The sequence below is a fragment of the Silurus aristotelis genome, assembly GCF_946808225.1.
Source record: "Silurus aristotelis genome assembly, chromosome: 1".
Lineage (NCBI taxonomy): Eukaryota > Metazoa > Chordata > Actinopteri > Siluriformes > Siluridae > Silurus > Silurus aristotelis.
This window is the reverse complement of record NC_139574.1, coordinates 1,545,797-1,617,885: the sequence shown is the minus strand read 5'-3', so window position 1 is coordinate 1,617,885 and position 72,089 is coordinate 1,545,797. Positions and strand designations below refer to the sequence as shown.

At 42.3% G+C, this 72,089-nt stretch overlaps 2 protein-coding genes across 7 annotated transcripts in view; both read left to right on the top strand.

Annotated features, from left to right (window-relative positions):
* The first annotated feature begins 31,672 nt into the window (after window positions 1–31,672).
* Window positions 31,673–49,928, top strand: LOC310730173 (C-reactive protein-like). 4 transcript variants are annotated; one of them, XM_083549000.1, is made up of 4 exons: window positions 31,673–31,728; window positions 31,812–31,837; window positions 48,756–48,818; window positions 49,087–49,928. In XM_083549000.1, the coding sequence occupies exons 1-4, from the start codon at window positions 31,691–31,693 to the stop codon at window positions 49,698–49,700; spliced, it is 741 nt and encodes a 246-aa protein (XP_083405126.1). In that variant the 5' UTR covers window positions 31,673–31,690; the 3' UTR covers window positions 49,701–49,928. The 4 variants fall into 4 exon arrangements, with proteins under 4 accessions (XP_083405126.1, XP_083405128.1, XP_083405129.1 ...); XM_083549003.1 differs by having other exon boundaries at window positions 31,712–31,729; window positions 31,809–31,837; XM_083549002.1 differs by lacking the exon at window positions 31,812–31,837 and having other exon boundaries at window positions 31,706–31,729; window positions 48,727–48,818.
* A 21,921-nt stretch (window positions 49,929–71,849) lies between these two features.
* The window catches only part of LOC310730305 (C-reactive protein-like), a 1,390-nt gene continuing 1,150 nt past the window's right edge, over window positions 71,850–72,089 (top strand). Inside the window, exons 1-2 of one of the 3 annotated variants that reach the window (XM_083549179.1) lie at window positions 71,850–71,972; window positions 72,050–72,089. The exon at window positions 72,050–72,089 is cut by the window's right edge and continues 49 nt beyond it. In XM_083549179.1, coding sequence (XP_083405305.1) covers window positions 72,081–72,089 — 9 coding nt within the window. In that variant the 5' untranslated portion in view covers window positions 71,850–71,972; window positions 72,050–72,080. Of the gene's footprint in view, window positions 71,973–72,046 lie in introns of all 3 variants that reach the window. The other 2 variants (XM_083549180.1, XM_083549181.1) reach the window with 2 other exon arrangements.

The window sequence follows — 72,089 nt, the reverse complement described above, 5'->3', positions numbered from 1 at the left end:
TCAAATCGATCATATGCAATACATTGTTGTCTGGGACACTTCCACTTTCCACCGCTCTGCTCTGGTTCAGAACTGGTTTCAGCAACATCCACATTTCACCGTCTTATATCTTCCACCATACTCTCCATTCTTCAACCCTATAGAAGAGTTTTTCTCGGCATGGCGGTGGAAGGTACATGATCTCCGTCTCCAGGCTGAGGTACCCCTCATCCAAGCCATGGAGGAGGCCTGTGACCAGATGGATGTAGCAGCAATGCAAGGATGGATTCGTCATTCAAGACGTTTCTTTCCAAGGTGTCTTGCTAATGACAACATTGCCTGCGATGTTGATGAGATTCTCTGGCCAGATCCAGCTAGGCGAAGAGACAATGTCTAGTTCTTTTTTATTTATTTTTTTTACAGTGAACTTACAGTACAATACGTGAAGGGACGTTTTGTTACAGTATTATGAATCTCCATGTCAACATTTTGGGTGTGTTGACAAATAAATGAGTTTTTTCAGTCTGCAACATTGGTCTTGTGTAGTGTTTGGTATATTTTCATTATATTTGTACTTTATTGATGGTAGCCTACTCTAATCATAGGGAAGTAGAAGTGCTAAAAGTGTTTTAGGTTTGTCACAGCAGAGTGTAACTCGTGCAAACAGAGTATAGTAATGTGAAACGTGTGTGTTTCATATGATAACAAAGTGTGGTTTTTACACAGAAGTGTATAGTTTTTACAAGAGTGTTTAATTATGCAAGGGATCTGTAGTGTTTTGCTAATTGGGTGTGTGGTTGTGCTAATTGGGTGTGTGGTTGTGCTAATTGGGTGTGTGGTTGTGCTAATTGGGTGTGTGGTTGTGCTAATTAGGTGTGTGCTTGTGCTAATTGTGTGTAGTGTTTTGAAAACACGGGCCCTGTTTTGAAAATCGTGTTTAAGCAATAAAAAAAAACTGTAATGCCCTGGCGATATGAAGCGCTGATAACACAAACTACAGATCCCATAATGCAGCGCTTCACCTGCCTCACCGAACACTAGACTACCTGGGAACATTCCAGCGTCAATCAAGTCAAGCTTTGTAAAGTACTTATTGTACAGTTATTGTGAAACAGCGCCTCACAGTGGTGAAGAGAAAAGTTGACTCTGAGTAGATGTTTACTGACACTGGCGGTGTTGTGCGTAATTCCGACCCCGAGTCTGAAATCAACCCCCCTTCGCGTGCACCTCGTATTTATTTTGCGTTGATACCTAGACTCACTAAAATTACTCGGATACACAAATAAAATAAAAAAATTAATAGTTAATTTAATTTTATTAACATGGACACCCCCCCCCCCCCCCCCGAAGGCTCCCCCCCCCACACACACACACCTTGCTGTAAGACACCTAATACTGTATGTGTAAAATACTACATTTAATCTAACTACATGGACAGCTGTATTATTTAGGGGGGTATTATTTAGGCAAGCTGAATGTAAACCCCCTGCCTGAATTCTACCCGCCCTCTATTTCTTTTTCCTTTATACTCAGAGTTACCAAACTTGCTGTGATACACCTACATAAGTAATAATATTTAATGCACAAAGTTTTGTTCGATTTATACAGACAGCTCTATTTTTCAAAATGTCAAAAAAACCTCAAGCTCATGCATGTAAAACTTACAAAACCATACAAAATAAAAATCCACTAATAGAAGAGGTGTGTAAAAAGTGTTACTCCTTTATTTATTTCTTTTGACAGGCATGACACAAAAAGTGCAGTTGTGATGTCGCCTGGATACATGATTGGTGGTCCCACCGATTGCAGCAGTCACAGGCGATCTGAAATGTAGAGAAGACATCATTTTCTTCAAGGCACTAGACAAACACTGTAACTAATTATTAAATTGTGATAGATAGTGAATAATCTTACCCATAGAAACAGTAAATCCCCAGTTATTATCACCACTTTCCTCCCCACAGACATGGCACAGCTGCTCAGGTCATCTAAAATAACCAATTCAAGTTTATTAGTGGAGTGAATGTGGCTGTAATTAAGGAATTAGCAGAAGATACAGAAAGTAGAAGAGTTAAAGAAGAATCTGACATTTCAGCAGATGTTTTTCACCAGAGAACAATCCCAAAGTGAAGCTGGTGTGAAAACAGAGGAGAAATCAGAGGAACATCAGCAGGTTATTTACTGAGGGAGAGTTTCTGAAGAGCTGCGTGATGAAGGTGTGAGATGTCTGGTGTTTGACTGGAGATATTTTTATGGAGAGCAAAATATTTTAAGTTATTTAAAGTTTAGGTTGATTTATTCTGGAATAATATTCATGTTTCATATTTATGATAAAAAACATAGTTTTAGTGTGTTCAATAAATGTTTCTCCTGTTCGGCCCGTGACCTAAAGTGTGCTGTGAGTTTGACCCTGATAGAGATAAATATCATTAATTATTAATAATCACATATCATTAAAGGTAAATTGAGCACATGTGTTATTTCAGAATTGTGTATTAAACTGGTGGCCCTTCACATTAGTCGGAACTCAAGAAGAAGCTCTCAGTGTCAAAAAGGTTGGTGACCCATGTTTTAAACACTACAGAACACTGGAGAGTGAGAACTAACATGAGCACTGGAGTGTGTGATTATGATTGATGTTCTTTCTACAGTCTTCTACAGTCATTATGGTTATAAAACTAGGAGCTACTGAGCAACTCATAAAATAGCTCAACATCTGAGATCATCACAGATCCAACACCAGCTTCTCCATGCCAGAGCCTTTAAACACTCCAGAAGGTCCAGTGTCCAAACTCCACATGAAGTGGGATCCAATTGGCACTTGTACGTCTCCAGATGGTTCAGGATGTTTGTGGGCATCTACTTCTTTAAAGAATTTAAAGAATTAGCGTAGCTGCTGTTCATGATATTAATTAAGTTGATAATGTGATGTTATCAGATGTTCTGGAGCACAAGGTTATGATGTGATGTGTGTTATGTGTAGAACTCGCTAAAAACATACGTCTTTAATCTGCACTTAAACTGGGAGAGTGTGTCATACATATACACACACACGTACACATACACATACACTCATACATATACACACACACGTACACATACACATACACTCATACATATACACACACACGTACACATACACATACACTCATACATATACACACACACGTACACATACACATACACTCATACATATACACACACACGTACACATACACATACACTCATACATATACACACACACGTACACATACACATACACTCATACATATACACACACACGTACACATACACATACACTCATACATATACACACACACGTACACATACACATACACTCATACATATACACACACACGTACACATACACATACACTCATACATATACACACACACGTACACATACACATACACTCATACATATACACACACACGTACACATACACATACACTCATACATATACACACACACGTACACATACACATACACTCATACATATACACACACACGTACACATACACATATACTCATACATATACACACACACGTACACATACACATACACTCATACATATACACACACACGTACACATACACATACACTCATACATATACACACACACGTACACATACACATACACTCATACATATACACACACACGTACACATACACATACACTCATACATATACACACACACATACACATACACTCATACATATACACACACACGTACACATAAACACACACACATATACTCATACATATACACACACACGTACACATACACATACACTCATACATATACACACACACATACACATAAACACACACACATATACTCATACATATACACACACACGTACACATACACATACACTCATACATATACACACACACGTACACATACACATACACTCATACATATACACACACACACGTACACATACACATACACTCATACATATACACACACACGTACACATACACATACACTCATACATATACACACACACATACACATACACTCATACATATACACACACACGTACACATACACATACACTCATACATATACACACACACGTACACATACACATACACTCATACATATACACACACACGTACACATAAACACACACACATACTCATACATATACACACACACGTACACATACACATACACTCATACATATACACACACACGTACACATAAACACACACACATATACTCATACATATACACACACACGTACACATACACATACACTCATACATATACACACACACGTACACATACACATACACTCATACATATACACACACACGTACACATACACATACACTCATACATATACACACACACGTACACATACACATACACTCATACATATACACACACACGTACACATACACATATACTCATACATATACACACACACGTACACATACACATACACTCATACATATACACACACATGTACACATACACATACACTCATACATATACACACACACACGTACACATACACATACACTCATACATATACACACACACGTACACATACACATACACTCATACATATACACACACACATACACATACACTCATACATATACACACACACGTACACATACACATACACTCATACATATACACACACACGTACACATACACATACACTCATACATATACACACACACGTACACATAAACACACACACATATACTCATACATATACACACACACGTACACATACACATACACTCATACATATACACACACACGTACACATAAACACACACACATATACTCATACATATACACACACACGTACACATACACATACACTCATACATATACACACACACGTACACATACACATACACATACACTCATACATATACACACACACGTACACATACACATACACTCATACATATACACACACACGTACACATACACATATACTCATACATATACACACACACGTACACATACACATACACTCATACATATACACACACACGTACACATACACATACACTCATACATATACACACACACACGTACACATACACATACACTCATACATATACACACACACGTACACATACACATACACTCATACATATACACACACACATACACATACACTCATACATATACACACACACGTACACATACACATACACTCATACATATACACACACACGTACACATACACATACACTCATACATATACACACACACGTACACATAAACACACACACATATACTCATACATATACACACACACGTACACATACACATACACTCATACATATACACACACACGTACACATAAACACACACACATATACTCATACATATACACACACACGTACACATACACATACACTCATACATATACACACACACGTACACATACACATACACTCATACATATACACACACACGTACACATACACATACACTCATACATATACACACACACGTACACATACACATACACTCATACATATACACACACACGTACACATACACATATACTCATACATATACACACACACGTACACATACACATACACTCATACATATACACACACATGTACACATACACATACACTCATACATATACACACACACACGTACACATACACATACACTCATACATATACACACACACGTACACATACACATACACTCATACATATACACACACACATACACATACACTCATACATATACACACACACGTACACATACACATACACTCATACATATACACACACACGTACACATACACATACACTCATACATATACACACACACGTACACATAAACACACACACATATACTCATACATATACACACACACGTACACATACACATACACTCATACATATACACACACACGTACACATAAACACACACACATATACTCATACATATACACACACACGTACACATACACATACACTCATACATATACACACACACGTACACATACACATACACTCATACATATACACACACACGTACACATACACATACACTCATACATATACACACACACGTACACATACACATACACTCATACATATACACACACACGTACACATACACATATACTCATACATATACACACACACGTACACATACACATACACTCATACATATACACACACACGTACACATACACATACACTCATACATATACACACACACACGTACACATACACATACACTCATACATATACACACACACGTACACATACACATACACTCATACATATACACACACACATACACATACACTCATACATATACACACACACGTACACATACACATACACTCATACATATACACACACACGTACACATACACATACACTCATACATATACACACACACGTACACATAAACACACACACATATACTCATACATATACACACACACGTACACATACACATACACTCATACATATACACACACACGTACACATAAACACACACACATATACTCATACATATACACACACACGTACACATACACATACACTCATACATATACACACACACGGACACATACACATACACTCATACATATACACACACACGTACACATACACATACACTCATACATATACACACACACGTACACATACACATACACTCATACATATACACACACACGTACACATACACATACACTCATACATATACACACACACATACACATACACTCATACATATACACACACACGTACACATAAACACACACACATATACTCATACATATACACACACACGTACACATACACATACACTCATACATATACACACACACATACACATAAACACACACACATATACTCATACATATACACACACACGTACACATACACATACACTCATACATATACACACACACGTACACATACACATACACTCATACATATACACACACACACGTACACATACACATACACTCATACATATACACACACACGTACACATACACATACACTCATACATATACACACACACATACACATACACTCATACATATACACACACACGTACACATACACATACACTCATACATATACACACACACGTACACATACACATACACTCATACATATACACACACACGTACACATAACACACACACATATACTCATACATATACACACACACGTACACATACACATACACTCATACATATACACACACACGTACACATAAACACACACACATATACTCATACATATACACACACACGTACACATACACATACACTCATACATATACACACACACGTACACATACACATACACTCATACATATACACACACACGTACACATACACATACACTCATACATATACACACACACGTACACATACACATACACTCATACATATACACACACACGTACACATACACATACACTCATACATATACACACACACGTACACATACACATACACTCATACATATACACACACACGTACACATACACATACACTCATACATATACACACACACGTACACATACACATACACTCATACATATACACACACACGTACACATACACATACACTCATACATATACACACACACGTACACATACACATACACTCATACATATACACACACACGTACACATACACATACACTCATACATATACACACACACGTACACATACACATACACTCATACATATACACACACACGTACACATACACATACACTCATACATATACACACACACGTACACACACACATACACTCATACATATACACACACACGTACACATACACATACACTCATACATATACACACACACGTACACACACACATACACTCATACATATACACACACACGTACACATACACATACACTCATACATATACACACACACGTACACATAAACACACACACATATACTCATACATTTACACACACACGTACACATACACATACACTCATACATATACACACACACATACACATACACTCATACATATACACACACACGTACACATACACATACACTCATACATATACACACACACGTACACATAAACACACACACATATACTCATACATATACACATACACATACACTCATACATATACACACACACGTACACATACACTCATACATATACACACACACGTACACACACACATACACTCATACATATACACACACACGTACACATACACATACACTCATACATATACACACACACGTACACATAAACACACACACATATACTCATACATATACACACACACGTACACATACACATACACTCATACATATACACACACACGTACACATACACATACACTCATACATATACACACACGTACACATACACATACACTCATACATATACACACACACGTACACATAAACACATACACATACACTCATACATATACACACACACGTACACATAAACACATACACATACACTCATACATATACACACACACGTACACATACACTCATACATATACACACACACGTACACACACATACACTCATACATATACACACACACGTACACATACACATACACTCATACATATACACACACACGTACACATAAACACACACACATATACTCATACATATACACACACACGTACACATACACATACACTCATACATATACACACACACGTACACATACACATACACTCATACATATACACACACACGTACACATAAACACACACACATATACTCATACATATACACACACACGTACACATACACATACACTCATACATATACACACACACGTACACATACACATACACTCATACATATACACACACACGTACACATACACATACACTCATACATATACACACACACATACACTCATACATATACACACACACGTACACATACACATACACTCATACATATACACACACACGAACACATAAACACACACACATATACTCATACATATACACACACACGTACACATACACATACACTCATACATATACACACACACGTACACATAAACACACACACATATACTCATACATATACACACACACGTACACATACACATACACTCATACATATACACACACACGTACACATACACATACACTCATACATATACACACACGTACCCATACACATACACTCATACATATACACACACACGTACACATACACATACACTCATACATATACACACACACGTACACATAAACACACACACATATACTCATACATATACACACACACGTACACATACACATACACTCATACATATACACACACACATACACATACACTCATACATATACACACACACGTACACATACACATACACTCATACATATACACACACACGTACACACACATACACTCATACATATACACACACACGTACACATACACATACACTCATACATATACACACACACGTACACATAAACACACACACATATACTCATACATATACACACACACGTACACATACACATACACTCATACATATACACACACACGTACACATACACATACACTCATACATATACACACACACGTACACATAAACACACACACATATACTCATACATATACACACACACGTACACATACACATACACTCATACATATACACACACACGTACACATACACATACACTCATACATATACACACACACATACACATACACTCATACATATACACACACACGTACACATACACATACACTCATACATATACACACACACGTACACATAAACACACACACATATACTCATACATATACACACACACGTACACATACACATACACTCATACATATACACACACACGTACACATACACATACACTCATACATATACACACACACGTACACATAAACACACACACATATACTCATACATATACACACACACGTACACATACACATACACTCATACATATACACACACACGTACACATACACATACACTCATACATATACACACACACGTACACATAAACACACACACATATACTCATACATATACACACACACGTACACATACACATACACTCATACATATACACACACACGTACACATACACATACACTCATACATATACACACACACATACACATACACTCATACATATACACACACACGTACACATACACATACACTCATACATATACACACACACGTACACATAAACACACACACATATACTCATACATATACACACACACGTACACATACACATACACTCATACATATACACACACACGTACACATACACATACACTCATACATATACACACACACGTACACATACACATACACTCATACATATACACACACACGTACACATACACATATACTCATACATATACACACACACGTACACATACACATATACTCATACATATACACACATCGTACACATACACATACACTCATACATATACACACACACGTACACATACACATACACTCATACATATACACACACACATACACATACACTCATACATATACACACACACGTACACATACACATACACTCATACATATACACACACACGTACACATACACATACACTCATACATATACACACACACGTACACATAAACACACACACATATACTCATACATATACACACACACGTACACATACACATACACTCATACATATACACACACACGTACACATAAACACACACACATATACTCATACATATACACACACACGTACACATACACATACACTCATACATATACACACACACGTACACATACACATACACTCATACATATACACACACACATACACATACACTCATACATATACACACACACGTACACATACACATACACTCATACATATACACACACACGTACACATAAACACACACACATATACTCATACATATACACACACACGTACACATACACATACACTCATACATATACACACACACGTACACATACACATACACTCATACATATACACACACACGTACACATACACATACACTCATACATATACACACACACGTACACATACACATATACTCATACATATACACACACACGTACACATACACATATACTCATACATATACACACATCGTACACATACACATACACTCATACATATACACACACACGTACACATACACATACACTCATACATATACACACACACATACACATACACTCATACATATACACACACACGTACACATACACATACACTCATACATATACACACACACGTACACATACACATACACTCATACATATACACACACACGTACACATAAACACACACACATATACTCATACATATACACACACACGTACACATACACATACACTCATACATATACACACACACGTACACATAAACACACACACATATACTCATACATATACACACACACGTACACATACACATACACTCATACATATACACACACACGTACACATAAACACACACACATATACTCATACATATACACACACACGTACACATACACATACACTCATACATATACACACACACGTACACATACACATACACTCATACATATACACACACGTACACATACACATACACTCATACATATACACACACACGTACACATAAACACATACACATACACTCATACATATACACACACACGTACACATAAACACATACACATACACTCATACATATACACACACACGTACACATACACTCATACATATACACACACACGTACACACACACATACACTCATACATATACACACACACGTACACATACACATACACTCATACATATACACACACACGTACACATAAACACACACACATATACTCATACATATACACACACACGTACACATACACATACACTCATACATATACACACACACGTACACATACACATACACTCATACATATACACACACACGTACACATAAACACACACACATATACTCATACATATACACACACACGTACACATACACATACACTCATACATATACACACACACGTACACATACACATACACTCATACATATACACACACACGTACACATAAACACACACACATATACTCATACATATACACACACACGTACACATACACATACACTCATACATATACACACACACGTACACATACACATACACTCATACATATACACACACACATACACATACACTCATACATATACACACACACGTACACATACACATACACTCATACATATACACACACACGTACACATAAACACACACACATATACTCATACATATACACACACACGTACACATACACATACACTCATACATATACACACACACGTACACATACACATACACTCATACATATACACACACACGTACACATACACATACACTCATACATATACACACACACGTACACATACACATATACTCATACATATACACACACACGTACACATACACATATACTCATACATATACACACATCGTACACATACACATACACTCATACATATACACACACACGTACACATACACATACACTCATACATATACACACACACATACACATACACTCATACATATACACACACACGTACACATACACATACACTCATACATATACACACACACGTACACATACACATACACTCATACATATACACACACACGTACACATAAACACACACACATATACTCATACATATACACACACACGTACACATACACATACACTCATACATATACACACACACGTACACATAAACACACACACATACACTCATACATATACACACACACGTACACATACACATACACTCATACATATACACACACACGTACACATACACATACACTCATACATATACACACACGTACACATACACATACACTCATACATATACACACACACATACACATACACTCATACATATACACACACGTACACATACACATACACTCATACATATACACACACACGTACACATAAACACACACACATATACTCATACATATACACACACACGTACACATACACATACACTCATACATATACACACACACGTACACATAAACACACACACATATACTCATACATATACACACACACGTCCACATACACATACACTCATACATATACACACACACGGACACATACACATACACTCATACATATACACACACACGTACACATACACATACACTCATACATATACACACACACGTACACATACACATACACTCATACATATACACACACACGTACACATACACATACACTCATACATATACACACACACATACACATACACTCATACATATACACACACACATACACATACACTCATACATATACACACACACGTACACATACACATACACTCATACATATACACACACACGTACACATACACATACACTCATACATATACACACACACGTACACATACACATACACTCATACATATACACACACACGTACACATACACATACACTCATACATATACACACACATGTACACATAAACACACACACATATACTCATACATATACACACATTATATATATATAAGTATATATATATATACGTATATATATATATATACGTATATATATATATATATACGTATATATATATATATATATATATATATATATATATATATATATATATACGTATATATATATATATACGTATATATATATATATATATATATATATATATATATATATATATATATATATATATATATATATATACGTATATATATATATATATACGTATATATATATACACACAGAGGTGGGAAGTAATGAGGTACAAATATTTTGTGTAATGTATTGTCATTTTGACAATGTTTCTTTAGGTGGCGCTCCGGCCTCCTTAATTGATGCTATGACTCCTCCTTCTTTGTATGTGCACTGACACCGTTTTAAACAAAGAAAACAAGGAGTCACGGAAGGTGTTGATCACTTTGTGAAGGATTGGAGACTCCTGCTGATGGATTGCGAGTTTGGAGATCCAGATGATATGTTGATCGATGCAATAATCGCGGGTGTCAGAGAAAAGCGCGTCCAAGAGAAACTGTTAGACAAAGGGGAAGATTTAACGCTACAAATAACAATTAAAATCACCCAGCAGTTTGAACCGTCACAGAAGCAAATTAAAATTGTCAGAGAAGAAGAATCTCAAGTTCAAGCAGTGAAGGTGAAAACAAAATACCAAACAGCAAACAAGAAAACCTTCCAGAAAAATCAGACACAATTTGTGTAGAAAGAAATGCATGTAAATCAACCAAAAAACTGTCCAAGTCGCGGTAAAGACCCGCAGCATAAGTGGAATCAAGGAAAATCCAGCAAAAGGCTCTGTATGCTCATACTGTCACAAACCGAACCACTGGGTGGCAGTATGCCAAAAAAAACCAGTAAAAACAGTCAGTGTGCAGCTGCAATCAGAATCAGAAGATGATGAGATGCTGAGCATAAATATCACACAAACACATGAGCACAGTGATGATAAATGGAGAGCAGACATTGAAATTCTGTCTCAGAAGATACCATTCAGAGTTGATACTGGTGCAAAATGTAACACATTGACTTTAAGTAGTTTTCAGGCACTCCTACATGATGGTGAGCTCAAATGCTCTAATCGAGTGCTGAAGTGCTACTCTAACCACAAGCTGAAGCCTATAGCTGCGGTTGACCTTCTGAATAAATATAAGGATGCTGAGATATTAACAGAACTTGAGATTGTGGACATCTCTCAAACAATGTGCTCAGAGGTGCAACAGCAGAAGCCTTAGGCTTAGTTATGCGGCTTGAAGCATTGCAGCCTACTAACAAGGAAAATAAGACTGTCCTGTCCGCCGTCAACCAGCTGCACTGAAAAAGAAGATAATAGAGAAACTACGTGAGATGGTTAAAGATGGATACATCACAAAAATCTGCCAACCGACCGATTGGGTGTGTTCAATGGTCGCAGCTGTCCGTAATGGCAAGATAAGAATCTGCATTGACCCAAGCGACTTGAATAAGGTCATAAAGAGGGAACATTACCCAGTGCAAACCATCGAAGAGGTGGTCTCCGCAATGCCTGGTGCTAAATCTGGTTTCCTGCAAATAAAACTAGATGAAGCATCATCATTTTTGACAACCTTTAACATGCCCATTGGTAGATTTAGGTGGCTTAAGCTACCATTTGGCCTAAAATGTGCACCAGAAATCTTTCAGTGCATTATGGATGAGATGCTTGAGGGCATCAGTGAAGTAATAAGTGTCATGTCGCAGCACCTTCAGTAAAGGAACACGATGAGACCCTCTGCAAAGTCATTCAGAGAGCAACAAACTGATCTGAGCCTCGATTTCAGGAAATGCCATATCAAGCAATCTTCTGTGCCCTTCGTAGGACACCTGATAACACCAGAAGGTCGGAAGGCAGACCCAGCGGAAGTCTCTCAGGGCGCCGCTCGTGTGTGCTTCGTTGTTTGTTGTTTGTATGTTAATAAGCCTGTTTAAGGAGATTATTTTTCTTTTCAAGTATTCCAGTATTTTAAGTATTCAAAATCCAAAGTGAAGTATTTTAAAGTGAAGATGTTAATTCGGTGGAAGATTTCGCTTTTGCTGCTTTTGTTGCTGTTGGCTAATTGGGGAAATGTGATTACAGCCCTGGCGCAGGGCGGAGTTTTGGAGGAGAACGCGCCAGTGATGAATCAGGAGTTTCCGCTGGGCTTGCGTTCGAGCCCTGTTCCTGTTGATCCCGCTTGGAATATTCCTGAAGAGTAACTCCGGCCTTTTGCTAATTCCCGAGGCTCAAAAAGGAAAAGAAGATGGAAACGCAGGAATCGAGGTGGAGAACGACGCAGACTAAAGAGGACTGAAAGATTTACTCCCTTGCCTAGAATACTCTTAGGCAATGCACGCTTGCTTCAACATAAACTGGATGAACTACAAGCCAATGTGAGTTTCATGCACGAATATAGAAACACGCACATAATGGCATTTACTGAAACCTGGTTGGATGACTCGGTCGCTGATAGCACTTTACAGATTGAAGGTTTTGGAACACCGATCAGGCTGGACCGAGATAAAGACACAACTGGGAAAGAACGTGGAGGAGGTGTGTGTGTCTATATTAAAGAAAGCTGGTGTAATACGGCAATAGTACGACATAAGATTTGTAATACTGATATTGAACTTATTGCGGTTTCAGTGCGCCCTTTTTATCTTCCCCGTGAGTTCCCTCAGTTGTTTTTTGTAGTAGTATATATTCATCCACGTGCCAAGACTGATATGGCATTTGAAACTGTTAAAAATGTTCTGGACAAACTGGATAACTTCTCCCCAGATGCACCGAAATTTGTTTTAGGTGATTTTAATCACTGTATCATGGACAAATATATAAAGGGTTTTTATCAATACGTCACATGTGCTACCCGTGCTGATAAAGTTTTAGATAGATGTTATGGCCTGATTCCGGGAGCTTACAAATCTCTGCCACTACCACCTCTTGGCTCATCTGATCATAATGTAATCATGTTATCTTCGGTGTATGTTCCTATTGTTAAACAAATGAAGAAAGAAGTACGGGAATGGTCACCTTCTAATATTGAAGTTTTAAAGGGTTGTTTCTAATGTACAGATTGGACTTTGTTTTTGAACACATGTTCTGATCTCAATGAACAGGTGCTTACCGTTTCTAATTATATTACTTTTTGTGTTGATTCTGTCATACCTACAAAAAAGATCACTTTGTATCCCAACAATAAACTTTGGGTTACAAAGGCGTTAAAAAGCTTACTGAATATGAAGAAGAGCGTATTTCTCTCAGGAAATATTGAGGAGAAGAAGCAGATAAACAGGGAAGTTAAAAGGGCAATAAAAATTGCTAAAAATAATTCTAAAAATAAGATTGAGGGTGTGTTTCTGCAAGGCAATCTTAAAGCTGCATGGAAAGGAATTAAGAGTATGGCTGAAATCAGAATAAGGGTATCAAATCAACAAACTTCTACAGAGAATTATGAGGCAAATTTTCTTTTATCTAATAATTCTCTCGTTTTGATACATCTGTTTCTGGTGAGGAGATGGCACTTTTTATAGAAAATAGTAGTAAGATGGCACTTTTTAAAGATGATATTAGTTCTTCTAATAATTTTAAATTGAATCTATCTGATATATTGAAACAGTTAAAGGCTATACCGCTTAATAAGGCCCCCAAAACTGAGTCACTGTGCGGGACAGCTTAGTGGAGTTCTCCACTTACTTTTTCAATCTTCTCTAGACCTGGGGCTGGTTCCTGATTTGTGGAAAACATCAATCATTGTACCTATACCTAAAAAAGCAAAGCCGGAAGCGCTAAAAGATTATTGTCCAATCGCTTTGACTTCCTTAGTCATGAAGGCTTTTGAAAAAGAGATCAAGAAGAAGTTGATGACAGTTGTTGGACCACTCTTAGATCCATTGCAGTTTGCATATCGCGCTGGGAGAGGTGTAGATGATGCAAAACTGTTTCTGTTGAATGCTCTTAGTCGACATCTAGAAAATAATGGCGCACCTTTGCGCGCCTTTTGTTTGTGGACTTTTCGTCTGCATTCAATTTCTTGCAACCTATGATTTTGGGACAAAAACTTAGTCAGTTTAATCTCAATTATGGTTTAGTTTTATGGATTATGAACTTTTTAACAGATAGAAAACAAAGGGTAAGAGTCAATGGTGTCCTATCAGACACAACAAATATTTCTATAGGTTCACCACAAGGCTGCGTACTTTCTCCTGTTCTATTCATATTGTATACAAATGACTGCCAAAGTTCATATAATAACAGTTATCTGGTCAAATATGCAGACGATACTGTGCTTTTATCTTTGTTGTCATATGCAGATCAGGAATTTGGTCCGGTTTTGGAAGATTTTACTGTATGGTGTATTCAGATGAAATTGTATTTGAATGTGTCAAAGACAAAAGAGATGATTATTAATTTTAGTAAGAAAACACCTGCACCTCAAAGAGTAATTATTAATAACGCTCAGGTCGATGTAGTGGATGAATACAAGTATTTAGGAACAATTATTGATAACAGGTTGAAGTTTGAACAAAATACAAATGCAATTAGTAAAAAGTCACATCAAAGATTATTTGTGCTGAGGAAGCTAAACTCTTTTAATGTACGTATTCTTATGACCTTTTATAACTCTTTTGTGGAAAGTATCTTGTCTTTTTCTTTTATTTGTTGGTTTATCTGTATTTTCTGTCTGTAAAGAAGAGGAATCGCTTGCAAGGTATAGTAAATCTGTGCTCAAAAATTGTAGGTGTTCCTTTGCGAAGTCTCACATTTTATTATGAACAGCAAATGTTGAGGATGGCACACAAAATTATTGGTGACTGTACACACCCTTTGAATGACTATTTTGAGTGGATGCCCCTTGGGCGACGTTTAAGATCAACTAGATGTTCCACAAACCGGTACAAATTTACTTTATTGCCCGAAGCAATACAGCTATGTAACAAATCCAGTTGAATTAGATGAATCTTTATCATTTCTTTTTGGTATTAACATTTGTATGTGTGTGTTCTGATTGTGTGAAGCACCACGACAGCTTAAATTAATTGCCCCAAGGGGATAAATAAAGCTTTAAACTAAAATAGAGGCTGTCAAGTCCATGCCAACACCAACAGACAAGGATGGTGTTCGTTGTTTCCTAGGTTTCGTCCCCTATCTGTCAAAATTCCTGCTAAACCTCAGCGAAGTCGACGCACCTCTAAGACAGCCCCTGAAAGCGGATGTTAAATTTGCATGGCAACCAGCACAACAACAAGCGTTTGACAAACTCAAGCACTTATGCACAAATTCCCCTGTGCTGCATTTTTTTGATCCATCCAAGCCTGTTGAGATCTTGTGATGCCAGCAGCAATGGCCTCGGTGCTGTCTTACTACAGGACAGTCATCCAGTGGCTTCCTCATCCAGGTCTCTGACAGATACAGAAACGTGATACATGCAAATTTAGAAAGAGATGCTCTCAATAGTTCATGCATGTGTCAAGTTCTACAACTACAGATTTGGAAACCATGTCACAGTGTACAATGACCATAAGCCTCTGGAAGATATTTTCAGAAAGCCACTGCTCTCTACCTCCATGCGCATACAGAGAATGTGGCTCCGCCTGCAGTGGTATGATCTGACTGTAAAGTACAGACGAGGAAAGGATTATGGAACTGCCTGACACTGTTTAGATCTCAGTTACCTAAAAAGCCAGAGATGGAAGGCTTTGAGTGTGTCTCCATGCTCAACTTTGTTTCAGTGAGTGAGCAGAAATATTCAGAGCTCCAGGACTGCACAAAGAAGTAGCTCAGCTGTCTTCAACAAACAATCCGACAGGGTTGACCAGACCACAGGCGTGATGTACCTAATGCAGTTCAGCCATTTTGGGACTCACGAGTCAACTTGTCAATGCTGATGTTGTGTTTTCTATAAAGGTCCTCGTATAGTCGTAACCCCTTCAATGCGAGAACATACGCTAAAGATTATACATCAGTCTCACTTAGGAATAGTGAAGAGCAAGCAGAAAGCTTGCGAGGTCCTATACTGGCCAGGCATGGGTTCTGAAATTGAGCAAATGGTGAAGAACTGCGACAAGTGTGCAGACTTTCAGAACCGGTAGACAACCACTCAAACCAACAGAAACACCTGATCTTCCATTTAAAGAAGTAGCTTCTGACCTGTTTGAGTTTGAAGGAAACCATTATGTTCTGCTGGTGGATTACTACTCAAAATTCATTGAAGTGGAGAAGCTGAAGGGCTTACATTGTCGTGCTGTCATAGAAAAGCTCAAGGCTCAATTCAGCAGACATGGAATCCCAACTATCCTTCGAACAGACAATGGTCCACAATATTTAGCGGATGAGTTTAAGGATTTCTGTCAAAGTTATGGAATCATTCACAAAACCTCATAACCACATACGCCACACTCCAATGGTGAGGCAGAGCGCACAGTCCATACTGTTAAAAAACTTTGGTGTAAGGCACCAGACAAACATCTTGCACTGCTTGATTACAGAACGACGCCATTGGAGTCAGTAGGCCTTTCACCAGCTCAGCTGCTGATGGCCAGGCGTCCCTGCAACAACCTGCCTGCTGCCCGTCTGCTGTTCACGCCAGCAGCGTACGACCCCCTTAAAGTTAAATATAGTTCATATAGGCATATAGTTCTACCTGTTCTATATAAATTATAGTATAGGAACCACTACAGGTTTTTTAATAATGTGTATAATAGAAGTCTCGAGTGTCTGGGTTTCCTTAATTTGGGAGTTGATAACTGCTAGTGAAAGATTTACAGTGCATCTGGAAAATATTCACTTTTTCCACGTTACGTTATGTTTTCTTTCAGACTTGCACTTCTGTCCTTGACTTTCTGAGTTAAGGCTCCAGACAAGGTGTGAGGCAATAAACAGAGTAAAAAGTAAATATCAGCATATTGTATTAAACTGATAAGCAGCTTTCACTTCCTTCAGAGCATTGGCCAATGATTCCACTAAAAATGCTAGGGTTAGTTCTGAGGAGACTTATCTCGATCTGGCTCCTGACACATATACACACACACACACACACACACACACACACACACACACACACACACACACACACACACACACATGTATATATACACATATTTCAAGTGTTTGTTCCTTAATTTATGATGATTTTGGCTCATAATAATAAAAAAAGACTAAGACCAATCCAAAAAACATTTTTAGTGAAATATGATCCTTTCTGGAAATCAGTCTGGAGGTGATCAGTCTGTGGTACTGCTCAGGTGGTATTGAAGCCCAGGGTTCTTTGACAGTGGCCTTCAGCTCATTTTTTTTTTTTTTTTGTACTATTGTTTCTCATTTTCCTCTTGACAAGGACTCTTGATTCTCTATGGGGTTCAGGTCTGGTGAGTTTGCTGGCCAGTCAAGCAAACCAACACCATGGTCATTTAACCAACTTTTGGTGCTTTTGGCAGTGTGGGCAGGTGCCAAATCCTGCTGGAAAAATTAATAAAATCAGCATCTCAATAAAGCTGGTCAGCAAAGGCAGTGATCCCCAACCCCTGGGCCAAGGACCCCGGGCAAGTGGTACTGGGCCGCACAGAAAGAATACATAACTTACATTATTTCAGTTTTATTTATGATCCCATTCTGAACAATGTTTTATTTTGGAAAATGATCGGATTCTTCACCACATCTGTCTATGACTCACTCTTGATGCATGTCATGATGCCTCTGTCACATGTCTTACCTCCATCCACTACCTTCTTAAAGGAGCTCCGGACGCTAACAGATAATACATTACAGCTAAACTAAAACCCCCAAGCGAGCAAAATAAACAACACAAAAAAAAACAACAGTGGATTCACGAATATTATTATATTTAGAAAATACCAGTTTTATGGTCGTATCATTTTTATTTTGTTGTATTTATCAGCCACACCTCAAAGACATTAATCCGGTCCGTGGTGCAAAAAAGGTTGAGGACCACTGATCGAAGGGACCATGAAGTGCTCTAGAACTTCCTGGTAGACAGCTGTGCTGACCTTGGACTTTATTAAAACACAGTGGACCAACACCAGCAGACTCCCCAATCCACTACTGACTGTGCAAACTTTACACTGTACCTCAAGCAGCTCGGATTCTGTGCCTCTCCTCTCTTCTTCCAGACTCTGGGACCCTGATTTCCACATGAAAGGCAACATTTTCTTTCCTTTCATCTAAATAGATGACTTTGTCCCACTGAGCAACAGTCCATCATGGATCATGGATATAGAGTGTTTGATGAACTGGGATATTTGTATGCTGTCATTTCCTCAGGGTTTGTTGACGGTGGTGTGGTGGGTCATCTCTTATCCCAGAGATCCCTCATGTCTGTGTTACCTTCTGTTTCTCCCTTTTAGTTTTATTTTGATCAGCCTTTGCAATGGTTTACGTTTACACACAGTGGAGCCTCCGTACCATACAGTGATGAAGTTGGTCAGGATGCCCTTAATGATGCAGCGGTAAAAACTGGTTAGAATCCCTAGGGACAGATAAGCTTTCTTAAGACTCCTCAAAAGTACAGGTGTTGTTGTGCCTTTCATAACCAGAGCTTTCAACTGGGACCTTAAAACCTCTATGGATAATCCCTGATAACACGACTGAAAAAATGTGTAACGCTTTAAAAACCAACAATAATATTTTAAACACAATACTATACTTGCCTGCCAACCAATGGAGAGAGGATGGCACCAGAGTGAAGAGTTCCCTTCTTTCAGTTCCAGTCAAAAGCCAAGCTGCAGATGTGAGATGTAGGCCTTTTAATTTACCCCGGGAATTCACCACCGCTATTGTGCTTGGAGTGTACATACCACCTAGCGCTAATTCTAAGGAAGCGCTCAGTGTACTCTATGGGACCCATAGCGAACTACAAAACACACATCCTGACGGATTGTTTATTGCCAAAATAATCCAAGATGGCGGCGCGGCAGTAGCTCGCAGCGGCCTCTCCGGATCCAAAAATGGTGCTTTCATATTTAGCGCGACCTATTACAATACATGGACACCAGAGTCAGCTGTGTTCATGTGTACGACCACCAGACACTACTACGGTACAGGCATCATGCAACCAACAATCTGCATGATGAAGTTATTAATAACCTTTGCGACCTCGGCTTGCTGCGACCTCGGCCGCAAAGACCAGGCCCCCAGCCCTCGGTGTCACCTAGTGCCGGCAGCCGGGAGAGAGGATGCTGGAAGCGATGCTCGATTAAGCGGAAGCGAGGCAAGCGTGCGGGTGTCCGTGATAGGCTAAATGCTAACCCTAGCCGGCCAACTCTCCCGTCCATTTTTCTTTCTAACGTCTGCTTCCTGGACAATAAACTGGACTACATCCGACTCCAGTGAACCACACGGCGAGAGTTTAGAGACTGCTGCGTCTTTGTTTTCACGGAGACGTGGCTCAGCGACAGAGTTCCGGAAGCCGCCATCCAGCTAGACGGGCTAACCGTGTTTCATGCCGACAGAAACGTAGCTCTGTGCAGTAAGACTCGCGGTGGTGGTGTTTGTGTTTATATCAACACGAAATAGTGTAAGAATGGTGTTAGATGTAGACCATTTTATTTACCACGGGAATTCACCACTGTTTACATTGTTGGAGTGTACATTTCTCCCAGCGCTAATGCTAAGGAGGCACTGTGTGAAATCTACCGCGCCATTAGCGACCTGCAGAATGCTCACCCCGACGGATTGTTTATTATTGCTGGAGATTTCAACCATGTGAATCTCAGGACTGTGTTCCCTAAACTCCATCAGCATGTGGACTTTGCAACGAGAGGAGCGAACACGCTGGATCGTGTTTACACAAACATCCCCGGTGCATATCGTGCGGAGCCCCGCCCCCATCTCAGATATTTAGACCACTGCTCTGTTATGTTAATTCCAGCATACAGACCGCTCATCAGACGCTCTGACCCGGTTCAGAAACAGGCAAAAACCTGGCCAGAAGGAGCTACTTCTGCTCTTCAGGACTGTTTTGAGTGCACTGACTGGGACATGTTTAAAAAGGCTGCAACCAATGGCAATTCCATCAACTTGGAGAAGTACACATCATCAGTGACCAGCTACATCTGCAAGTGTGTTGATGATGTGACCATCTCCAAGACAATCACTACACGCTACAACCAGAAGCCGTGAATTACTGCAAATGTGCGTGTGCTGCTGAAACAAAGAGACTCTGCCTTCAGAACTGGGGACAAGACGGCCTAAAAATCATCAAGGGCCGAACTGTCCCGTGCCATCAGAGAGGCGAAGCGCGCACACGCGAAGAAAATCCACTTCCAGGACAGCGGAGACACATAAAATTTTTTATTTTTATTTTACGCCATTTTGGGAGACGCCTTTATCCAGAGTGACTTACAACTGAGCAGGGTAGGTTAAAGGCCTTACTCAAGGGCCCAGCAGTGACAGCTTTGGTGGTGGTGGGATTTTAACTTGTGACCTTCCAAACCCAAGTCCAATGCCTTAACCACTGAGCTACCACCTCCCCAGACACCCGGCGCATGTGGCAGGGCATCCAGGCAATCACAAACTACAAGACAACATCACCTGCTTGTGACTATGACGCCTCCCTCCCAGATGCGCTGAACGACTTCTACGCCCGGTTTGAGGTACAGAACAACGTTAAGGCGAGGAAGACCATCCCTCCTCCCAGTGATCAGGTGCTCTGTCTAACCACAGCTGAATTGAGGAAAACTCTATGCAGAGTTAACCCACGGAAGTCTGCTAGACCTGACAACATTCCTGGCAGAGTGCTCAGGGAATGTGCAGAACAGCTAGCGGATGTCTTTACTGACATCTTCAACATCTCCCTGAGCAGTAACGTTGTTCCCACGTGCTTCAAGACATCGACCATCGTTCCTGTGCAGAAGAAGTCTACCATATCCTGCCTCAATGACCATCGTACCGTCACGCTCACTCCCATCGTGATGAAGTGCTTCAAGAAGCTCATCATGAGGCACATTAAGACCCAGCTTCCACCCGAACTGGACCCCATGCAGTTTGCGTATCGTCCAAACAGTTCAACGGACGATGCTATCTCCACAACCCTCCTTTTGGCCCTCACCCACCTGGATAACAAGGACTCATATGTACAAATGCTGTTCATTGACTTTAGCTCAGCATTCAAAACAATCATTCCTCAGCACCTGATTGAGAAGATGAGCCTACTGGGCCTGAACACCTCCCTCTGCAAGTGGATCCTGGACTTCCTGACTGGAAGACCTCAGTCAGTACGGATCGGGAACAGTATCTCCAGCACCACCACACTGAGCACTGGGGCCGCCCCGGGCTGTGTGCTTAGTCCACTGCTGTTCACTTTGCTGACTCACGACTGTGTAGCAATGCACAGCTCGAATCATATCATCAAGTTTGCTGATGACACGACCGTGGTGGGTCTAATCAGCAAGAACGATGAGTCAGCATACAGAGAGGAGGTGCAACGGTTAACTGCCTGGTGTGGAGCAAACAACCTGTCTCTGAATGTGGACAAAATGAAAGAGATGGTTGTTGACTTCAGGAGAGCACAGAGTCTCCACTGATTATTGATGGATCCTCAGTGGAGATCGTCAAGAGCACCTTGGTGTTCATCTGGCGGACAACCTCACCTGGTCACTCAACACCAGCTCCATCACAAAGAAAGCCCAGCAGCGTCTCTACTTCCTAAAAAGGCTGAGGAAAGCCCATCTCCCTCCCCCCATCCTGACCATGTTCTACAGTCACTCTGCATCACAGCCTGGTTTGGGAACTGCACCGTCAGGGACCGCAAGACCCTACAGAGGATAGTGAGGACAGCTGAGAAGATCATCGGAGTCTCTCTCCCCTCTATCATGCACATTTACACCACACGCTGCATCCGCAAAGCAAACAGCATTGTAGACGACCACACACACACCCGTCACACACACTTTTCACTCTCCTACCATCAGGAAAAAGGTTCTCAAACATTCCGCCACAACAAGACTGTTTAACAGTTTCTTTCCTAAAGCCATCAGGCTCCTTAATACACAGAACTGAAGGGATCACACACACACACATCACACACTTCACACACCCATGATTCAGCACCACTCACACCCATCATTACCGCAAAATGTTTACATGCCGTTTTTGCACATCTTCTGGATTGCTGCTATTTGTTCTCTTGCACAATATTCTGTTTACATTTTTGCTACTGGTCACTTTATCTCGTTACTACAGGTTTAATGACAGTAAAAGCTTCTTGACTTGACTAGATGTTGCACATGTTGTGGTCCAGTCAAAAGAGTGTTATTTAAGCTGGCAGACAGCAGTGCAAGTGAATTTAGTAACCTGAAGGCATGTGGGGAAAAAGCTCTAGTTTTGCACTGAAAGATTTGTCTGCCCCTCCGGCTTCCTCACACCCTCTGAGTAAGCAATTTACTACTTCTTTCTGAAAAAGGGAAATGCACGCGATAGAAAATATACTTCCTCCTTTGTGGAGCTTTGTGGTTGTGGAGGTTCTAGACAGATACTGGCATTCTTCAGGGCAAATCCTCTTAAGCTGGGGGATGGGGATCATCGGTGGAAGCCACCTTTGTGTCTCTCAAGACATTTTTAATGGGGTGCAGGTCAGGACTCTGGCTGGGCCACTCTAGAACATTAACAGAGTCGTCTCTAATCCACACCTGTGTTACCTTGGCTGTGTGTTTAGGGTCATTATCATGTAGGAAGGTGAACCTTCAGTCCAGACTGAGGTCCTGAGTGCTGTGGAACAGGTTTTATTTAGATCTATGTTCTTGGCTCCATTTAACTTTTCCTCAACCCTGACCAGTCTCCCACTCCCTTCTGCAGAAAAACACCCCCACCGCATGATGATACCACACCATGCCTTACTGTTGAAATGATTTTGAGTAGGTGATTAACTGTGCCTGATTTTCTCCAGACATAACATCATATATATCTTCTGATAAACTCATGCTTTGGTTCTGCTATAATGATAAACATGAGGTAAACAACAAAGGTAGTGAGTCTGTTAATGCTCAGAAGGTTGGTGGTTCAAGCCACAGGAATGACAAGCTGCCACTGTTGAGCTCCTGGAGGTTTAAGCAAGGTCCTTACACCTCTCTGCTTAAGGTCTGCTGTATTATAGCTGTCCATGTGTTCTTCAACTTCAACTTAACATGAGTGAATATACTGTGCGTTCAGACTTTTTTTTTCAATGTTCTTATGTCACAGTCTGATACGGCAAACATCTACACTCAGTCCCCAATAATGACACAGAATTCTACAAATTAATGGAAATCTTGTTAAAAAAAAAAAAAGTCCTGAAATATTACATAGATATTCTTATACTTTTCTCTGTACTTAGTTGAAGCTGCTTTGGCAGCAGTTCCAGTTTCGAGTATTTTTGGGTTTGACACAACAAGCTTTACACACCTGGATTGGGGGATTTCTGACGTTCTTCAGGGCAAATCCTCTCAAGCTGGGTGATAGGGATCATCCGTGGAAGCCACTTTTTTGTCTCTCAAGAGATGTTCAATAGGGTTCAGGTCAGGATTCCAGAACATTTACATTCGTCTCTAATCCACTCCTAAATGCTGTGGAACAGGTTTTATTTAGATCTATGTTCTTTGCTCCATTTAATTTTTCCTCAACCCTGACCAGTTTTCCAGTCTCCCAGTCCCTTCTACAGAAAAACACCCCCACCGCATGATGATACCACACCATGCATCACTGTTGAAATGGTTTTGGGCAGGTGATTATCTGTGCCTGATTTTCTCCAGACATAACATCATATATATCTTCTGATAAACTCATGCTTTGGTGTAGTTTCCATGGTCCATTGGAACAAGTTTGTCCAATCTGTCGCTTGTTCTGTTTGTCTGGACCTTGGTCTGTTGACCTTGGCCCCCTTTCAGGTCTTAATGAGCACATCAAAGGCTCTCTGTACTGGTCAAACTGTTATCTTATGGAGTCATGAAAAATTCTGATTGTATTGTTGACAGATTTCTGAAGCATTTCCTAAAGGGTTTGATGTTCAGCTATGACTTGACGGTTTGGTGGTTCTTTGTCAAAATCAACATGTGTGAAAGAACTACTATAGTAGTTGGCAGCACAGAAAGATGATCCATCCCTAAAAACATTATTTATAAAGCAGTAGCAGATGCTTTTTTTTTTTTTTTTTTTTTCCTCCAAAAAAAGCGATTGACTGAACAACTGATTGCATGTTGGAATGTCAGCTGGAATTTCAAGCAAAAAAAGTAAAAAAGACAACAACCCACAAAATCAACCTGATAAGAACTCATTCATTTTGGCTCGTCTTTATGCCACCGACATTTTCACCTTCATACCTGCAGGTAGCTCTGGTCAACCTTCTCAACTCAAGTGCTGCCTGCTCTGTTTTGCTCCTAAAATCATTCCTATGGTAAACTCTACCCTGACCAAGAAGGACTATGACTATTTCATCATAGTGAAATTTTTTGTTCTCTGAGACTGGTTTGGAGATGCCCAACCCCTCCCACATGTGTCATTATAAACCCACTGAGCTGTAGACCTGCGAGTCATTCTGAGAAGTCAAGTCAAGTCAAGAAGCTTTTATTGTCATTTCAACCATATATAGCTGATGCAGTACACAGTGAAATGAAAAAACGTTCCTCCAGAACCCAGGTGCTACATAAAACAACATAAAACAACAATAACAAAAACAGAAAAACACAGGGCCAAGAACTAGTGGAAAGATCCTCACCACATAAAGTGCATGAGTGCAACTGGTGCAAAGAGTGCAAAAGACAACACAAGACAGTGCAAGACAATACACAATACACAAAACACAAACTAGCTCTGCCAGTAAACCTGTCATAACAAAAACAGAAAAATGTAAACAGAATTGTGCAATTCAACAATAGCAGCAATCAAAATAAAGTGAACAGTAGCAGAAAGACGTGGACAGAATATTGTGCCAAAGAACAAATCCCGGAAGATGTGCAAAAAACGGCATGTAAACATTTTGTGGTAATGATTAGTGTGAGTGGTACTGAAAGATCGGTATGTGCAGTGTATGATGTGTGTTGAGTGCGGTTTGTGCCGATCAGTCTCACAGTTGTGTGTAAGTGTGTGTGTGTGTGTGTGTGTGTGTGTGTGTGTGTGTGTGTGTGAGAGAGAGAGAGTTCAGTTCAGATGTTTGTTGAGGAGCCTGATGGCTTGAGGAAAGAAACTGTTACACAGTCTGGATGTGGCGGCTTGAATGCTTCGGAACCGCTTCCCTGATGGTAGGAGAGCATCTCGAGCAGCTGCATCACTGCCTGGTTTGGGAACTGCACCGTCTCGGATCGCAAGACCCTACAGAGGATAGTGAGGACAGCTGAGAAGATCATCGGAGTCTTTCTCCCCTCTATCATGGACATTTACACCACACACTGCATCCGCAAAGCACACAGCATTGTGGATGACCACACACACCCGTCACACACACACTTCACCCTCCTACCATCAGGGAAACGGTTCCGAAGCATTCGGGCTGTCACAACAAGACTGTGCAACAGTTTTTTCCCACAAGCCATCAGGCTCCTCAACAAACATCTGAACTGAACTCTCTCACACACACACACACATACTCAGACACACACACTTACACACAACTGTGTGACTGATCTGTACAACCGGACTCAACACACATACACTTCGCATACCCAGGTTTCAACACCATTTACACCTTTCATTGTCGCAATAATGTTTACATGCCGTTTGTTGTTTGTTGCTGATCTTCCGGGACTTGCTCTCTTTGCACAATATTCTCTCCAAATCCTTTGGTCACTGATCACTTTATTTTGATTGCTGCTATTGTAGAATTGCACAATTGTTTACATTTCTCTGTTTACATTTTTCTGCTACTGTGCACCTTATTCTGTTACGACAGGTTTTACTGGCGGAGCTATTGTTGTTTTTATTTTTATATTTTGTGTATTGTGTATTGTCCTGCACTGTCCTGTGTTGTCTCGCACTGTCTTGTGATGTCTTTTGCACTGTTTGCACCAGTTGCACACATGCACTTTATGTGGCGAGGATCTTAGTTCCTGGCCCTGTGTTCTTCTGTTCTGTGACTGTTGTTTACTGTTGTTTTATGTTGTTTTATGTAGCACCTGGGTTCAGGAGGAACGTTGTCTCATTTCACTGTGTACTGCATCAGCTATACATGGTTGAATGACAATAAAAGCTTCTTGACTTGACTTGACTTGACTTGAGGAGAGTAAAAAGTGTGTGTGATGGGTGTGTGTGGTCATCAATGCTGTTTGCTTTGTGGATGCAGCATGTGGTGTAAATGTCCATGATAGAGGGGAGAAAGACTCTGATGATCTTCTCAGCTGTCCTCACTATCCTCTGTAGGGTCTTGCGATCCGAGACGGTGCAGTTCCCAAACCAGGCTGTGATGCAGCTGCTCAGGATGCTCTTAATGGTCCCTCTGTAGAACATGGTCAGGATGGGAGGGAGGAAGATAAGTTTTCCTCAGCCTTCTCAGGAAGTAGAGACGCTGCTGGGCTTTTTTGGTGATGGAGCTGGTGTTGAGTGACCAGGTAAGGTTATTTGCCAGATGAACACCAAGGAATTTGGTGATCTTGATGATCTCCACTGAGGATCCATCGATGATGAGTGGAGAATGGTCACTCTGTGTTCTCCTGAAGTCAACAACCATCTCTTCAGTTTTATCCACATTCAGAGACAGGTTGTTGGCTCCACACCAGGCTGTTAAACGTTGCACCTCCTCTCTGTATGCTGACTCGTCGTTTTAGCTGATTAGACCCACCACGGTCGTGTCCTCTGTGAACTTGATGATATGATTCGAGCTGTGCGTTGCTACACAGTCGTGAGTCAGCACAGTGAACAGCAGTGGACTGAGCACACAGCCCTGAGGGGCTCCAGTGTTCAGTGTGGTGGTGCTGGAGATGCTGTTCCAAATTCGGACTGACTGAGGTCTTCCAGTCAGGAAGTCCTGGATCCAGTTACAGAGGGAGGTGTTCAGGCCCAGTAGGCTCAACTTCTCAATCAGGTGCTGAGGGACAATCGTGTTGAATGCTGAGCTTAAGTCTATGAACAGCATCCTTACATATGAGTCCTTGTTGTCTAAGTGGGTGAGGGCCAGATGAAGGGTTGTGGAGATAGCGTCATCCATGGAGCGGTTTGGACGATACGCAAACTGCATGGGGTCCAGTGCGGGTGGAAGCTGGGTCTTGATGTGCCTCATGATGAGCCTCTCGAAGCACTTGATCACGATGGGTGTGAGTGCAACGGGACAATAGTCATTGAGACAAGAGACAGAAGATTTCTTCGGCACAGGAATGATAGTCATCTTGAGGTACGTAGGAACAGTGGTGCTGCTCAGGGAGATGTTGAAGATATCGGTAAAGACATCTGCTAGCTGTTCTGCACATTCCCTGAGCACTCTGCCAGGAATGTTGTCTGGTCCAGCAGACCTCCGTGGATTAACTCTGCATAGAGTTTACCTCACTTCAGCTGTGGTTAGACAGAGCATCTGGTCAGTGGGAGGAGGGATGGTCTTTCTCGCCACCATGTTGTTCTGCACCTCGAACCGGGCGTAGAAGTCGTTCAGTGCATCTGGGAGGAAGGCGTCACGGTCAGAAGCAGGTGATGTTGTCTTGTAGTTAGTGATCGCCTGGATGCCCTGCCACATGCGCCGGGTGTCTCTGCTGTCCTGGAAGTGGCCGTGGATTCTGTTGGCATGTGTGTGCTTCGCCTCTCTGATGGCACGGGACAGTTTGGCCCTTGCTGTTTTCAAGGCCATCTTGTCCCCTGCTCTGAAGGCAGAGTCTCTTGTTTTTAGCAGCGGACGCACCTTGGCGGTCATCTACGGCTTCTGGTTGGAGCGTGTAGTGATGGTCTTGGAGGTGGTCACGTCATCAATGCACTTGCCGATGTAGCTGGTCACTGTTAACGTGTACTCCTCCAAGTTGATGAATTCGCCATTGGTTGCAGCTTTTCCTGAACATGTCCCAATCAGTGCATTCAAAACAGTCCTGGAGAGCAGACATGGATCCTTCTGGTCAGGTTCTCACTTGCTTCCGAGCTGGTCTTAAATGCCTGCTGAGTGGTCTGTATGCTGGGATCAGCATAACAGAGATGTGGTCACTTTTCATACTGGAGAAGTATTCAAAAAAAGTAAGTGTTCATACCTTTTTGACATTTAACAGACAATCATTAACACGTGTGTTCTGTACTAAAATGTGAATATATTTAGTAGCAGTCGTGTTGTTATTAACCACTGCGGTAAGATGAAGATGGCAACATCCAGAGACCTTTTTGTCTCTTTTAGTTTCAGTGTTGTGATTCTTTGCTCAATTCAGAGTAAATCCCTTTCTGATTCAGATTTTGACTGAGACACACCAGAGACACTGTGAAATCTCCAGTTTAAGAATTAAAATCTACAGTAAACCCAAAATCTGATTGTGTTCATTATGGCTGATTTCTGGATAAAACCTGTGAGCTGAAGTGTACATGGGGTTTTAGATACACATATACTGTGTTTTTCTTCTGCAACTAGGGAAGGTATTTTTGTTTCCCGAGGAATCCGACTCTGCCTACGTGCGCATCACTCCGAAGAATCCTCTGAATCTGCAGGCCTTCACTCTCTGCATGCGCATCGCCACCGAGCTGAAGGGCAAGCGAGAAATCATCCTGTTTGCTTATCGCACCAAAGATCATGATGAGCTCAATGTATGGCGGGAGAAAGACGGACGACTCTCTCTTTACCTGAGGAGCAGTAGTGATGCTGTAATGTTTGATCAACTGCCACTGTACGAGTTCCCCACTCACCTGTGCATCACCTGGGAATCGATCACCGGAGCCACCTCATTTTGGGTAAATGGACACCGCAGCATGGTGAAGATCTACAGACGTGGACATCGTGTCGATCCAAATGGAGCTGTCATTCTTGGGCAGGATCCTGACTCATTTCTGGGCAGCTTTGACAAGGGTCAGAGCTTCAAGAGTGAAATCTCAGACGTACACATGTGGGATAGTGTTCTTAGCGCTAGTCAGATTTTGAAGCTGTATGAAAATCCGTGTGGGGCTCAGGGGGGAAATGTGATCGACTGGAATTCTGACCAGTACCAAACCTTTAACAATGTAGTTGTGCTGACTAACAGACAACTAACCAAAGCCCGAAGCAAGATAGAGAGTCAACAGTAAGTCTCTAAATTCTTTGCAAAGTCTCACCTTTAATTATTTTTTTTCTCCATCCATCCATCCATCCATACATCCATCCATCCATCCATCCATCCATCCATCCATCCATCCATCCATCCATCCATCCATTGATCCATCTTAGCAGGTCCCATTTCTCTGTTTGTTTTTCTTTCTTCGTTCATTCTTGTGAAAATTTATTAATTCTGCACAGACAGTGTGTGTGTGTGTGTGTGTGTGTGTGTGTGTGTGTGTGTGTGTAAGAAAGTAAAGTCTATGATTAAGCAGATCAAATGACAGCCGAGCTTCACACTGAATCTTTTGTCTAAATGATGCTGATGTCAATACCGTGCAACCAGGATACAGGGCCTGTGTGTGTGTGTGTGTGTGTGTGTGTGTGTGTGTGTGTGTGTGTCAAATCAAATCAAATTTTATTTGTCACATACACATACATAGAGGGTACGACATGCAGTGAAATGCTTTTTACGACTGTCCAGAATAAGGAAATGGGATGGGGAGAAAAATAATCGAGGAAAAAGAAGGCAAATTAAATCAAACTATATAGGATATAAAATATATAGATATATATCAGGAAAAAAGTGTATATACAGGGTATGCTTATGACAGTAAAAGGTAATCACATAAGGTGGTTGATGTGATTGTCCTCAAAGTGACCGTGTGCGGTGTGGTGTGCAAGTCCACAGTTAAAATGACAGTCCAGAGATTAAAGTGTCGTAGTGTGAAAAGAAAAATATTTGCAGAAAAGTGTGACGATGAAGAGAGTGGACCAGCTTTTAGATCCTGGAAGTTTCCTGGTTTAAACTCTGAATAGCCTGCGGGAAGAAGCTCCTCCTCATTCTTTCAGGGAGTGGAAGCATTTCAACAAAGAAAAGAGTCCATTGTTGGGATGGCTGAGGTCCTTTACAATCTTCCTGGCTCTGGACCGGCACTGTATTTCAGTGAACACCGATGCTAGCTGGTCAGCGCAGGCTTTCAGAACTAGACCTGTGATGCCATCTGGTCCTGCTGCCTTCCTGTTATTCACTCTCTTGAATGCCCTCCTCACGTCATGCTCTAAGATGGTGAACGTGTTCACCTGTTTGTGCTGCTAGCGCCGCTAGCGCGGATAGCTGCAGCCTTGAAACGAGCGTGTTTAGCTTGTCTGCCAGAGAATCGTCCGCATTCACCATTCTAGAAGACCATGTTTTGTAGTTGGTGATTGTTCTTAGTCCCTGCCACAGGCTCCTAGAGCCACCATGTTGGAACTGTGACTCTAGTTTCCTCCCGTAGCTTCACCGCTCTCCGAACACTGTAGGACGCATCCTTGTACTACTCCATGTCCCTAGTGGCGAGCCCCGTGTTGTAGGCAGCGGAGCGGGATCTCGGAGCATCACGGATGGATTTATCCACCCACGGCTTCGGGTTGAGAAACATTCCGATGGTGTTTTTTGCACCGTATAATCCGCTAGTTTCCAGATGAATCCAACAACCGCTCAAAATCACATTATCAACTTGCGCTGTTAATATCATGAACAGCAGCTATGCTAATTCCTCTCCACTGCTTCTCTTTCTCTCCCCATCCTGAGGCATCCTGAGGTTGCTCCAGCTCCAGTCACGTCCCACCTCATGAAGATTGTAGACCTTTAAAGAAGTAGATGCCCAATTGGACACTGGACCTCTTTGAGTGTTTGAAGGCTCTGGCATGGAGAAGCTGGTGTTGGATCTGTGATGATCTCAGATGTTGAGCTATTTTATGAGTTGCTCAGTAGATCCTAGTTTTATAACCATAATGACTGTAAAAGACTGTAGAAAGAACATCTCTCATAATCACACTCCCCAGTGTTCTGTAGTGTTTAAAGACTATAATCACACTCTTGATGTCACCCTTAACTGTTAATTTCTGTAAATCTGCTTTGAGACAATGTCTGTTGTGAAAAGCGCTATAGAAATAAACTTGATTTGACTTGACTTTTTTCTTTATTTGTATTATTTTCAACATTTTCAACACTGAAGAATCCAAACTATGATAGAACACATCTGAAATTCTCTGGTAAACAAAAACATGTTTCAAGAACCCAGAATTTTAGATTGTCCAAAAAAGCACCATAAATACAACAAATTAAAATAATATGACCATACAACTAAACCAAACCTTTAAAAAGGTAGCGGATGGAGGTAAGAAATGTGACAGAGGCATCATGACCTGCATCAAGAGTGAGTCATAGACAGATGTGAAAGAGAAAATCTGCCCATTTTCCACAATAAAACATCGTTCAGAATCAGATCATAAATAATTTTTTATTTTTATTTTATTTAATAAAAAAAGATCATAAATAAAAAGGAAATAATTTAAGTTATGTATTCTTTATGTGTGGCCCGGTACCAATTAACCCATGGACCGGTGCTGGTCCACGGCCCGGGGACCACTGCTTTAGAGCATCAGTAGTGTTGTGCAAAGTGTGAGTACAGAGTCAATAGACCTATTAGTGCCACTAAAACTACTGTACAAATCCATATTATGGCAAGAAACATTTAGTTAAGGAAAGAGAAAAGATCCCTCATTACCCAATCTCAAGAACTTTAAATGTATCACAATGTAAAGTCTCCAAAACCATAAAACACTATCATGGAACATGCTCTCATGAGGTCCATTCCAGGAAAGCAAGACTAAGAGCTACCTCTGCTGCACAGGATAAGTTTATTAGAAATACCAGCTTCAGAACCACCGATTTACATAAATAATACCCAGAGTTCAAGTGGCAGATATATTTCTACATCTACTGTTCAGAGAAGACTGTATGAGTCAGAGAATTGCCTGGGCCAAGAAACATAAGGAATGGACATTAGATCAGTGGAAAAGTGTCTCATAAGTTTTTGGGAGATTTTGAGAGTTATTTGTTCAAGAAGGAGAGTGGGGACGTGCCTCATGAAATGATCTGGCCTCCACAATTACCCCTTCTAAATCCAGTTGAGATGTTTGTGAGAAGTTGGACCAGAGAGTGAAGGAAATGCATCCAACAAGCACTTTACAGTTCTGGGCACTCCTCAAGATTTTTGGAAAACCATTCCAGGTGAAGAACTCATGAGGCAGACTGAGAGAATACCGAGTGTGCAAATATTAGATGTTAGATTGGATGTTGGATTGGATGTTGGATAGGATGATGGATTGGATTTTAGTCTATGTTAGACTAGATGTTGAATTGGATGTTCAGTTAGATGTTGTATTGAATAATGGGTTAAATGTTCAGCAGGACATTACAGGGTTGGATTGGAAATTGCATTGAACGTTAGATTGGATGTTAGATTGGGTATTATATTGGACATTAGATTTGAATGTTAGATTGGATGTTAGGATGGACATTAGATTGGATGTTAGGATAGACATTAGAACCCAGCCATTAGGGTTGCACAAGCCAGTGCACTCTTAGTGCTGGTCCCAAGCCCGTATAAATGGGGAAGGTTGTGTTATGAATACCACAGGTATTGTTAGCCAACAGAGGAAATTGGGCTACTGTTGGCCAAAGGAGGAGAAGAAGAGGAGGAAGACGTCTTCAGAGACAACAGGGAAAGGAGAAGTGTAGGAGAGTGGAAGTTCGGGTTTGTACTTTAAATGTTGGTACTATGACTGGTAAAGGGAGAGAGGTAGCTGATATGAGGAGAGGAGAAAGGTAGATATGTTGTTTGTTCAGGAGACCAAGTGGAAAGGGAGTAAGGCCAGGAACATTGAAGATGGGTTTAAACTGTTCTATCATGGTGTGGATAGTGAGAGAAATGGTGTAGGGGTGATTCTGAAGGAAGAGTAAAGTAAAAGTGTAGTGGAGGTGAAGAGAGTTTCTGATAGATTGATGAAGGGGTATTGGTGGTCCAGTGGATAAGGCTCTTGGTTAATTATCAAAAGGTCAGGGGTTCAAGCCCCAGCACTGCCAAGCTGCCACTCTTGAGCCCTTGAGCAAGGCACTTAGCCCTATCTGCTCCAAGGGTGTCCAGACAAGCTGCAATATGTGAAAACCTTTATGGGATCCAAGATGGTGGCGTGGCAGTAGTTCGCAGCGGCTGCTCCAGACCCAAAATAGTGCTACTTTGTAGCCAGCTCTAATATGGACATCAGAGCAACTGGTGTCAAGTTTATTTCTATAGCGCTTTTTACAACAGACATTATCTCAAAGCAGCTTTAGAGAAATCAACAGTCAAGTTGAATGGTGTGCATTTATCCCTGATGAGCAAGCCGTGGCGACTGTGGCAAAGAAGAACTCCCTTATATGAAATGAGGAAGAAACCTTGAGAGGAACCAGACTCAAAAGGGGAACCCATCCTCATTTGGGTGACATCAAGAGTTTGATCATAAATCTTTCAACAATACAGAACACTGGAGAGTGAGAACAAACATGAGCACTGGAGTGTGTGATTACGAGTGATGTTCTTTTTACAGTCTTATACAGTCTTTATGGTTATAAAACTTGGAGCTACTGAGCAACTCTAAATAGCTCAACATTTGTGATCATCACAGATCCAGCACCAGCTTCTCCATGCCAGAGCTTTTAAACACTCCAGGAGGTCCAATGTCAAAAGTCCACACATGTAGTGGGATCCAATTGGCACTGGTACGTCTCTAGATAGTTCGGGATGTTCGTGAGTTCGGCATCTACTTCTTTAAAGGTCCATAATCTTCATGAGGTGGGACGTGACTGGAGATGGCCAAACCTTAGGAAGCCTCGGGATGGGGAGAGAAAGAGATGCAGTGGAGAGGAATTAGCGTAGCTGCTGTTCATGATATTAACAGCACAAGTTGATAATGTGATGTGATCAGATGTTCTGGAGCACAAAGTTATGATATGTGATGTGTGTTATGTGTAGGCTTTGCTAAAAAGATATGTTTTTAATCTGCACTTAAACTGGGAGAGTGTGTCTGAGCCCCGAACACTGTCAGGAAGACTATTCCAAAGTTTCGGAGCTAAATGTGAAAATGCTCTACCGCCTTTAGTGGACTTTGCTATTCTAGGAACTACTAGAAGTCCGGAGTTTTAAGATCTCAGGGAGGGTAACGGATTGTAGCATGTTAAAAACAGGATAGATACATGGGAGCTAAATCATTTAGTGTTTTATGAACAAGAAGTAGTAGTTTGTAGTCGATTCAAAACTTAACGGGTAGCCAGTGTAGGGATGAGAAGATTGGGATTATATGATCATATTTTTTTGACCTTGTAAAAAATCTCTTGTGAGAGCATTCTGAACTAACTGAAGCTTGTTTATTAATGATGCAGGACATCCACCTAGTAATGCATTACAATAGTCTATTCTGGAGATCATGAACGCATGGACGAGCTTCTCTGCATCAGATATAGACAACATGTTTCTTAGCTTAGCAATATTTCTAAGGTGGAAGAAGCTGTTTTTGTAACTTGGTTGATATGATTTTTGAAAGACAAGTTGCTCTAAAATAACTCCCAGGTCTTTAACTGTTGAACTAGTAGTTACAGAACATCCGTCTAAATGCAGGTTGAATTGCTGGAGCTTCTGTGTACTGGTTTTTGGGCCAATGAGCAAAATCTCCATCTTATCAGAATTTAATAATAGAAAGTTATGAGTCACCCAATCTCTTATTTCCTAAACACACTCAGTTATCTGAGTTAATTGAGTGTATCGCCTGGTTTTGATGAGATCATCAGCGTAACAGTGGAAGCTAATTTTATGCCTTCTAATAATATTTCCTAAGGGAAGCATGTATATTGTAAAAAGCAGGGGTCCTAGAACTGAACCTTGTGGAAGCTTTCCATTTAAGTCTACGAAATTGTAACGATCGGACAGGTAGGATTTAAACCAGCGTAATGCCTGTCCCTGAATGCCGATGTAATTCTGTAAGCGATCTAGGAGGAGATCATGGTCTATAGTAACGAATGCAGCACTAAGATCTAGTAAAACTAACAGCGAGATGAAGCCTTGGTCTGAAGCTAAAAACAGGTCATTAGTGATTTTAACTAGAGCAGTTTCTGTGCTATGATGGAGCTGAAACTCTTTAAAGATATTGTTCTCTTGCAGGTAGGAACAGAACTGGGCAGCGACAATCTTTTCTAAAATCTTAGACATAAATGGGAGATTTTAAATGGGTCTGTAATTCGATAGCGTGTTTGGATCCAGATTAGGTTTTTTAATGAGGGGCTTAATAACTGCTACTTTGAGGGATTTATGGACGTGACCTAAAGATAATGAGGAGTTAATAATATTGAGAAGAGGCTCACCATCTGTATATAACACTTCCTTCAGTAGTTTAGTTGGAATTGGATCTAACTGACATGTTGTTGATTTAGCTTTGATAATAACATCATACAGCTCTTCCTGTCCTATACATGTAAAACAGTGTAGTTGTGGAGTTTTAGGTGAGATTGGATCAGGAGATGCTGTCAGAGGTTGGACCACCACAATTGTTTTTCTAATGTTATCTATTTTTTCAGTGAAGAAATTCATAAATTAAGATAAATCAGGCAGGTTATTTATGAATCTGTCCTTAGTGGTTGGAACAATAGTCCTACCAGGTCAATAACATGGTGAAACACAGCTAATCTGCTCTACCTGTAGTAAGTACAGTATGAGGTAATGGTCTGTGATGTCATCACTCTGAGGTAAAATATCTATATCAGTGACGTCTGCTCCGTGGGATATTATTAAGTCTAGTGTGTGGTTAAAACGGTGAGTTGGTCTGGTGACCCAAAAGAGTGAGAGACAGTAGGGGTTTTCTATGCATGTCTGAAAGTAAAATTTTAAGAACGAGCACTTCAAATTATTTAAAGCTGAATCCTAATATCTGACTAACATTAAGAGAGGCACTATAAATGGTAGCTACACCCCACCGCCCCCCCCCACGACCAGTCTGACGGGGCTCATGCTTATAAACATATCCCGACAGTGTAGACTCGTTTAGACCCATATAATCACCTGGTTTAATCCAGGTCTCAGTGAGACAGAGTGCTGAGAGATTATTCTCTGTGATCATCTCATTTACAATCAGTGCTTTGGGTGCAAGTGATCTAATGTTTAAAAAAACAAACTTTAGAACTTTGTTGTGTTTGTTTATCTGGCATTTTTCAGTTTTAACTGTAATAAGATTATTTCTGGATCTTGTGTATTTAATTCTTGGTTTTGCTACACGAGGAATAGATACGGTTTTTATAAATTGGGCTGTGTGCTCACTTGTAACTACTTGGTCTGTTGTATGCGTGTTCTCAAAGTTGTAAATTGCCTGATGTCTTACCAGTCAGATTGTGTGAAGTATCCTAGAGATGTTATCTGATAGGACTGCTGCTCCAACTCTGCTGGGGTTCAGGCCATCAGGGCAGAAGAACCTAGGATGCTCCCAGAAACAATTCCACTTATTAACAAAGAGAAGTTTGTGCTCCCGACACTATGACTGCAACCATTCATTTAGTGCAAAAGGTCTACTAAACTTCTCAATCCCTTGCTGGTAATTGGGAAGAGGTCCTGACACTATCATCCTTATGTCCCTGTGTACCACCGCCGAATACTCCAGGAATTTAGAAACAACCCCAACAACACAATAAACAATGATCTGCGGCAGAAGCTACGCAACCTCGGCATGCTTCGAGAACCAGGCCTCCAGACCTCAGCGTCACCTGTGGCGGTCGGATGGAGGAGGGGAAATCAAAAGTGCTGCACTGCGCGGTCTGTGTGTTTACATCAACACGGAATGGTGTAAGAACTCTGTCCTTGTTTCCACCAACTGCTCATCGCTGTTGGAGTTTATGGTTGTGAGATGCAGACCTTTTTATTTACCACAGGATTTCACCACCGCTTTTGTGCTCGGAGTGTACATACCACCTAGTGCTAATGCTAAGGAAGCGCTCAGCGTACTCTACGGGACCATTAGCGAACTACAAAACACACACCCTGACGGATTGATTATTGTCACCGGATATTTCAAATCATGCAAATCTCAGGACTGTGCTCCCTAAATTTCACCAGAGTGTGGATTTTGCAACCAGAGGAGAAACATGCTGGATGTTGTTTACACAAACATCCGGGGCGCTTACCGGGCGAAGCCCAGCCCCCACCTCGGGTACTCAGACCACATCTCTGTTATGCTGATCCCAGCATACAGACCACTCAGCAGGCATTCAAAACCAGTTCGAAAGCAGGTGAAAACCTGGCCAGCAGGATCCATGTCTGCTCTCCAGGAATGCTTTGAATGCACTGATTGGGACATGTTCAGGGAAGCTGCAACCAACAGCGATTTCATCAACTTGGAGGAGTACACATCAACAGTGACCAGCTACATCGGCAAATGCATTGATGACGTGACCATCTCCAAAACCATCACTACACGCTCCAACCAGAAGCCGTGGATGACCGCCAAAGTGCGTGTGCTGCTAAAATCAAGAGACTCCGCCTTCAGAGCAGGGGACAAGACGACCTTTAAGAGAGCGAGGGTCAAACTGTCCCGTGCCATCAGAGAGGCAAAGCGCGCACACGCCAAGAGAATTTACAGCCACTTTCAGGACAGCGGAGACACCCGGTGCATGTGGGAGGGCATCCAGGCGATCATGAACTACAAAATGACATCACATGCTTGTAACTATGACGCCTCCCTCCCAGATGCACTGAATGACTTCTATGCCCTGTTTGAGATGCAGAACAAAATGGTGGTGAGGAAGACCATCCCTCCTCCCACTGACCAGGTGCTCTGTCTAACCACAGCTAAAGTGAGGAAAACTCAATGCAGAGTTAACCCACGGAAGTCTGCTGGACCAGACAACATTCCTGGCAGAGTGCTCAGGGAATGTGCACAACAGCTAGCGGATGTCTTCACCGACATCTTCAACATCTCCCTGTTCCTACGTGCCTCAAGACGAAGTCTACTGTCTCCTGCCTCAATGACTATCGTCCCGGGGGCCCCCCAGGGCTGTGTGCTCAGTGCACTGCTGTTTGCTTTGCTGACTCACGACTGTGTAGCAATGCACAGCTCGAATTATATCATCAAGTTCGCCGATGACACGACCGTGGTGGGTTTCATCAGCAAGAATGATGAGTCAGCGTATAGAGAGGAGGTGCAATGGTTAACAGCCTGGTGTGGCGCCAACAACCTGTCTCTGAACATGGACAAAATTAAAGAGATGGTTGTTGACTTTAGGAGAATACAGAGTGACCATTCTCCACTGATCATTGATGGATCCTCCATGGAGATTGTCAAGAGCACCAAATTCCTTGGTGTTCACTTGGCGGATAACCTCTCCTGGTCACTCAACACCAGCTCCATCACCAAGTAAGCCCAGCAGCGTCTCTACTTCCTGAGAAGGCTGAGGAAAACTCATCTCCCTCTCCCCATCCTGACCATGTTCTACAGAGGGACCATTAAAAGCATCCTGAGCAGCTGCATCACTGCCTGGTTTGGGAACTGCACCTTCTCGGATCGCAAGACCCTACAGAGGATAGCGAGGACAGCTTAGAAGATAATCGGAGTCTCTCTCCCCTCTATCATGGACATTTACACCACACGCTGCATACGCAAAGCCAACAGCATTGTGGACGACCCCACACACCCCTCACACACACACACTCTTCACCCTCCTGCCATCATGGAAGCGGTTCCGAAGCATTCAGGCCTCACATCCAGACTGTGTAACAGCTTTTTTCCTCAAGACATCAGGCTCCTCAACTGAACTGAACCGAACTGAACTCACACACACACACACACCCACACACACCTGTGTGACTGATCTGTACAAACCGGACTCAACACACACTCGTACTCACTTCGTGTGACTGATTTGTAAAAACCGGACTGAACACACACTCGTACTCACTTCGCACACCCATGATTCGGTACCATTCACACTAAATCATTACCACAAAGTGGTTGCCGTTTTTGCACATCTTCTGGGATTGCTGCTATTTGTTTTTTTGCAAAATATTCTGTTTACATTATTTTTGCCTTGCCTTCTCAATAAAGACTGCCTTTTAAACTTCAGCCTGCGTCCTGCATTTGGGTCCTTTCACTCACGACAACTGACAGAACAATTTGGCCGATTATGGACCCTGCAGACACACAGGAATTAAGGGAGAGTGTAGTGGTTCGGCACTTCAAAACCCCAGTACCTCCTCTGTAGCTACACCTGGCGTCTCACCTGTACCTCACCTGATGCCACTGGCGCGTTTCTCCGGAGAACCAGGACACTGCCGCTCCTTCCTCACTCAAGTTGGCCTAAGTGATTTCTCTGCTATCAGGTCCAGCTCTCCAGTGGGTCACCACAGAGTGGGAGAAAGCAAACCCCCACTGTTCAGTCATTGCTGCCTTCTCTTGCGAACTCTGGAAGATCTTTGACTCTGCTTCTCCCCTTCATGATGCGGCTCACTTGCTGTTTTCTGTGACTCAAGGTAGGCGTTCGGTGGCGGCCAACTTTTTCCGCCGGTTCATTTGAGGTTACAGTTTGGTTGCTGCCGCTCTCCACCAACTGACCTCCTCCCACTAATCTTTCTCGTGGCCTCCCAAGGCAGAGCAAGTTTTATCAGACTCAAAACACCTCTGCCGCAGTCCTAGTTTTCCCCGATCCCTCTCACCAGTCCATCATGGAAGTCGATGCCTCTGACCTAGGGGTAGGCGCTGTACTGTCCCAGTTGGATGCAACTCATAGTAAGTTGCACCCATGTGCTTCAATTACCCCATACATAATTACCCCATTGGAGAGCGGGAGCTACTGGCTGTCAAGCTTGCTCTGGAGGAATAGCATCACTGGTTAGAGGGGGCTGAGACCCCTTTCTTGGTCTGAACAGATCAACTCAACCTGAAGTATCAGCACAAAACTAAAAAAACGCCTCAACCCTTGCCAGGCCCGTTGGGGACTTTTTTCGGCAGGTTAAATTTCACCCTCCCCTACCCCCGGGGATCTGGGAACGGTAAGCCTGATGCTCTTTCCAGGTTACACTCCCCTGTTGAGGAAGGAGGTCCCACCTCCACATCCTTATATCCTCCTTCTGTTACCATACATGCCTGGACCTAGACCTCAAGGCTCTCATTCACCTAGCCATTCAGCTAAGGAAACTGCTGCACTCCTTCTCCTGCACACTTTCCGTCTGCACTGTCTCCCTCGTAAAATCCTCTCTAACCGGGCCCCCAATTCACAGCCAACTTTTGGAAGGGGTTCTTTTGCCATCTAGAGTTCTCGATCAGCCACTCTTTTGGGTTCCACCACCAAACCAATGGCCAGACTGAGAGGCTTAATCAAGAGTTAGAGACCTGAATCCATATCCTTTGTGCCCAAGATGCCTCCTGATGGTCTTCCAAGCTGTTGTGGGTGGAGTACGCCCATAGCTCGCTTCCTACAGCCGCCACTGGACTACCTGGAGGCATCCGTCCATTCTGCGTTACTTCAGTTCCGACGCTGCTGACTCAGTTGGAGGAGAGCCCGCACAGCTCTTCTTAGAGCTTCCCAGAACTAATCGGAGGTGCCTAGGGAATGAGACGCGGCGTCATGCTCTGAATAATGTGTGCAATCAGTTAAAATTTGACACGGGCTGTCCCCGGTGGGGTGACGTCATGACCAGGAAGTATAAAATGCACATGGAGTGAAGCCGACACCAGCAGTGTGGCCTAGAGACACAGTGTCTTGTTTGCTCAGGGAACTAGGGTTACATACCATAGGCTTCAGCTTATGGGTGCCGTGAAGAAAAACGCATCATGAGAGGGTTTTTGCCCAGAGACTGCCCTGCTAAGGAAGAATGATAAATCGAAATGGCTACAATCCAAATAGACTAGTTAGGTTGTAATTGTTTTGTTGCATTTACATAGTCGCCAGTGACACACACACATTAGTAAGTACAGTGAGGAAAATAAGTATTTGAATACCCTGCTATTTTGCAAGTTCTCCCACTTAGAAATCATGGAGGGGTCTAAAATTGTCATCGTAGGTGCATGTCCACTGTGAGAGACATAATCTAAAAAAAAAATCCAGAAATCACAATATATGATTTTTAAACTATTTATTTGTATGATACAGCTGCAAATAAGTATTTGAACACCTGTCTATCAGCTAGAATTCTGACCCTCAAAGACCTGTTAGTCTGCCTTTAAAATGTCCACCTCCACTACATTTATTATCCTAAATTAAATGCATCTGTTTGAGGTCGTTAGCTGCATAAAGACACCTGTCCACCCCATACAATCAGTAAGAATCCAACTACTAACATGGCCAAGACCAAAGAGCTGTCCAAAGACTCTAGAGACAAAATTGTACACCTCCACAAGGCTGGAAAGGGCTACGGAGAAATTGCCAAGCAGCTTGGTGAAAAAAGGTCCACTGTTGGAGCAATCATTAGAAAATGGAAGAAGCTAAACATGACTGTCAATCTCCCTTGGACTGGGGCTCCATGCAAGATCTCACCTCGTGGGGTCTCAATGATACTAAGGAAGGTGAGAAATCAGCCCAGAACTACACGGGAGGAGCTGGTCAATGACCTGAAAAGAGCTGGGACCACCGTTTCCAAGGTTACTGTTGGTAATACACTAAGACATCATGGTTTGAAATCATGCATGGCACGGAAGGTTCCCCTGCTTAAACCAGCACATGTCCAGGCACGTCTTAAGTTTGCCAATGACCATTTGGATGATCCAGAGGAGTCATGGGAGAAAGTGATGTGGTCAGATGAGACCAAAAAAACTTGGGGGTCATAATTCCATTAAACGTGTTTGGAGGAAGAAGAATGATGAGTACCATCCCAAGAACACCATCCCTACTGTGAAGCATGGGGGTGGGAGCATCATGCTTTGGGGGTGTTTTTCTGCACATGGGACAGGGCGACTGCACTGTATTAAGGAGAGGATGACCGGGCCATGTATTGCGAGATTTTGGGGAACAACCTCCTTCCCTCAGTTAGAGCATTGAAGATGGGTCGAGGCTGGGTCTTCCAACATGACAATGACCCGAATCACACAGCCAGGATAACCAAGGAGTGGCTCTGTAAGAAGCATATCAAGGTTCTGGCGTGGCCTAGCCAGTCTCCAGACCTAAACCCAATAGAGAATCTTTGGAGGGAGCTCAAACTTTGTGTTTCTCAGTGACAGGCCAGAAACCTGACTGATCTAGGGAAGATATGTGTGGAGGAGTGGGCCAAAATCCCTCCTGCAGTGTGTGCAAACCTGGTGAAAAACTACAGGAAACGTTTGACCTTTGTAATTGCAAACAAAGGCTACTGTACCAAATATTAACATTGACTTTCTCAGCTGTTCAAATACTTATTTGCAGCTGTATCATACAAATAAATAGTTAAAAAATCATACATTGTGATTTCTTGATTTTTTTTTTAGATTATGTCACAGTGGACATGCACCTACGATGACAATTTCAGACCCCTCCATGATTTCTAAGTGGGAGAACTTGCAAAATAGCAGGGTGTTTAAATACTTATTTTCCTCACTGTAGCTAGCGTGTCCTATTACTAACAGATTGTGCAGATGTTGTGGTCCAGTCCAGAGAGCGTTAATCAAGATGGCAGGCAGCAGTGCAAGTGAATTTAGTAACCTGAAGGCATGTGAGGAAAAGCTATAGTTTTGCACCACAAGATTTGTCTGCCCCTCTAGCTTCCCCACACCCACTGAGTAAGCAATTTACTTCTTCTTTCTGAAAAAGATAAAACATATACTTCCTCCTTTGTGGATCTTTGTGGTTGTGGAGGTTTGATAAAGTTACTGATACCTCTTATCTATTGAACCAGCATGAAGCCAAGGTCAGCAAAAGCCAAACTGAAATGTACATGGATTAAAACCTAAACTGTTCTGCTATAATGATAAGCATGAGGTAGGTAGGTGAGTCTGTTAAAGCTCATAAGGTTGGTGGGTCAAGCCACAGGAATGACAAGCTGCCACTGTTAAACTTCTAGAGGTTTAAGCAAGGTCCTTACACCTCTCTGCTCCAGGTCTTCTGTATTATAGCTGTCCATGTGTTCTTCAACTTCAACCTAACATGAGAGAATATACTCTTGCATTCAGACTCTTCACTTTTTTTCAATGTTCTTATGTCACAGTCTAATACTGCAAACATAATAGTCCTCAGTCCTCAATAATGACACAGAATTCTAAAAATTTCTGTAAATCTTGTAAAATAGTCCTGAAATATTGCATAGATATATTTTTCTCAGTACTTAGTTGAAGCTGCTTTGGCAGCAGTTCCAGTCTCTTTTTTCCAGTCTTTTTGAGTTTGACACAACAAGCTTTACACACCTGGATTGGGGGATTTCTGCCATTCTTCAGGGCAAATCCACTCAAGCCAGGGCAGTTTGGAGGGGATCAATGGCAGAAGCCACTTTTGTGTCTCTCAAGAGATGTTTAATAGGGTTCAGGTCAGGACTCTGGCTGGGCCACTTTGGAACATTAACAGAGTCGTCTCTAATCCACTCCTTTGTTGCCTTGTCTGTGTGTTTAGGGTCATTGTCATGTAAGAAGGTAAAGCTTAAGCCCAGACTGAGGTACTGAGTGCTTTGGAAAAGATTTTATTTAGAAGATCTATGTTCTTTGCCTTAACCCTGACCAGTCTCCCACTCCCTTCTGCAGAAAAACACCTCCACAGCATGACAATACCACACCATGCATCACTGTTGAAATGGTTTTGTGCAGGTGATTATCTGTGCCTGATTTTCTCCAGACATAACATTTAGAATTGAGGACAAACAGTTTAATCAGACCAGAGAATATTGTTCCACATAAAGAGTCCATCAGTGGGTGTCCATGGGTTTTGCACTGAGGAGAAACTTCCGTCTAGCCGCTCTGCCATAAAGCCCAGATTGGTGGAGGGCTGCACTGATGGTTTTTCTTCTGGTTTTCTTTCACTCTCCACTGAGGATCTTTGGAGATCACTCAGTGACCACCAGGTTCTTGATTCTTGGAGATTTACAGACTTTTCTAGAATTCTGTTTTTACTTTGGCACTACAGGGATATACTATCACTTTGCCTCCACAGCCTTTTCTTGTGCATAATGTTGATTGACCACCTGTGTGTATTGCAGATATATCTAAGTTCATATAAATTCATGCTTTGGTGTAGTTTACATGGTCCATTGGGACAAGTCTGTAGAATCTGTCGCTTAATTTAAGATCATATGATTAACCTTAACCCCCTTTCAGGTCTAAATGAGCACATCAAGGGGTCTCTGTACTGGTCACCTGTAATGCAGTTTAAAATGGGAGCAACTTATGAATGTCTGGGTGGCTTCCCTGTATCCAAAACAGGAGTCATGAAAGCCATTGTTAAATTCTGATGTTGTATTGTTGACAGATTTTCAAATCATTTCCTTCAGGGTTTGATGTTCAGCCATGACTTGATGGTTTGGTGGTTCTTTGTCAATAGCAACATGTGTGAAAGAATTACTATGGAAGTTGGCAGCACAGAAAGATGATCCATCCCTAAAAACATTATTTATAAAGCAGTAGCAGATGCTTTTTTTGCCAGTTTTTTTTTTTTTTGACTGAACAAATGATTGCATGTTGGAATGTCAGCTGGAATTTCAAGCGAAAAAAGTAAAAAAAGAAAATCAACCCACAAAATCAACCTGACAAGAATTCATTCATTTTGGCTCGTCTTTATGCCCCTGACATTTTTAACTTTGCAGGTATGCAAGTGCTGAAGTGCTGCCTGCTCTGTTTTGTTCCTAAAATCATTCCTATGGTAAACTCTACCCTGACCAAGAAGGACTATGACTATTTCATTTTAGTCATAGTCCTTCATAGTCATAGTCCTTCTTGGTCAGGGTCATAGTTGGTCATAGTTTGTTCTCTGAGACTGGTTTGGAGATGCCCAACCCCTCCCACATGTGTCATTATAAACCCACTGAACTGTAGACCTGCAAGTCATTCTGAGATTTTCTCTTTTGATGGTGTTACTGGAGTAGTATTTAAAAAAGTAAGTGTTCATACGTTTTGACATTTAAGAGACAATCATTAACACGTGTGTTCTGTACTAAAATGTGAATATCTTTAGTAGCAGTCGTGTTGTTATTAACCACTGAGGTAAGATGAAGATGGCAGCACTGGTCCTATTGCTTCTCCTGCCGTTGGTCTCAGCCACAGGCCGTAAGTTTCTTTCTTTCTTTTTGTAAATTTCATCCAGAGACTTTTCATTGCTCATTTCATTGCTCAATTCAGAGTAAATCCCTTTCTGATTCAGATTTTGACTGAGACACACCAGAGACACTGTAAAATCTCCAGTTTAAGAATTCAAATCTACAGTAAACCCAAAATCTGATTGTGTTCATTATGGCTGATTTCTGGATAAAACCTGTGAGCTGAAGTGTACATGGGGTTTTAGATACACATATACTGTGTTTTCTTCTGCAACTAGGGAAGGTATTTTTGTTTCCCGAGGAATCCGACTCTGCCTACGTGCGCATCACTCCGAAGAATCCTCTGAATCTGCAGGCCTTCACTCTCTGCATGCGCATCGCCACCGAGCTGAAGGGCAGGCGAGAAATCATCCTGTTTGCTTATCGCACTCAAGATCACGATGAGCTCAATGTGTGGCGGGAGAAAGACGGACGACTCTCTCTTTACCTGAAGAGCAGTAAAGATGGTGCGAGATTTGATCTACTGCCACTGTACGAGTTCCCCACTCACCTGTGCGTCACCTGGGAATCGATCACCGGAGCCACCTCATTTTGGGTGAATGGACATCGCAGCATGGTGAAGATCTACAGACGTGGACATCGTGTCAATCCAAATGGAGCTGTCATTCTTGGGCAGGATCCTGACTCGTTTCTGGGCCGCTTTGACAAGCGTCAATGCTTCAAGGGTGAAATCTCAGACGTACACATGTGGGATAGTGTTCTTAGCGCTAGTCAGATTTTGGAGCTGAATAAAAATTCGAGTGGGGCTCAGGGGGGAAATGTGATCGACTGGAATTCTGACCAGTACCAAACCTTTAACAATGTAGTTGTGCTGTCTAACATAGACAACTAACAAAAGCCTGAACCTGGAAAGAGTTTTAACAGTTCAGTTTCTCAATTGTTGTCAATGTCTCACCTTTGTTTTACATGTCTAATTAAGTATGTGATGACATACAGTGTGTGACAGGAAATTAGAATAATCGAAGTTGCTTTTAGTTTTGATTGTTCTTTTCTGCATGTATATTGATGCATTATAAAAAATGTTTTGTTAGAGGAGTTGTTTGAATAAATCTGCCAATATGTCTTGGGCTGGTTTTCTTACATTTTTTTTTAAAGTTATTTATTTTAGCAGAAGATTGATGAATAAAATCCACCAATCAGCTTAAGCAATTTTCCAAAGCAGCTGCTGAGCCACCGATTGCAAAACTAAATTTCCAGTGGCATATTAGTGCTTAAGATGTTGGCCTTAAGCTCTAAAGGTCCTGAGTTTATATCCCAGCATCACAAAACTAACCCTGGTGCACCTTGAGCAAGGCCCTTAACCTTGTTTGAATTGTCTTGGGGGTCCCCCATTGAACTCTCGTATCTTTGGTATAACAGTCATAAACCAATTCAATTCAATTAAATTCATTTTTATTTGTATTGCGCTTTTAACAATGAACATTGTCTCACAGCAGCTTTACACAGATAATGTGGTGATTAAACGTAAATATGTTCTTTGTAAGTATGTTTGTACCTGATGAGCAACTGTGGCAAGGAAAAACTCCCCGAGAAAAAACAAACAATTATATCTTACCATCATTGTGAGGTGAAAATCAGGATCAATTCTGCATCATGCAGTGATTTTTTTTGAAAAAAAAAAAATTTATTATGAAATTGGGGCAAATAATGGACAGTTTGGCTTTGTGGCAGCAGCACGATCATTTGAATGCATCTAGTATCCTAGTTGTAATGAAAACTAGGGGACCCCCAAGTTAATTTTTTTGCGGTTTATGGGGGTCACCTAATGCTTATGGGAGGTCTCCCCCTCAATTTGAACAATGCCCTTAACCCTCAACTGCTTTGTTAATATTTAAATACATTTTGACCCCTCCTTTATTTACCATTGAGTCTCCAACATAACTTCTTAAATGGATGGATATGCAAACGATGTATAAAGAGCAGAAAAGGGTGTGTCTTTACCCTCACATTAAATATATCACATACTGTATCTTACATAAATCTGACTGTAATACTCACAAAATGTTCCATAAAGTCTTTCAATGGTGAAGGACCTGTGACATGAATATGTCTTCCACACCCTCAACTTAGCAGCAGAGTTTGGTTCCTCAGCCAGTGTGTAGCTCCTACACAGCTGTTTCTGTTTAACTTCATGTTTAACCTACAGATGATCATCAGCACCTGCTTGGTAGAACTGGTGAATCACGCACCCGACTCTGATCCTACACATTCCCTGACTTTGTGTAAGTGTACATAGTGTGGGAAAAGAAGATCTGAAGGCCGAGCGGTGTCATAACAAATATATTTGATTTGAATTTCTTTTCTGTTTGTGTACATTCATAAAAATAAACAATTCAAATATATATTTTTACAGCATTTTTTCACATCTGCCCAAAACCTTTGCATAGAACTGTATAACAACAGTAAAAGACCTGGAAGATATTTTAGAGCAATTTGTCTTTTTGAAGCACCCATATTATAAAAACACCTTCTTCCACCCTAGAAATATTGTTAAGCTAACAAACATGTTGTCTATATCTGATGCAGAGAAGCTCGTCCATGCGTTCATGACCTCCAGACTGGACTACTGTAATGCATTACTAGGTGGATGTCCTGCATCATTAATGAAAACGCTTCAGTTTGTCCAGAATGCAGCAGTCAGAGTTCTTACAAGGTCGAGAAAATATCACCATATAACCCCAATCTTCTCATCCCTACACTGGCTTCCTGCTAGGTTTCAAATCCACTACAAACTACTGCTTCTTACCTACAAAACACTAAATGGTTTATCTCCATGTATCTCTCCAGTCTTTTAACACGCTACAATCCTTCACGCTCCCTGAGATCTCAAAACTCTACATTGGTTCTCACACTCTGGTGTTTTGTATTGTTTAAGATATTGTTTATGATATCACGCAAATGAGGATGGGTTCCCCTTTTGAGTCTGGTTCCTGAGACAATGTCTATTGTGAAAAGCGCAATAGAAATAAACTTGAATTTACTATATATTTTACTGTATATTTTTTTACTGTATACTGTATACTATGTAGCGTCTGGCACAGGTCATTTAGACTTCATGTCCCAGGCATTCCTTTTAACCTATGACATCTACATCTCAATCAAAAGGTGAAACTTTGTGGGATACACCACCCCCAATAAGTCATACTCCCTCTCCGAAGACACGAACCAGGACCAAACCCTGAACTCTTGTTTAGCTTACAGGGACCCATAAAACAATAAACTCATAAAACAATCCAAACTCGAAACTCGATACAGCATGGCTGCTTGCGACAAACACACACACAACCAGCTCCAGAACGTTTGGATTTTACCACAAGACAGGTAACCCCATTTGCAGATAGTCTGTTTGACCCTCACCCACTCACACACACACACACACACACACACACACACACACACACACACACACACACACACACACACACACACACACACACACAAGGGAACATTCCTTTTCCTAATAAAACAAAACAAATAAGATGCTCCACATCCCACAACATTAACCTATACCCTGTATGTATCTCCTCCCCATTTATAGGGGTACTCTAAAGTCTTATTCTTGTAACCCTGTTTTAATGTTGTCACTTCTTTTGATTTACAAGTTGATTTAACATTATCTTCATTTTATTCTTTCTTTTCTAACAAGGGTGCATTTTATACATCAGAATACAAGATTGTATCAACATCAGTAATACTTTAATTACTTATCTCTGTATGTTAATTTACCCCTGTTCTAATGCTGTAATTTCTCTTTATGTTCAGTATCCAAATGACCGCAAAATTATCTGTTCCTTATTTTTCAAACAATGGTGCATTTTATTCAATCATGAAATGTATCATACTGTCCTGATACACTTTGGATAAAACTTCTCCAAAGCGAATATAACCTGGAAACCATGCCCACAGACACATGAACAAAGGGAGTTTTTCCCTCCAAAATTTCAGGCCATAGCATTGGCCATTCCCCTAAAGATGGGTGGGGTTCAGGACCTTTAAAACATTTTGAATCCAACTAATCATTGTCCAGTCAGAGTTCAGTCAAGAAAGCAACTCGCTCACTCGGCTCGACCGGAAAGGCTCGGACCCCCGAAGGCCCGAATGCAACTCCGGGCCCGATGGCCCGGAGAGTCGGACGCTTCGAACAGCTCAGCAGCGACTCTTCCGGACGAGATCTCAAATCTCTTTTGAGATCTTCCAGCAAGCTTTATCTTCAAAAACACCAACTGCTCTGACCTTCAGGAGAAGCTGGAAGAACATCTGACTCCATCCTAACCGACTAGTCCAAGATTCTTTTGTCTTAATATTAAGGCGAATTTAAATTTCTGTGACGATTTCTCAGTTAGGATGTGATTAATTTGAAGTTTAAGCCGCCTTTCCTTTCTCTCTCTCCTTCTTCTTTTCCCTTCTCTTCCTCCTTTCCTAATTTTAACTTTTGTTTATTTTATTTTCATTTTTATTTTCTTTATTTCTTTTTGTTTGTTTGTGTAGTTAGTTTTATGTTATGTTTGTCTCATTCATTAAACGCTGTATTTTTCATAAGTGATTGTCTCTGAGTGCCGCTCACATTCGTAAGGTTCCTGCAACATTCGATCTGAACTACATGCTCTATTAATTGCACGGTATAAAGTAAAAGGGGGTTACGTCTTTCTTGGCCAGGGAGTTCCCCTTCAGGAACTCGAGCTGCGTCGAAACGCTATGGGAACGCCCCTGCATGACCACGCTCTGAACCACGTGTGAAATCTAGCCAATAGGCAAGCCGTGACATCATAGACAGGCGACGTCGCGTAAACCAGGAAGCTACAAGATGGCTGTGCGGTGGTAGCGACATTAGCTTCTGCTCGTTCAGGTAAGCGCTTTGAGTGTGTTATCTGTGCAGTCATGAGCTTATATGCAGGCAGAATTCCGTCTGCGTGTTTCCTGCTTGCCCCGATTCATTTCGGGGAGGTGACACGCAGCCGATGTGTTGTTTGCTTAGCTTAGGAGCGTGCTTAGTCGGCTCTCGAGGGTATCGGTTGTTAGCATTTTAGCCGTGCGGCTATGCGCTCCCGGCTGCGAGGCGTGCTCCCGTTCCCCGGGGATTGCACTCGTTTTGCGGTTCCTTCTCCGGTGCGTGTGACGCGGTGCTCCGTATTCTTCCGACGAGGTGGAAGAATTTCGGAGAGCGCTCTCCGAGGTGGGCGCTCTCCCTCGAGGCTTCGGCTCTCGATGGTATCGGCTGTTAGCATTAGCCGTGTGGCTATGCGCTCTCGGCTGCTAGCCGAGCTCCCGTTCCCCGGGGAGAGCGCTCGTTTGGAATCGGTTCCTTTCCCGGTGTGTGTGACACAGTGCTCCGTATTTCTTCCTCCGAGGTGGATGAAATTTCGGGAAATTAGGGGAAGCATGCCTGGCGGCTGCTTCTTCTCCCGGTGCGGGCGGCGCAGCATTGCATGTCTCTCTCTCCAAGGAGGATGAGATGATGGATGCTAGCGAGCCTGCGGACTCCTCACAGCCTGTGCTGTATGTGGGGCTCCTTGAGGTCGTGGCACGGGCCGGATTTAGCTTGGATTTAGCTTGCCGGTCGTGTGGCAGAAGCAGCGCGCACCCAGTGAGCTGGTTGTGCGTTTCCTGCGCCCTGTGTCACAGCCTCAGCGCCTTCCCTGATCTGCGCACCGAGGTGTCTGGGTCCTGGGAGGCCCGTGTGCGCGCGTGCTTTTCTGATGTTCTTTCGCTGTGCGCGAATGTTGTTGGAGCGAAGTGGCGTGGCTACGGGACGATGCCGCTTGTGGTAGAGACGCTAGCTAGCTATCTCTCCCCGAGTGTTGCGTCTGTGACGGCTATCGGTTTGCCTACGTAGAGCTGCTTGGCTCTGGTGGGTAGGGCTACGCGGCAGGTCAGGCTACGGGTTGCTTCCACACGATGGGTGTGTTGCAGGCATACCGGGCTGGCCTGCTATGGGGGATGATGCGAGCTTCCTTCTGAGCGCCATGGTGTCCCCTCCTGGCCTGACCTGGTAACGCTGTAGGTGAGGGCGATTGCTGGCGGGTTCAGGAGACCGCAGTGGCGTGTTAGTGTAGTTCCTCACTGCTCCGATGGGGCTGCTCGGCAGCAGCCTCGCCCTGGTACGTCCAGGCACAGCGAAATAGCCCGGTGAGAGTGTTGCCACCCGATTCCCGCGGGGAGGTCCTAGGGGCCCATGGCGACACTCTGAGCCCGAGGAGGGGCTGGACGGCCTGATGGTCGTCGAGGTGGTTCCCTCCTCCTTGTTCAGAGAGTCAGGCTGCTACAGCCCGTGCTTCGTTGTTCCGAAGTAGGACGGTGGGTTGCATCCCATTCTGGATCTCCACTCCTTGAACCACTCACTTTTGAGGCTCGGGTTCAGGTTTCTCATTTAGAGAGGTCGTGTCTCAGGTCGAGTCCGAGGACTGATTTGTCATACGTTAGATCTGGAGGTTGCATGCTCCCATGCAGCCGTCCTTCACCGCACACGGGAGGTTCCTGAGGTTGCTTTCGGGGCAAAGCTTACCAATATCGGTCCTTCCGTTCGGCCTAGCGCTCTCACCCCGTGCCTTCACAGAGTGCGTGAACGTGGCACTGACCCCGCTGCGGCTTTAGGGCATCCGCATTTTGTATTATATCGACGATTGGTTGATGTTGGCTCGTTAGAGCGCCAGGCGGTTCGGCATTGAGATGCTGTTCTCGCCTGCATGAAGGTACTGGGGTTCAGACTGAAACGCCGGGTAGAGTGTACTTTCCCCAGCGCGGAGAACCGCTTTCTCGGCGTGGTGTTGGACTCGGCCGGGTTACAGGCACGGTCTCCTGCCCGGTTTGTAGTCATCCTCACTACAGTCAGGAGGGTAGTAGCAGGCCAGCCAGTCACTGTGAGGCAGTTCCAGAGGCTGCTGGGTCTCATGTCGGCAGCGTCCAGTGTTTTTCCACTCGGCCTTCTCCGCATGTGGCCCCTCCAGTGGTGGCTCCGGGGCAGGAGGGTTCTCCCCCTGAGGGAGTCTGTATCGTACCATCAAGGTCTCACGGTGTGCCCTTTGAGCCTTGGTTGCATGGTAGGACCCTACGTTCTGTCCCGAGGCCCCGTTTTAGGGACTCCTTGTCGTCGCGTAATGCTAACAACGGACGCTTCCCTCTCGGGGTTGGGGGGGGGTCGGCGGTCATGAGTGGCCACTCCGCCCGGGGTCTGTGGGGCGGCCCACGTCTCTTGTGGCACGTAGGTTGCCGGGAGATGCTGGCAGTGTTGTTGGGGTTACAACACTTCCTCCCAGTCCTTAGAGATCACCATGTGTTGGTCCGCGCGGACAATACTGCGGTGGTCTCGTACATCTACCACCAGGGGGGCCTCCGGTCTCGCCCCTCAGTGGCTGCCATGGAACGGTCTTGGCGAGGCTACGCCTGTACGCCTTTCCCCCCAGTTGCGCTGCTCTCGGGAGTTCTGGTATGAGTTCGCCGTGAGGAAGTCTTCTCCTCCTGGTGGCACCTCGATGGCGGGAGGAACCCTGGTTCACCCCGCCCGGGGTTGTGGAGGCTGTGGCCCCTAAGGGGGCACAGTTCATAGCGGCTGTTCTCTCTACCGAGGTAGTAGAGGCCCTTCTCCACTCCAGAGCTCCCTCTACGAGGAGGTCGTACGCCGCACGATGGCGACTGTTCGCGTCACGGTACCATGAGCACCATGACTTGGGCCCAGTTAACTGCCCGCTCGGTTCAGTTCTGGTGTTTTTGCAGGTACAGTTTGCCGCAGGGTTAACCCCTTCGACCCTGAGGGTTTCCGTGTTCACTGGGTAGGTCCCATTGGTGACACGTTTCCTCCGCGGCGCCCGGAGGCTGTGGCCCGGAACGCGACTCAGGGTGCCTGTCTGGGTCTTGGCAGTTGCCTCGTCCCGCCTGGAGTTGCCCCCTGGCATGGCCAGGGTGTTCCTTACACGCTGGGTGCTCCCACATGATGTGTCGTGTTACAGGCATTCTGCCCTCCTCTGTTTATAGCCCCCGACCAGGGGTTACGAGACCCGGCTGTGTCCAGTGCGAGCACTGGGTGATTATCTCCACAGGACGAGTCCTTGGAGGTGGTGGGTGCAGTTGTTTGGCTGCGAGTCCTGGTCCCCGCTCCGATCGCGGTCAGGGCTCGCTCCGCCGGAGTGTGGCGGCCTCTGCGGCCGGATCCACTGGAGTGTCACTCCGGTACGTCTGTGACGCTGCGGGTTGGTCCACCCCGCTGTCCTTAGTCTGGTTTTATGGCCTTGACCTCAGAGCCACCCCGGGCTCCTCTGTTCTGCGTGCTGGTGCCGAGGCCCTCACTCTTTCGGCAGGGTCTGGTCAGTGTGGCGTGATTGGACACTCGTTCCCATAGCGTTTCGAAGCAGCTCGAGTTCCTGAAGGGGAACGTCTCTAGGTTACGACCGTAACCATAGTTCCCAGAGGGAACGAGACGCTGCGTCTTCGTGCCACACTCCCTGCATCCCTGCGGCGCTTACCTTCTCTCTTTGCAGAAGCTAATGTCGCTACCACCGCACAGCCATCTTGTAGCTTCCTGGTTTACGCGACGTCGCCTGTCTATGACGTCACGGCTTGCCTATTGGCTAGATTTCACACGTGGTTCAGAGCGTGGTCACGCAGGGGCGTTCCCATAGCGTCTCGTTCCCACGCAGCGTCTCGTTCCCTCGGGGAACTATGGTTACGGTCGTAACCTAGAGACAATACCTCTTTTATACAATTAATATAAAATTATACTGTCTGTTTGCCGGACGAACAGACAAATAAGTGTAATGTTAATTTCATTACCGTCAATTCAACTTTTGATTTTACATTTAAATATTTAGGAGTAACTATAACCCGTTATAATTACTTATAAATATTTCCCTTTTCTTTGCGAGCTAAATTCACTACACTAATATATATATATATATATATATTGCACCGTATTCACAATTATGCAAGCTCATCTGGCAGAGAATGACGAAACAATAAACAGATCTGAAAGAGAAAGACGAAGACATTAATGAAATGCAACAAGAACTAGAGGATACAATATATTTGGTATAGCATATAGCTCATAGCTTATATTTAGTATGTAATGTAATGCTAATTCACTTTCTCACTATTGCAAATTTCTAAAGAATCATAAAAAAACAACTGATGTGTAAAATTCTGGTTGGTCATGGTTAGGGCTGGGGCAGTTAAAAGGGATGGTCATTAATAATCATTTTGCTGATCCTAAAGTAAACCCACTGATAACACAGTAGGGTGTGGTGGGGAGAAGCTCTGGGCAGGGTGGTGGAGTAAAGCAAAACAATGTGTGGTATTGGTAGGAGTGGGTATCATGTGGTGGAGTGATGAATAATAGGGGTGTGGTGGGGTGGGGTAAGACATGTTTGGATAAATTGTTGAGATTTGCAAAACAGGATGTGATGTGGTGGGTGTAGGACTGGGCAGCGTGTGCTAGAGGTAATGTCAGACAGGCTGTGGTGGGGTGAAGTAAACAGATTGTGGTGAAGATAAAACTGGGCAAGGTGTGGTGAAATAAAGTAAATAGGGTGTGGTGGATGTAAAACTGGGCAGAGTATTGTAAAGATAAAGCCAAACACGGTGTGCTGGGGTAAAGTAAAGACGGTGTATTGGGGGTAAAGTACACATGGTGTGTTGGGGTAAAGTAAAACAGGATTTGGTGGGGTAAAGAAAAAAGGGTGTGTTGGGGTAAAGTAAACATGGTGTGTTGGGGTAAAGTAAACAGGGTGTATGGGGATAAAGTAAAACAGGGTGTATGGGGGTAGGGTTTAGCAGGGTGTCTTGGGTAAAGTAAAACAAGGTGTATTGGGGTAGGGCTGGGCAGGGTGAGTTGGGGTAAAGTAAACATGGAGTGTTGGGGTAAAGTAACACAGGGTGTATGGGGGTAAAGTAAAACAGAGTGTATGGGGGTAGGGCTGGGCAGGGTGTGTTAGGGGTAAGGTGAGGCAGCTGATGATAGAATAGAAACATTGGAGCTCTACATCAGATCCAAAATGAAGGTGTATGACTTGTTCTCCAGTCCCAGTTTACTGCTTCACTCCTCCACTGGGTCCTCGAGCTGGCCTGAGTTAAATGTTTGGTAGGAAATTACAAGGTTGGATTGGAAATTGCACTGAATATTATATTGGACATTAGATTGGGTATTAGATTAGACATTAGATTTCGATGTTAGATTGGATGTTAGATGGGACATTAGATTGGATATTAGATTGTATGTTGGATGGACATAAGATTGGATATTAGATTAAGTATTAGATTGGATGTTAGGATAGTCATTAGAGCCCAGCCATTAGGGTTGCACAAGGCAGTGCACTCTTAGTGCCAGTCCCAAGCCCGGATAAATGGGGAGGGTTGTGTTATGAACAACCACCACAGGTATCGTTAACCAACAGGGTACCGGTGGAAATTGGGCTGCTGTTGGCTGAAGAAGGAGAAAGAGAGGAGGAAGACGTCTACAGAGACAGCATGGAAAGGAGAATTGTTTGGAGAGTGGAGGTTCGGGTTGGTACTTTAAAACATGGGGTATATCAGTAGGAGAATGCTGAGAATGGAGACACCAGGAAGGAGGAAAAGAGGAAGACCAAGGAAGAGGTTTGAGGATGTAGTGAGGGAAGACATACAGGTAGTTGGTTTGAAAGATTGTATATTAGGATGGACATTAGATCGGATGTTAGAACGGATGTTAGTATGGACATTAGAATTGACATTATATTTGTATGTAAGATTGGATGTTCGGATGAACATTAGATTGGATGTTAGACTGGGCATTAGATTGGATGTTAGCATGAACATTAGATTGCATGTTAGATTAAATATTATATGTTAGGACTGACATTAGATTAGATGTTAGTATGGACATTATATTGGATGGTAGATTGAATATTAGATTGGATGTTAGTATGGATATTTGATTGGACATTAGATTGGTAATATTGTACATTATGGCAGTGATCAGATTTGGTATTGTGAGATGAGGACTGTGTGATTAAACCAGAGGTTCTCAAACTTTTTCAAGACCCACTTGTCCATCTCCACAAAAAACGGTAATAAAATACTTCAATTTGAAAAGTGTCTAATATATTACATTTATTTAATCAAACATCAAGTTAAAGAATAGCAACTAACACACACACACACACACACACACACACACACACTAATAAATATACACACACACACACACACACACACACACAAATATACACACACACACATATACACACACACACACACATGTATATATATATATATATATATATATATATATATATATATATATATATATATATATATATATATATTATACACACACAAACATACACACCCTCATACATACACATACACACAAACACACACGCACACACATTTTATATATATATATATATATATATATATATATATATATATATATATATATATATATATATATATATATATACACACACACACATTACATACTATTATGTATATATAATACACATACATACATACATACAATATTATATATATATATACACATACAGTGAGGAAAATAAGTATTTGAACACCCTGCTATTTTGCAAGTTCTCCCACTTAGAAATCATGGAGGGGTCTGAAATTGTCATCGTTGGTGCATGTCCACTGTGAGAGACATAATCTAAAAAAAAAATCCAGAAATCACAATGTATGATTTTTTAACTATTTATTTGTATGATACAGCTGCAAATAAGTATTTGAACACCTGAGAAAGTCAATGTTAATATTTGGTACAGGAGCCTTTGTTTGCAATTACAGAGGTCAAACGTTTCCTGTAGTTTTTCACCAGGTTTGCACACACTGCAGGAGGGATTTTGGCCCACTCCTCCACACAGATCTTCTCTAGATCAGTCAGGTTTCTGGCCTGTCGCTGAGAAACACGGAGTTTGAGCTCCCTCCAAAGATTCTCTATTGGGTTTAGGTCTGGAGACTGGCTAGGCCATGCCAGAACCTTGATATGCTTCTTACAGAGCCACTCCTTGGTTATCCTGGCTGTGTGCTTCAGGTCATTGTCATGTTGGAAGACCCAGCCTCGACCCATCTTCAATGCTCTAACTGAGGGAGGGAGGTTGTTCCCCAAAATCTCGCAATACATGGCCCCGGTCATCCTCTCCTTAATAAAGTGCAGTCGCCCTGTCCCATGTGCAGAAAACCCCCCCCCCAAAGCATGATGCTACCACCCCCATGCTTCACAGTAGGGATGGTGTTCTTGGGATGGTACTCATCATTCTTCTTCCTCCAAACACATTTAGTGGAATTATGACCCAAAAGTTCTATTTTGGTCTCATCTGACCACATGACTTTCTCCCATGACTCCTCTGGATCATCCAAATGGTCATTGGCAAACTTAAGACGTGCCTGGACATGTGCTGGTTTAAGCAGGGGAACCTTCCGTGCCATGCATGATTTTAAACCATGATGTCTTAGTGTATTACCAACAGTAACCTTGGAAACGGTGGTCCCAGCTCTTTTCAGGTCATTGACCAGCTCCTCCCGTGTAGTTCTGGGCTGATTTCTTACCTTCCTTAGGATCATTGAGACCCCACGAGGTGAGATCTTGCATTTAGTCCCAGTCCAAGGGAGATTGACAGTCATGTTTAGCTTCTTCCATTTTTTAATGATTGCTCCAACAGTGGACCTTTTTTCACCAAGCTGCTTGGCAATTTCCCCGTAGCCCTTTCCAGCCTTGTGGAGGTGTACAATTTTGTCTCTAGTGTCTTTGGACAGCTCTTTGGTCTTGGCCATGTTAGTAGTTGGATTCTTACTGATTGTATGGGGTGGACAGGTGACTTTATGCAGCTAACGACCTCAAACAGGTGCATCTAATTTAGGATAATAAATGTAGTGGAGGTGGCCATTTTAAAGGCAGACTAACAGGTCTTTGAGGGTCAGAATTCTAGCTGATAGACAGGTGTTCAAATACTTATTTGCAGCTGTTTCATACAAATAAATAGTTTGAAAATCATATACTGTGATTTCTGGATTTTTTTTTTTAGATTATGTCTCTCACAGTGGACATGCACCTACGATGACAATTTCAGACCTCTCCATGATTTCTAAGTGTGTATATATATATATATATATATATATATATATATATATATATATATATATATATATATTACATACTATTATGTATACATACATACATACATACATATTTTTAGTGTTTGTTTCTTTTATTTATGATGATAAAAATACCAAGACCATTAAAAAAAACATTTTTAGTGAATTATTATCCTTCTGGAAAGTCTATGTTCATTTACTGTATATTTACTCAATACTTGGTTGGGGCTCCTTTTGCTTATTTACTGCCTTATTTGGGTGTGGCATGGAGGTGATCAGTGTGTGGCATTGCTGAGGTGGTATGGAAGCCCAGGATTCTTTGACAGTGGTCTTCAGCTTATTTGTTTTTTTTTTTGTTCTTATTTTCCTCTTAACAAAACGCCAGAGATTTTTTATGGGGTACAGGTCTAGTGAGTTTGCTGGCCAGTCAAGCAAACCAACACCATGGTCATTTAACCAACTTTTGGTGCTTTTGGCAGTGTGGGCAGGTGCCAAATCCTGCTGGAAAAATAAATGAAATCAGCAAACCATAACGCTGGTCAGCAAGTCAAGTCAAGTCAAGTCAAGTTTATTTCTATAGCGCTTTTCACAACAGACATTGTCGATGTAGTAAAGGGACCATGAAGTGCTCTAGAACTTCCTGGTAGACGGCTGTGCTGACCTTGGACTTGATAAGACTTAGTGGACCAACACCAGCAGATGACATGACTCCCCAAACCACCACTGACTGTGCAAACTTTACACTGGACCTCAAGCAACTTGGATTCTGATCCTCTTCTCTTTTCTTCCAGACTCTGGGAACTTGATTTCCACATGAAATGCAACATTTTCTTACCTTTCATCTAAAAAGATGACTTTGTCCCACTGAGCAACAGTCCAGTCCTTTTTGTCCTTTGCTCAGGTTAGACACCTCTGACATTGTTGGGGCAGATCTTTCTCTTATAAAGCCCCACAGTTATGGATCAGCCTTCCAATCAGTGTTCGGGACTCAGACACAGTCTCGGTGTTCAAGTCGAGGTTGAAAACGTATGTATTTAGTGAAGTCTTTAGTCAGTAGGTGTTTGTGAGGTAAAGGAGCAGATCTGGAGGGATCATGGATATCGAGTGTTTGGTGAACTGGGATATTTGATATTTGTCCCCTCACTTTCACACGTTCACTCAGGTTTGTTGATGGTGGTGTGGTGGGTTGTCTCTTATGCCAGAAATCCCTCATGTCTGTGTTACCTTCTGGTTCGCCCTTTTAGTTCTGCTGCCATAGCGAGTCTTGCCAGAGTCCCCAACTATACAGTGTTCTTAACTTTCATACAACAATAAGGACACATAATAATCCATATCCTTCTCTTCCTGTCACCCCTCTTCTGTCTCTCTCTCTCTCTCTCTCTCTCTCTCTCTCTCTCTCTCTCTCTCTCTCTCTCTCTCTCTCTCCAGTTAAACATGCTCCTGAGGTTCCAGTGACCACTGTTCCTGCCCCTCTCCCCTCCGTGGATCTTTCCACTTCGTCCAGGCCTGCCTCTGGATAGTGTCCTCTTCAACTGGAGGCGACTCTGTGCAGCTGGGCATGGTTTCTCATCAACGCCTTGGGTGGTTCCATGAAATTCTGGAGTAACAACGGGCGCTTTGAGAATGGATTTGGAATGTAGTTAATATCACTGCACCTCAACATTGTTTATCTGTAATAAATGGACATTCTGTGCAACCCAGATGAGAATGAGGTTCCCTCCTGAGTCTGGTTCCTATCAAGTTTTCTTCCTTATGCCATCCCGGGGAGTTTTTTTTTGCTACAGTTGCCACCGGCTTGCTCATCAGGGACAAACTTACACTTATAGAGAACATATAAATTTTTTTTCATGACATTATCTTTTTAAAGCTGATTTGAAACAATGTTCATTGTTAAAAGTGCAATACAAATAAGCATGAATTGAATTGAATGATCATCTTCTGGATAACTGTCAAGTCAGCAGTCTTCACCCATGATTGTCTTCACCCATGACACTATTTAAAGGCTCAGGAAACCTTTGCAGGTGTTTGGATTTAACAAGCTGATTAGAGTGTGACACCACGAGTCTCCAATATTCAATCCAATATAATTTTGGGTTTTCATTAGCTGTGAGCCAAAATCATCAAAATTATAATAAATAAAACGCTTGAAATATATCAGTCTGTCAGGGTATGGACCACAAATCGGATGCGGAAGTAACTATATCATAGTTTATTGATTGAGACAGCACACAAACAGAAGTCAGAGAGGTTACGAACCGCGATTCTGGTATAGTCCGTAATGCCGGTATAATCCGTTACGGAGGGATAATCCATGGAACTTGTAGAATCCACGGAACATGTATAATCCACAGCGGGTATAATCCACAAGGCGAGTGTAATCCACATAAAGGGGATCGAAACTGGATCCCCGGAATGCATTGCCAACTCATCCGCATCGACGTTGCTTTCAGAGGAGTCTGGGACCATGACATCACTTTCAGCGGGTCTGTGAAGCGCAACGGTGCCTTGGTGGAAACTCTAAGACTAGACAGTGCTTCTGGAGTGGTGTTAAAGTGCGACGGCCTCCTGGGAGGAATTTGGGACTGTGATGTCGTCTTCCGAGAGACCTTGGGGAGCGATGGTGCCGGACCGCGACATTGTCTTGATAGGAGCTGAGGAGCGAGGTGTCACCTTCAGAGAGACATAGAACTGCGAAATCACCTTCAGAGGGAACCTTCCCATTGAGAGGCTTTGCAGCACAACGTCGCCTTCAGGGTAACTTGGAAGCACAACGTGCCAGTGGAGAGTCCTTGAACAACGACGTTGCCTTCGGAGGAACGTCCCTTTTGCGCCCCTGGAACGGAGCGGAGCGCTCGGGGGAACAGTGGAGCAGAGCGGACACTTAAGCGGAGCGGCACCCTCGGCGGGAGACTGGAGCGGAGCAGCACCCTCGGCAGAACACTGAAACATTTACCGTGATTTGCCCGGTGAAACTGGCATAAGAGCTAAGATTGTCCCAATTGGCACTCCACATCATGCTGGCACATGAGAGAGCCTTCCCAGCCAGTAGCGAGGTGAGGAACACAATCTTGGTTCGTTCAGTGGGGAATTGGGATAATCGTACCTCCATAAATCTTCTGATGTTCCACAGGAAGCCGCTTGATTCGGCCGGGTTGCCGAAGAAGCGAGCCGGGAATGCCCTCGGGCTCTCGAAGGCGAGCGCCGCTGCCGTGCATACATGAGCCAGATCTGGCAAGCATGATCCGCAAGTAGCGGCAGTGGGCTTCCGGGTAGAATCCAAAGCGGAATCGGGGTACCGATCCATCGCGGTAGAGTGATTTCTCATCTTTTTCTCATTGGACCTTCTGTCAGGGTACCGACCATGAGTCGGATGCGGAAGCAACTATCATAGTTTATTGATTGAGACAGCAAACAAACAGAAGTCAGAGAGGTTACGAACCGCAATGCTGATCCGTGATGCCGGTATAATCTGTTACGGAGGGATAATCCATGAAACGGGTATAATCCATGGAACGGGTAGAATCCAGGGAACATGTATAATCCACAGCGGGTACTATCCACAACGTGAGTGTACGCGATAGTAATCCACAGAAAGGGGTTTGGAGCTGAAAATGCTGGCAGTCAGGAACCAGATCAACTACCTTCATTGAGTAGGTCCGACACGAGTGAGATCGGAACGGGAGCTTATAAATCTAAATTCAATTCAATTCAATTCAATTCATTTTTATTTGTATAGCGCTTTTAACAATGAACATTGTCTCAAAGCAGCTTTACACAGATAATGTGGTGATTAAAAGTAAATATGTTCTTTGTAAGTAAGTTTGTCCCTGATGAGCAACTGTGGCAAGGAAAAACTCCCCGAGATGGCATAAGGAAGAAACCTTGAGAGGAACCAGACTCAAGAGGGAACCCATCCTCATCTGGGTTGCATTTGAAGCAGATATACAATGTTGCAGGGTACAGTGTTGATGTTCAGAAGCGAACTGTATTCCTGAGTCAGTGTAGGAGACTGTTGACATTAACTACAGTCCAATCCATCCTCAAAGCGCCCGTTCTTACTCCGGACTTTCATGGAACCACCCTAGGTGTTGATGAGAAACCGTCCCAAGCTGCACAGAGTGGCCTCCAGTCGAAGAGAACACTATCCAGAGGCAAGCCTGGACGAAGTGGGAAGATCCACGGAGGGGAGAGGGGCAGGAACAGTGGTCACTGGAACCTACAGAAGTTTACTCAGATACTGCGGTGCGAGACCGTTAAGTGCTTTATACGTCAGTAGTAGTATTTTATAATCAATACGAGATTTGATTGGGAGCCAGTGTAGATGATTAAAACAGGGGTGATGTAGTCATATTTTCTAGATCTAGTGAGGACTCTTGCTGCTGCATTCTGAACTAACTAAAGCTTATTTCTGCACTTACTCCAACACCCAGACAGTAAAGCGTTACAGTAGTTTAATCTAGAAGTAACAAAAGCATGAACTAGTTTTTCTGCATCCTGTAACGACATCATACTTCTAATTTTAGCAATATTTCTAAGGTGAAAGAAGGAGATCCTGGTGATATTATTCACATGAGCCTCAAAGGAAAGACTAGGAGCAGTCAAAGACCTTGGTGTGATTATTGACCCTAGTCTTTCCTTTGAGGTCTGTTAACACGACTGATAACACGACCTGATAACGATCTGTTAACAGACCTGATAACACGACTCAACAACTTTCTTCTGCTCAACTCAGATAAGACGGAAGTACTTTTACTAGGACCACATGCAGCTAGAAGTAAACTTTTAGCTGCATGTGGTCCTAGTAAAAGTACTTCCGTCTTATCTGAGTTGAGCAGAAGAAAGTTATCAAAGTTATCATCATAAATAAGTGACAGGTGTCTGTAGTTAATGCCGGAGCGGCAGAATGAAGCAGCGTGACAGCCACCAAGGAGGGCATGGCAGGTCAAGTCAAGTCAAGTCAAGTTTATTTGTATAGCGCTTTTCACAACAGACATTGTCTCAAAGCAGCTTTACAGAAATCAACAGTGAAGGTGAATGGTGTGTGTTTATCCCTGATGAGCTGCCATGACGACTGTGGCAAGGAAAAACTCCCTTAGATGTTATGAGGAAGAAACCTTGAGAGGAACCAGACTCAAAAGGGGAACCCATCCTCATTTGGGTGACATCAAGAGTTTGATCATAAATCTTTCAACAAGTGCAGGTGGATCCCTGACACAGTCTGTGTGTGATGGACCTATATAATATACAAGTTTCACTTTTTGTATTGAATTACTAAAATATATCAACCTTTCAATGATATTCTAATTTATTGGGAGGCACCTGTAAATATAAATATGTACATACAATGTACATTTATACATACAATATGTAATATGTACATTGTATGTATAATTGTACAGAAGTTATACACATTGTTTATACAGTGCTTATACAGTGTTTATACAGAGATCTAACAGTCAAGTGTAGAGTTTAGTAGGGTGATGGTGATGGTGGATGGAAAAAGCTATCTTTGAACCTGCTGGTTCTGGTGCGTATGTTCCAGTATCTCCTTCTTGATGGAAGGAGATTAAACAGTTTGCGACTGGGATGTGAAGAGTCCTTGATGATGTGGCGGGTAGTTGTAGTGGCAGGTAGTTGGGTGCCAGTGATGCGTTGGGCGATTTTGACCACCCTCTGCAGGAGTTTACGTTTACACACAGTGGAGCCCATACAGTGATGAAGTTGGTCAGGATGCCCTTAATGATGCAGCGGTAAAAACTGGTTAGAATCCCTAGGGACAGATAAGCTTTCTTAAGACTCCTCAAGAAGTACAGCTGTTGTTGTGCCTTTCATAACCAGAGCTTTCAACTGGGACCTTAAAACCTATGGATAATCCCTGGTCTCTGTACTATGACCAACACTGAAACTAGATTGGAATTCATCCAGGAGATCATTCTCATGCAAGAAAGGGGAAAATTTATTCAAAACTACCATCTCTTTCACTTTAGACAAAAATGTCTATAACCTCAAGGCTGCGTTTATTAATTAAAGAAGAAATCACACAACAAACAAACCAAATATTTCACTAAATATTTTCACTACAAATGTACTTCCCTAAAAGCTGAGCTTTCTTCCTTTCTTTGATTCAAAGTCATCGACTACATAATAGTCGCATTTTGTGACACAGTGGACCTCAGGTATGATGTGATTAGTTTCAGGTTAGCAAAGCTCCTCTCTGATTCAGCTACCATCGCTGAAGATTAAGACATGTTCTCAAAGCAGGCCACAAATTTGGATACATTTCTGAGAGCTTCATTACATGTATAAATATCAGCAGCTCAAGCAGGGTCATGGTCTTCAGTTCCTGTGCAAACTTTCTGCCATCTGAGCCCGAGTGTCCTTTATAGTGCCTCACATTGTTCTACATAAAACTACTTGGCTAATTGAAGCCATAAGATATATCCTCATTATATATATATATATACACCTTTGGACACACCTTCTCATTCAAAGAGTTTTCTTTATTTTCATGACTATGAAAATTGTAGATTCACTGAAGGCATCAAAACTATGAATTAACACATGTGGAATTATATATGGAATTATATACATAACAAAAAAGTGTGAAACAACTGAAAAATGTCATATTCTAGGTTCTTCAAAGTAGCCACCTTTTGCTTTGATTACTGCTTTGCACACTCTTGGCATTCTCTTGATGAGCTTCAAGAGGTAGTCACCTGAAATGGTCTTCCAACAGTCTTGAAGGAGTTCCCCGAGAGATGCTTGGCACTTGTTGGCCCTTTTGCCTTCACTCTGCGGTCCAGCTCACCCCTAAACCATCTCGATTGGGTTCAGGTCCGGTGACTGTGGAGGCCAGGTCATCTGGCGCAGCACCCCATCACTCTCCTTCTTGGTCAAATAGCCCTTGATGCCTTCAGTGTGACTCTACAATTTTCATAGTCATGAAAATAAAGAAAACTCTTTGAATGAGAAGGTGTGTCCAAACTTTTGGTCTGTACTGTATATATATATATATATATATATATATATATATATATATATATATATATATATATATATATATATATATAAAATGTCTTTTAAGCAAGCCTTTTAAGCTGTACTGGAGATTCTCCCTCACTAAACTCAGTTCAGGACCTTTTAAATGCAATCACAAAACAGCTTTATGACATCACCTCAATTAAAAGTAACCAAACTTAACTACAATCAAATTGGACTAGTTAGGTTGTAATTGTTTTGTTGCATCTACACCATCGCCAGTGCCACACACACATCAGTAAGTAGCTAGCGTGGCCTATTACTGATAGATTGTGCACATGTTGTGGTCCAGTCCAGAGAGTGTTAATCAAGCTGACAGGCAGTGAATTTAGTAACCTGAATGCATGTGGGGAAAAAGCTCTAGTTTTGCACTGAAAGATTTGTCTGCCCCTCCAGCTTCCTCACACCCGCTGAGTAAGCAATTTACTTCTTCTTTCTGAAAAAGGGAAATGCACGCGATAGAAAATATACTTCCTCCTTTGTGGAGCTTTGTGGTTGTGGAGGTTCTAAACAGATACTGGCATTCTTCAGGGCAAATCTTTTCAAGCTGGGGGATGAAGATCATCGGTGGATGCCACCTTTGTGTCTCTTAAGAGATGTTCAATAGGGTTCAGGTCAGGACTCGGTCTGGGCCACTCTAGAACATCCACAGAGTCAGCTCTAATCCACTCCAGTGTTACCTTGGCTGTGTGTTCAGGGTCATTGTCATGTGGATAGGTGAACCTTCAGTCCAGACTAAGGTGCTGAGTGCTGTGGAACAGGTTTTATTTAGATGTTCTTTGCTCCATTTAATTTTCCCTCAACCCTGACCAGTCTCCCACTCCCTTCTGCAGAATATCACCCCCAAAGCATGATGATACCACACCATGCATCACTGTGATTTTGGGTAGGTGATTATCTGTGCCTGATGTTCTCCAGACATAACATCATAAATATCTTTTGATAAGCTCATGCTTTGGTGTAGTTTGTTATGTGGTTTCTTCTTTAATTAATAAACCCAGCATTGAGGTTACAGAGTTGAACAATTTCCAGCCCATTCTTAAACTACCACTTTTGTCTAAAATGATAAAGAAGATAAACAATGTACTTCATCCTTTCTGGAGCTTTGTGGTTGTGGAGGTCATAGACAAATACTGGTACCACTTATTTAAAGAACAAGCATGAAGCCAAGGCCAGCAAAAGCCAAACTGAAATGGACATGGAACTGTTCTGCTATAACGATAAGCATGAGGTAAACAGCAAAAGTAGTGAGTCTGTTAATGCTCAGAAGGTTGGTGGGTCAAACCCCAAGAATGACAAGCTGCCACTGTTGAGCTCCTGGAGGTTTAAGCAAGGTCCTTACACCTCTCTGCTTAAGGTCTGCTGTATTATAGCTGTCCATGTGTTCTTCAACTTCAACTTAACATTAGTGAATATACTGTGCATTCAGACGGTTTTTTTCAATGTTCTTATGTCACAGTCTGATACGGGAAACATCTACACTCAGTCCCCAATAATGATACCGAATTCTACAAATTGCTGGAAATCGTGTAAAAAAAAGTTCTGAAATAAATCATAAATATTCAGATATTTTTCTCTGTACTTAGTTGAAGCTGCTTTGGCAGCAGTTCCAGTTTTGAGTCTTTTTGGGTTTGACACAACAAGCTTTACACACGTGGACTAGTCAAGTCAAGTGGCGTCAAGTCAAGTGGCGTCAAGTCAAGTTTATTTCTATTGCGCTTTTCACAACCGACATTGTCTCAAAGCAGCTTTACAGAAATCAACAGTGAAGGTGAAGGTGTGCATTTATCCCTGATAAGCACCATGGCGACTGTTGCAGGGAAAAACTCCCTTAGATGTTATGAGGAAGAAACCTTGAGAGGAACCAGACTCAAAAGGGGAACCCATCTTGATTTGGGTGACATGAAGAGTTTGATCATAAATCTTTCAACAATACAGAACACTAAGGATAGAGAACTAACATGAGCACTGGAGTATAAGATTATAAGTGATGTTCTTTCTACAGTCTTATACAGTCATTATGGTTATAAAACTTGGAGCTACTGAGCTCAACATTTGTGATTATCACAGATCCAGCATCAGCTTCTCCATGCCAGAGCCTTTAAACACTCCAGGAGGTCCAATGTCAAAACTCCACACATGTAATGGGATCCAATTGGCACTGGTACGTCCCTAGATGGTAAATCTTAAGCTGGGGCAGGTTGGCTGGGGATCTGTTGCAATCTGTCGCTTAATTTAAGCTCATAAGATTGACCTTGGTCTGTTGACCTTGGCCCCCTTTCAGGTCTTAATAATCACACCAAAGGCTCTTTGTACTGGTCAAACTGTTAACTTATGGATGCCTGGGTGGCTTCCCTGTATCCAAAACTGAAGTCATGAAAAATTCTGATGTTGACAGATTTTTTAAGCATTTCCTTCAGGGTTTGATGTTCAGCCATGACTTGACGGTTTGGTGGTTCTTTGTCAAAATCAACATGTGTGAAAGAATTACTATGGAAGTTGGCAGCACAGAAAGATGATCCATCCCTAAAACCATTATTTATAAAGCAGTAGCAGATGCTTTTTTCAGCATTATTTTTTTCTCCGAAAAAGCAATTGACTGAACAACTGATTGCATGTTGGAATGTCAGCTGGAATTTCAAGCAAAAAAAGTAAAAAAGACAATCAACCCATAAAATCAACCTGACAGGAATTCATTCATCACTCGTCTTTATGCCGCTGACATTTTCACCTTTATACCTGCAGGTAGCTCTGGTCAACCTTCTCAACTCAAGTGCATTTAGTTGCTCCTAAAATCATTCCTATGGTAAACTCTACCCTGACCAAGAAGGACTATAACTATTTCATCATGGTGAAATTTTTCGTTCTCTGAGACTGGTTTGGAGATGCCCAACCCCTCCCACATGTGTCATTATAAACCCACTGAGCTGTAGACCTGCGAGTCATTCTGAGATTTTCTCTTTTGATGGTGTTACTGGAGAAGTATTTAAAAAAGTAAGTGTTCATACGTTTTGACATTTAAGAGACAATCATTAACACGTGTGTTCTGTACTAAAATGTGAATATCTTTAGTAGCAGTCGTGTTGTTATTAACCACTGAGGTAAGATGAAGATG

Coding starts and splice junctions, on each gene's coding strand:
- LOC310730173 (XM_083549000.1), top strand. CDS start 31,691: ATGTGGTCACTTTTCATACTGGAGAAGTATTCAAAAAA. Junction 31,729..31,811: donor CTGGAGAAGTATTCAAAAAA/AGTAAGTGTTCA, acceptor TATATTTAGTAG/CAGTCGTGTTGTTATTAACC. Junction 31,838..48,755: donor TGTTGTTATTAACCACTGCG/GTAAGATGAAGA, acceptor TTAACCACTGAG/GTAAGATGAAGATGGCAGCA.